We start from the raw sequence: 72,089 nt of genomic DNA, 5'->3' as shown, positions 1-72,089 counted from the left end.
ATTTGAACATTCGCGTGAATTATTTTTAATTAAATAAATCCAATGACAAAACTCTTACAATTGAGATGCTCATTTAACAATAATCGTATCAATTTGCAATGTAGGTAGCTATTAAAATTTTATACAACTGAAAAATCAGAAACAACAATAATTGGTTTTTTTTTAATCTTTGTTGCATATTTAAATATTTCATTTGGGATAATTTGAAATAGGAAGGATTCGGGATTCGGTCACAGTTTTGATAGGATGGCATTGGGATACTTATCTGATGATGATCTGCATCTTCTTGGTTTTTTGCTGGTTCATATTTCGGCTCTTTCTGGTGCACGATGCGGCTCGATTGGACCATATGTTACAATAATGGCCTCGTTAAATTAATGATACTACGAAATATAATCGATAAGTTTTATTCCTTAGAACACACATCACTGGTAACAAAAAAAATGACCACCCTCGAATTCCGTAATTATTTCATGGATGTTATTGATCCATTATTCAGAGAGAGAAGAGAAAGAAAATGGGCTTGCAAGCCTATTTATAACTAATTCATTCGAATGTATTGGTACTGTTACAATTATTGCCCTTAGGGGAGACATCTGTCGGATATTTCAATTACTCAATACAGATACAGGTGGCATTTTCGTTGGTTTGATTCTTGGCTAAAGTCTGAACAGATATCAATAATATTAAATACTCTCACTTTAATGTATACTGGAAGACCTTATGTATTTTTTGACACTAGAAAAGGAGTTAATTGATCAATGAGATCTCTAGCCATTATGCGAGATATTCGAAACAATTGTCTGAATTCCGTCTCTGCAAGTTCGAACGGATTCAATTGATCGCGTAAACGACGCCTTTCAATCCTACGATCTTCCCTAACCTGCCTCCTTTCATTGAACCAGAAATTTTGCATAATGAACGACATTATTAAAAAAATACGTATATCGACAGCCAACCAAAGTTTTAACTGACAGTCAAGACCCCACGTTATATTCGGCGGGCTTTTAGCAACCGTCGGTCGAAAGTTATCCTATCGATACATTCTCATGCTCGCAATTTTAACGATACCGTCGCTACTTTGACCATAGACAAGGAATTTTAAAAATCGTCGGTTGTTATATTTTGATCGTGCTAGCATATGTCGTTAAGTGCTCATTGATGACGTATTTTAACGATATCGTATTGCTATAGGGCTATATCGACTTCTCATGCTAAGGCCCCTGATACTTTCACTTACGTAAGCGATGCCCATGGAACCACCAGATGGCTTGATCACTGTATTATGACACAGGGGTTGAGTAGTGCAGCGAGGAATGTGAACATCACAGCCAATGCGACATGGTCAGATCATCTCCCACTAAATTTTCATTTTACTCGCTCCACATCGAAGGAGTACAGTCGCGTAATTTTGTGACAAGTAAATCAAGTAATATAGTTTACATTAATAACTCGCCCACCTGGGCGATCCATTCGATCCAATATGGAAACTCAAGAAATTATTAAAAACATTAAAGATTTAATAAACAAGATCACTTCAGTGAAGGACTCAAAAATAAAATTAACACTGGAACAGAGCATTATATCACTGGAAGAAAAAATTCAACATGAACTGATAAACCTACAAAAAAATATTATAGAATTACAAGAAACTAATATTAAAAACAATCATCACTACGCACTGAAACTAGAAGAAATTTATAATAATAACAAAAGGACATATGCAAATGTATTAGGTGACAATAAAAACTTCGTGAATACAGGTGCACACATCCCAGAACAGAAGCACGCCATCATAATTACATCTAAAAACGCCTTGAAGGCCGAAGATATAAAAATAAAAATTCAAAAAAACATTAATTTAACTAAAATAAAAATTGGAGTAAATGGAGTAAAAAAAATCGGAGTGCAAAAATTACTGATCTCATGTCAAAAAAAAAGAAGAAGCAGAAAAGTTAACCGAAGAAATTAATAAGGTAATTGGAAAAGAAATATTGGCCGAAGAAATAAAAAAAAAGAAACCGTGTTTAATGTTGAAAAGGCTGCAAGCCAATTGAGTGAAGAAGAAATTATAGATGGGATTGTACAAAAAAATGAAGGATTAACGCTGGAAGACAAAAACAACATCAAGCTTATCAAGGAATTAAAAAAACAAATACAATAAAGGAAAAGAAAACGACACCACTAACTACATTATTGAAACAACCGGTAAATTAAGAAAAACGCTACTAGCAAAAAACAAAATAAACATCAAATTCCAAAGAGTATACATAGAAGACTGTAACCCGCTTACTCAATGCTACCACTGCCTTAAGTTCGGCCACACAGCGCAAAGATGTCTCGCCAGGACGTAGCCCCCCATTTGCTCTCATTGCACAAAGGAGCACATTCTGTCTAAATGTGAAAATAAAGAACAACCCCCATCATGCAACAATTGCTGTGTTCAAAACAAAAGATTTAATACGAATTATTCTACAGAACACAGAGTTGATAGCATGAAATGTCTCTATCGGCAAAAAATGCTTCAACTAGCTAGAGAGCGCATCGACTATGAATAATACGGTAAATTTCATTTCTTTAAACTCTAATCTAAAACTTAAAAATGAATGATTTTTTTATGTAACGCATTAGATAAAAAATGTATATTGAAGAAAATTTATGTCAATCTATGAAAGATTTTAACTTAATTTGCACTGAAAAAGGATTTACCCTATTTCATGTAAATATTAGAAGTTTAGAACGAAACATGGATGAATTAGTTATAACATTAAGAGAATTAAATTTTTGCCCGGGCCATTGTCTTAACAGAGACACACTCTGCAGGCGAAATCAATTACACTATTCCAGGCTACACATACCATGCGACAATAAACAAAAACTCAGGTATCGGATTATTTATTTCTAACCAGTTTAATGTTCTCAATATTAAAGAAATAATTAATGTTAGTAATGTTAACATATTAAATATAGAATTTAAAGACGTAAATAAATATTATAACATTATTGCTATTTATCGTACGCATACATCGATAGTACCTCAATTTATAGATGAATTAAAAAATATTCTGTTAAATTTTAGAAATAAAAATACTATTATTGTTGGAGATATGAATTTAAATATTGCAAACGACTATTCTAGTAAAGATAAATACACATATCTAAATATGTTAGCAGAACTCAATTATTTATCGTGCATAAATTATTATTTTTTATTTTTTATTTTGTTTATTGCAGAAACAAACAGTACATAATTACATAGATGACAATAGTTACAAAATTATAAAAGTTAGTACAATAATTGGTACCAATGACATGTTGCTGACATATATGCATATGAGGTATATTATACATTTTACGGTTAAGTTACATTTTTAAGTTAAGTTAAATTAGTGTGCTGGGGAAGGAGAGAGGTGTGTGTGAGTGTTTGTGTGTGTGTACGAGTGCATGTGTGTCTGTGTGTGGTTGTATGTGTTATGTGGGCGAATTCAGTGTGCTAAAAAAGTTTTTCTTATATAGAGGGAGAGAATCAAAAAATATATCGGTGTTTGTGCTTGTTTGAATTGAGTTGAATGTTTGAAGGATACGAGAAATAGGGGAATTGGCTGCAGCGTTTGTATTATTACTAGTTGTGTAAAAAAGGTTGGTGTGTCGAGTTCTTTTAAATGGGGTGTTAAAATTTATTTGGGATAGAAGTTCTGAGCAGTCTATTTCGTTGTGTATTATTTTATGGAGAAATGTCATGTCAGCTACCGTTCGCCTGGATTTCAGGGATTGGAGAGTGCAGATATAATTATTGTTGTATTTATAACCTAGGTACTTAATGAATTTATTTTGTATGCGCTCTATATTATTGACATAGTAAGTGTATTTGGGATTCCAGACAGGCGATGCATATTCCAGTGTACTTCTGACTAGTGAGGAATAAAGCATTACTAGCGTACGAGGATTTTTAAATAATTTACTCAGACGCAGTACGAAACCTAACATTTTGTAAGATCTGGTAGTGATTGAAGAAATGTGCGTATTAAATATAAGTTTACTGTCTACGTAGACTCCAAGGTCTTTACATTCGCTTTTTGAGATCACGGGTTCATCGCGGAGTGAATAGGGAAAGTTAATTATATGCTTGTTTCTGGTGAAGGACATGGTGTGGCATTTCGAAACATTGAGGTCCAAATAATTAACAGTGCAATAGTTGCAGAGCCTGTCTAAGTCACTTTGTAGCTCTCTACAGTCCGATAGAGAGATGACCGTTTTATAAATTTTCATATCATCTGCAAACATTAAAAATTTTGAGTGTTGGAAACATGAGCCTATGTCGTTTAAGTATATGTTAAAGAAAAGCGGACCAAGGTGAATTTTTATTATTTGGTTGTTGAGTAGTTAATTTGTAAAGAGCTTGCTTATGTCGTACAGATACTACTAAACCATGAGTAATCCATGGTTTTATAGGTTTCAAGTTTGACACTTTGGATTATACTAGAAATGTTAAAGGTCAACGCCCCTCATGCTTAGATCACATTTTTACAAATATTCCTGATATCCAAAATATAAAATCAGCTGTCATTCATACAACTATCACTTGTATTTTTAACTATAAATTAAGCAATCCAACTTTGCCATTATTTAAACAAAATAATTACTCAAAAAAGTACTTAATATGGATACATAAAAACACCAATTAGAATCAGAAAATTGGAATAAATTATTACAATGTAATGATGTCAATATATGTTGTAAAATGTTTGAAGAAAAAATATCTAAATGCATAAATGACTCGACAAATAATAATATAATAACCAAATCCAAAGTGTCAAACTTGAAACCTATAAAACCATGGATTACTCATGGTTTAGTAGTATCTGTACGACATAAGCAAGCTCTTTACAAATTAACTACTCAACAACCAAATAATAAAAATTTACTGAATCATTTTAAAGCATATAAAAACAAACTTTCATATATTATAAAAAATACAAAACAAAAGTATTATAAACAAAAGTTGAATCAGGCTGAAAATGATAGTAAAAGAGTGTGGACAGTTATAAATGAAATAATTGACAAGAAAAAAAACAAGAATAACGACATCGCTACTATATTTCATGACAACATGAAAACATGTTGTAAAAAAATCCCTCAAAAGCTGCAAACATATTTAACACCTTCTTTGCGAACGCAGGGGAAAATCTTGCCGATCTCATTCATACTGACCCAAATATAACATTTCCAGACTGTAGTATTGATACTGACAATAATATAGCAACATTCCAAGTCACCACAGAGAACGAAATAATATCAATTATAAACGGTATGCAAGAAGGTTCTGCCCCGGGTTTTGATGAAATAACAGTTAATATTTTGAAAAATATTAAAAATCAAATTTCTAAACCGTTAAAACACATAATAAATGTAAGTTTCCAAAGCGGAGTGTTTCCATCAATCTACAAAAAAAAACTATCATTACTCCAATATTTAAATCTGGTAACCCAGAAGAAGTTAGCAATTACCGACCCAAATCAGTAATCTCGAACATAGCAAAAATTTTTGAAAAGATAGTTAAAAAAAGGATAAACCAATTTGTAAAATGTAATTAATTAATTAATGAAAATCAGTTCGGTTTTATGGAAGGTAGAAGCACTCAGGATGCAATTGCAAAATTAACTAGTCTTGTTCATAATTCATTAGATAAATCATTAAAATGCATTGGAATTTTCATAGATCTAAAAAAAGCTTTTGATAGCATATCACACGACAAACTTATAAGTAAATTAAGAAACATTGGATTAAGTGGTACAGCTATAGAATGGATAAAAAGCTACCTTTTCAAACGCCCTCAAGTCGTAAAAATCAACGATGCACTTAGTCAAGAAAAAACAAGTCACTTCGGCATACCTCAAGGTACAGTCCTGGGACCGTTACTGTTTATCATTTATGTAAATGACATATTCAATCAAAGATTAAATGGAAAAATAATATCTTATGCTGATGAAACTGTCATAATAATTGAAGGTACTGATTGGAATAATGTTAATAACTTAGCAAATACTGATATTAATATACTGAAAAATTGTTTCGATAAAAACCTCCTCTCATTAAATACTGAAAAAACAAAATGTATCCCATTCTCTATCAACAAATTTAAATTAATACCAGAATTAAAAATTATAATACATCAACTTAAATGTAACAGAACTAATTGAAATCAAGAATGTTCTATACTTAGGACGGGTTGTTTCGGAGAATCTGAACAATTCATCAAATTTCAACGTTCATTTTCAAGTTCTGTGAAAGATTTTTTCATGTTCTGTTTTTATTTCAGTTTTGTCAAGCAACCAGCCTTTGATGATATAATAACAGAACTTGAATAGGACTTTCACAGAACCCGAAAATCAACGTTGAAATTTGATGAATTGTTCAGATTCTCCGAAACAACCCGTCCTTAGTCTAACTTCTGAAATTAAATATCTTGGTATATATATAGTTCAACATTATAAATGGAAAAAAACAAATTTGTGAACTTGTCAAAAGAATTAGAAAATGTATTTATATATTTATAAGACTTAGAAATATTCTTAGGCTAGAAAACCTAAAATGAGTGTACTATGCAATTGTACAATCTATATTACAATATGGTATTATTGGCTGGGGAGGAACTTATAACAATATATTAAATCCACTTAAAATAGTTCAAAGATTGATAATTAAAGTAATATTGAAAAAACCATCCAAATTTTCTACTGAGATTCTCTCTTCAATATTCAATGTACCCACAATAGACAATATATATAAAAAAATATTTAATTCTACAAATTTATAAAGAAATACAATTTATTAACTTACAATTCAATTCATCAGCAAGATATCAAAAAACTATCAAAATCCCAAAACTTAATACAAAGCACATACAAAATACCTATCTCTATCTAGGTATAACATATTTTAACATCCTTCCATTATATCTAAAATATATTGAAGATATTCAGGAATTTAAAATAAAATTAAAAAATTACCTAAAACTACTATAAAAGTCCATATCTTACTCTTATTATTATTTCCTTCAAATCTTGAAACTGTATTATTGATAAATCTTGCCTATTTCTTACTTTTTACCTTTGATTTTGCAAATATATTATTTACTTACTTACATGATTCCATATAATTGAGCTAGGATTCACTCACCAAACACAAGAGCCTCGTCTCTTTATGGTGAGGAAAAGCTATTATTATTTACCTTTATAACACTGTATAATATATATAAATTGTATATTTATTGTAAAAAACATACAAATATTAAATAAAAAAATAAATAAAAAATATATCGAAATAGATGTGGATCTAATCCCTATTATATCTAACAGACAAAATCCACCAAGAGATTTTGGAAAATGGGCGGCAACTTACAACGCCTGGGCGGAAAAATTATTGTGGATCTAATCCCTATTATATCTAACAGACAAAATCCACCAAGAGATTTTGGAAAATGGGCGGCAAAGTTCGAAAATTATGTAAAAACTTAGTAGGCCTGGGCGGAAAAATTATTGCCTAAAATAAAACAAAACTAAAACTAAATAAAACTAAACTAAAATAAAATAAAACCTCCAGATGCCATAAGATGTCAGAGATTAAACTGTAATAACAGAGTTCACAAAATGGAACTAGATTCTCTCTACGACACTATCGTGAAAACACTGAGAAACTCCGCCATAAAAGCATTAAAAAATAAAGGACCCAAAAAAAAGTATGACATTGTTCCAGGGTGGAATGATCGAGTATCAACTCTGTATCGCAATTCAAAGCATGCATTCCTTTGCTGGGTCCAAGCCGGAAAGCCTACGGAAGGTCGTATTGCAGACGAAAGAAAAACTAGTAAGAAATTTTTTAAAATTGCTCTCCCAAAATGTCAGCACTCGGAAAATCAAGCAAGAATGGATAGCATAGCTACGGCTATGCACAACAAAGACTTCGAAAAGTTTTGGCAAAAAACTTTAACTGTGCTGAAAGCCAAGAGCAAAGTTCCACTAAGTGTCAACAACAACGATGTCTATCATTTCCAATCGGTTTCCAAATTTAAAACCAAAATATTAGAACTTTTAAATTAAAACAATAAAAATTATTGCACTTCTTATTAAATTATTTCTTCAAGATTGACAAAACAGGTTTATACCTACAAACTATCATGTTTAGATTTGCTTTTTGCTTGGTTTTATATGTCTAAAGGTTAATGTTATATTATTGCTTTACTATTCTTTATTTTGAATCTTCACAATATTTTTTTTATATAAACTATGTAAAATAGCTGACCGATTGCCCTCGATTTAGCAGGCCACTACAACCAGTCAAATGCAGTATATCTGTTAACAATACTACCAATAATTATTTCGTTAGCTTTCTAACTCAAAGGCCTCATACACTATGTGTCGTATTGTATCATGTTACTGCTGCCACTACCTAGCATTTACATTATTTATTAACTAATTTAAGTCTGTATAACTTAGGAGTAGGAATATTCTTATTTTTGTACTATTTACTTGCTGTTATTATATGGATATGGTTATATGTATTTTTTATATTACTTTTGTGAACTTGCAATCTTCAGAATATTACTTTTTTATGAACTATGTATGTAAAAGCCCAATGGGCGTATAAATAAATAAATAAAAATAAATAAAACATCACGGGGGATGAAAACATTGCTAACGAATTTAGAGACTTTTTTTCTTTAAGCGAGGATCAAGGAGATTGCATGAAACCATATATGATGACATGTTTGCCTGCGGTAAATGATGACCTGATCATGAACATTACTCCTGAAATGATCGAATGCGCGATTAAGCAAACCGCCCTCGGTAAAAGTCCAGGATACGACGGTATTGGTATCGAGCACATAAGGAAATCATCTCCATACTATTCTAGCCGCCCTGTACTCAAGCCTCTTACGACACACACATATGCCTATGGACATGAGTCGAGCTGATATCATACCAATCTTGAAATCCAACCAATTGGATGCATCGATACTAGGAAACTACCGACCTATTTCCCTAGCGAAAATGATCTCAAGACTATTTGAAAAAATTATATTCACGCTAGTAAAAGACAAGCTATTTACCCTAGAAAACCAATTCGGCTTCAAAAGCGCCTCATCAACCGATATGGCCATCGGTGGAGTTAAATAAACAATAGAATACTACAAAAAAATAAAAACCACCGTTTATGGGTGCTTTTTCGACCTAAGCAAGGCTTTTGACCGTGTTCCTCATAAATTATTATGGGAATAACTCATAAAACGAGATGTCCCAGTAGCAGTGGTTAATAATATAACATATTATGTTGGCTATTTGGTACGGACAGCAGAAAAATTACGTTCAATGGGCAGGAGCTTCTTCAAGACACTTATTCCTAAAAAGCGGAGTTAGGCAAGGGGGTAATATATGTCTCCTATTCTATTTAATGGGTACATTAATGACCTCTTACAAGAACTGAATGATACACGAATTGGTTGTCATATCTGCGGTCAAGGCAGTAACAATATTAATTACGCGGATGATATGGATATGAGTTTGAATTATGTTATACAATATTTATTTATTTATTTATTTATTTATTTATTTAAACGCCCATTGGGCTTTTACATACATTGTTATTAGTGTTATTACATTAACTATGTGACATTTAAAAGTTTACGTACATATATAAATAAAATAGTTATTATATCTGTAGTACATAAATGTTTTACAAATAATACAGAATATCATTATGGAGAAGAGCTTTTTTTTTTTTTTTTTTACTTACTTAGAAAAATAAATGGATTGAAATTAATCAGTATTTATAGGGACTTAAAATCATATTCGAATTGTTATTTAAATTACAATATTAATTTGTAAAGTTAAAACATATATATTAAAGTTAAAAGTCATAAAAGAAAAGAGTGAAAAAACAGAAGCTAAAAAATGGGTTTTTCACTATGGAGTGGAGAAGTCCTACATTTCAGCAAAGTGTTTATGTAGATTTCGTTTAAGCACTGCTACGGAATAATATAATAATATATACTAAATATATCAACAACATTACCAAATTTATTACCAAATTTTTGTATTCGATTTAACGATATGTGCACTTGATAATTAGATTTGAAATTGTCACAGAAAAAGGTGGAATTTTGTCTCGTATTTTTGGAAGGTACAAATAATTTTATTGTGGCAAGAATTTCAGGGCTGTCGATTCTATAATTAATAATTTTATTTAGTAGAACAAGGTCGGAGATAATTCGCCTATCTGACATCGTAATCAAATTTAGTTGATGCATGAGTTGGATATAATTTATATTTTGGATTGGAATATTCAGTTTAAAGTTAATAAATCTTAAAAATTTGTGTTGTACCTTTTCAATATTGTTGGAATGTACTTTATAAAACGGGGACCAAATAGGCGAATTATACTCTACTTGACTTCTTACTAAAGATGTGTACAGTGTGTTCAAACATTCTAGTGACTTGAAGTAACATGCGGTTCTACATATAAAACCAAGCATTTTTAGGGCTTTATTTGTGATTTCATTTATATGCGGATTGAATGTTAACTGTTCATCAAATATAACACCCAAGTCCCTGATTTAAGTGACAGCTGTCAATTTTACATTGTTAAGCGAATATTCATAAATTGTATGATTTCGTATTTTACAAAAACGAATGACCTGACATTTTTTTAATATTAAGAAACAGAGAGTTGATGATGCACCAACGATATAGTTTATTTAAATTAAGTTGCAAAGTATAACAATCGTCTAAACTGCGTATTGTTTTATATATTTTCAAATCATCTGCGAAAAGAAGAACTTCTACATCTTTTAATATGCTAACAATATCATTAATAAATAACAAAAAAAGAATTGGTCCCAGGTGAGACCCCTGAGGGACCCCACTTGTGGCTTCGAAAATGTAAGATTCCACAGATTTTATTTTGACACATAGCTCTCTTTTACTAAGATAGCTATCAATCCAACTTAACAGATTACCCTTGATACCCAACATACTTAATTTTTGTACAAGGATATGTCGCCTAACTTTGTCAAAGGCTTTGGAAAAATCAGTATATATTGAATCCACTTGATGCTTCAAGGCAAGAGAATCAGTTATGTAATTTTCATATATGATCAAGTTACTTAGGGTAATACATGTTAATATATAATACATGTTATGTTATGGTATTGAAAAGTGGGTGGCCAAGTTTGACTTTGTTGGTCTTAGTAAGACCAATCGCGAAAGAGTCCCAATGAACTCGCCAAATCGACCATCCGCCGGTAGAGCATAATTCTCCATTCAGGGCGGGGAAAATATATCCCATCTACATGATGTTTGAAAGGAAGTTGCAAGGTTACAGAATAAAAGAAATTTGGTTAAACTTTGGACTGGCCGTAACAAGTTATATTTGATAAATTTCACAGTGAAATACAAAAAGGTGAAAACTTACCCCCATCGACCACAACGTAGAATCTATCTACCCTGTCTAAAATAATAAGAACGTATTTAGTTATGAGGAACGAACACTGAGTGCCGCGAATGGCGGAGTAGATGAATCAGCCATGTAGCTAGAGGACGGCAGCATCAGGATGTGGCTGGCCGACGGCCCAGTGTGGTCCAGCCAAGAGGAGTAGACAGCATCAGAATGTGGCTGGCCAACGGCCCAGTGTGGTCCAGCCAAGAGGAGTAGACAGCATCAGAATGTGGCTGGCCAACGGCCCAGTGTGGTCCAGCCAAGAGGAGTAAACGACAGCATCAAATGTGGCTGGCATCGGCCCAGTGAGGTCCAGCCATGTAGGTAGTAGATGACGGCATCAGATGTGGCTGGCATCGGCCCAGTGAGGTCCAGCCATGTAGGTAGTAGATGACGGCATCAGATGTGGCTGGCATCGGCCCAGTGAGGTCCAGCCATGTAGGTAGTTCCACGGATGATCCGTAAGTTGCCCTTCCACGAGGCAAGGTGGAACTTAATAATGCTCCGAATCAAAATGCACACGGCGAAAACAGTCTATCGTCAGAAATAATCACCGATCGCTTGGATAAACTCTGATTACCCCCATGGCCACACATGGTGAAATACGTTTTCATTATCCACGCCACCCGGGGCGAATTCCACTCGCGGGAAATATTACTAGACTTCTAATCTTGAAGCACAAACTGAACATTTCGGTATTAATCACAAATCCATGAAATAACTTTTGATTAGATCCTCAGACCTACAGAAAAAATAATTGACCCCCGACCGGACACCCTGACTCCTCCCTGTCCGGCCGGGAAGTGTAGCCATCTTGAATTTTTTGTCACTTCCCGTTAGAGTTCTAAGTTGCCAGAGCATAAACAATAGACAAGATAAATCACAGATTTGACAGGTTCTTACTAGTGTAATAATTGTATGTTATTTTCATAACATTTGCTGTTCGTGCCTTCGATTAAAGTGATGAGACGACTTGTGCAAATATGCGAAGAGTTTGCAATCTCACATAACCTGCTGTACAATGCGAAAAAGTCAGTAATCGTGGCTTTTAAATACAACAAGGAGCCAATAAATATTCCTCCAATCTGTTTAGACGGAAAAGAACTACTTGTAGCGTCGCAGGTTAAATATCTGGGACAAATCCAAACCGAAGATGTGAAGGATATAGAAGACATGGAACGACAAAGAAGAGCAATCAATATTTATTTATTTATATATATTTATTTATTTATATATATAATTTGTACATTTATTTATAACAATTACAGGTAATAAAGCCTAAGACGTTATAATTGTACCATTTATGCAGTGTATATGCAATGCCAAAAATCTTGCAAATGCGCTATAGGACACAAAAAATAAATCTAATTTTTTATCTACCGCATTCAAAAAGCACGTAGCTCTCCCCACAGGTGAGTTCATTAATAAATTAGTGCGGCTTGCTCTACTATATAGAAGATTGTGATGACGTCCTCGAGAGTGAGACTCTGGTACAAAAAAATTTAATTGGGCCAGTATCTCATTATTAGAAAAGTGACCGTTTATTAGTTGGAAAAAATATTTAAGCAAAGCAATACCTCTACGTGTCTCTAGCGAGTGGTAATTGGTCATGCCTAATATATAAATCGATGGGTAAAGCCAAGGGTAACGTCCATAGAGCCGCGAGAATAAAAACCTTAAAAAAATTTTATGGACTCTTTCAATGCGTAAAGTGTATGTTTATTCATGTGGAGCCCAGATGATCGAGTTTGATTCAAGTACACTTAGGACTAGTGTGTTATATAATAACGTCAGTGTTTTTGTGTTACTAAACGGATATGAGTTTCTAATTACGAAGCCGAGAAGCCTGTATCCTCTGCTTATTAAATCATCGATGTGTTGGTGAAAAGTTAGTTTGCTGTCGTAAATAACTCCTAGATCTTTGATTTGGTTTAGGTGTTGGAGAATAATTTCGTTGATTGTATATTCAAATACATGCGGTTTCTTTGATCTTGTATACGAGACGATATTGCACTTGGGTGTACTGAAGTTCAAGCCATTTATTTTGGCCCAGTTTGAGACGCAGTCAATGTCACGTTGAAGGAGAATACAGTCAAGATGGTTTTTTATTGAGCGATATAGTTTCAAGTCATCTGCAAATAGTAAATACAGCGAATGTGTGATGACTGAACCAATATCGTTGATAAAAATCAGAAACAGAATTGGTCCAAGGATAGACCCCTGAGGAACTCCAGAAAAAACTATGAATTCCGATGAACTGGAACCCTTATAATAAACAAACTGTCTACGATTTCGAAAATATGAAGCAAAAAAACAGAGAAGTCTTTTGGAAAAACCAAATGAAGCTAGCTTATTTAGAAGAATGTCGTTGTCAACCTTGTCGAATGCTTTTTCCAGGTCGAAATAAGCAACATCCACCTGTCCCCGATTGTCGAGAGTTTGTGATAAGAAATCTGAGATGCATAAGAGGTTTGATGTTACTGACATCTGGGGTCTAAAACCATATTGACGGTCATCAAGAATTGGATTAACGTGATTAAGTATATATTTATGTAGAATTTTCTCGAATATTTTCATGATGGAACATAGAACGGCAACTGGTCGATAATTCCGGATATCGCGTTTGTCACCCTTCTTGTAGATAGGGGTTATTTTAGTTAATCTCCAGATGTCTGGGAGAATCCCGTTTTTTAGGCATACATTGAAGAGATGACATAATGGTGGTATTAAAAGGTCGGAACAACCCTTTAGTATAAATGTTGGAATATTGTCAGGACCGATGGAGTGAGGTTTCTTTAAATTTGAGAGTTCCTCCTTAACATCTTTTTCTGAAATACTGACCAGGTCGAATGAGGGCCCAATCTGTACAGTGTGAAGGGTAGAGTCAATATTGAGAGTTGGTTGGACATTTTTATAAACAGATGAAAAAAAGGTCGCAAAACTATTAGCGATTTTATCATCAGTAGTCAATTCTTCTCCGTCAAGAATCATAGACTTAAATGAGTTGTTGGATTTTTTTAGATCCTTAATGTACTTCCAAAACTGTTTGGGATCGATAGACAATTTTTCTTCCATTGAATTTAAATGATTTTTAAAAGCTTTACTGATTTCACGTTTTACGATGGAGCGATAGGCTGAAAAACTAGCATAGTCCAAGTTGTGACGAGTTTTTTTCCATTGCTTACGAAAAATATGTTTAATTTTAATATTTGAAATAATACTATTGGTGTACCATTTAGGATATACTCTGTGTGTCGTAGTGCGAGGTGTGGAAATGGGTATACACCAAAAATATTTAATAATATACGGGCAACATTTTTATAATATACGGGCCGGAATGCTCTCAAGGCGGTTCTACCACTGTAGCGATGATGTCAGAAAATTACTTTTTAAGGCATTCTGCACTGCACAGTGGTGACACATCTGAGCTGTGGACACAACACCCAGCAGCGCAATGGGACAAGCTGAGGGTGTGCTACAATAATGCATACAGGCAGCTCATGCAACTAGCGAGGTTCTGCAGTGCCTCCACAATGTTTACTGAAGGGAGGGTGCACTCATTCCCCGCCTTACTTCGCCACCGACTAGCCAGCTTCTGGGGTAGGACTCAACCAACATCATCGTTGGGGCTGCATCCGAGTGGCTCAGTTCCCCACTCAATGAGCGATGGATGCAGATGATGCGGCGACCTCCCTGATGGACGGCTTAATTTAATTTAATCGAATTGTTTTTTATTGTATTACCTTTTTACATGACTATTTTATTTTTGGTTAATATTTTAATTTAATGTTAATGTTTTAAGGTACCTGCCTAATATATATATATATATTGATTTTCTCTCTTTGTTTTGTCTTATTTCCATTTTTATAATTTATTTTATTGTTTTCCTGTTTTACTGCATTTCATGTAATATGGCAGACTGGGATTGCACTATCCTCCCAGTCCTGCTGGATTAAAACTTAAATAAATAAAATAATTAATATTAATGATTTAAGGAAATGTGATTATTATAAAAAATACATGTAAATAAACAAATAAATTTTTTTATTTATTAAGAAAATGAGAATTAAAAATGAAGTTAGTAAAATGACATGGTTCACAATGCTACAACTGGGCCACTCGGTACGCTTCTATTTTACAGTGTTAATTATAATGTTTATACAATCGAATTAAGATATGTACATTTAAAAGATATAACATTAATTTATTATTAATAGCTGGCTATCATAGGAGTTACAAATAAAGGAAGGTAGGTACGAGGAATAATGTTATATATTGATTAATAATAAGAATTTTTTTGTTTAATTTCGAACACCGATGGAGTATTATTATTGTCACAATAATATTTGGAAATACTCAAGTGGCTCGAAGGTATATAAAGAATAAATGGTTCCAAATATCACATTAAAATTTTTAATAATCACTCGCCCATTTTGCTTTACTTTCAGAAGATGTTTTAAAAAAACGATAATAATTAAAAAATTAAAGCGAGAATAATGGGTAAGTTTCAGTTTTCGGTACCATCGGTTACAGTGCATCCGCTGTCGTTAGCAAGACTTTGATGATGAATGTGTATATTTGTTTGTGAGATCATTTACATCGTTCAATATCTCCGTCCCGAGTTCACTCCGAGAGACAGCTAATTGCTTGCGAAGAAGTAAAGTTTATTTTTTTTTAAACCAGGTTATTAAACCAGGATAGCTTGTACTTGATATTAAGTATCTTTTTTGCGAAATGTAGGTCATTTAGTAAAAATTTTAAATAAGCGCGGCCAATTGGCCGGCATTATCGATCTTCAACACATCCATCATTTCGTTCGTGATTGCCGCATTATCATTTTTTATTTTTGAAATACACTTTGAACGTTCGCAGATGCACGAGCTGTGTGAGAGTCAGATCTGCTTCCAAACTATATAAAATGAAACAAATCTTTTTAACCTTAGCTTTACTAACGATTATAATTTTTTGGTGAGCACCATAACCTTGCATTTCATAAAAAAAAAATGATGAAAAGCAATGTAGTTGAATATTTAAAATAAAAATGTTTTCCGTAAACTTTTAACAGCATGTGACTCGTCAGAAAAGAAAATTATTAGATTCACTCGTAACGTGACAAAGGTTTTCTTTCACTGTGAGTCAACATGTGTCTTATCAGATTGCCCTTCAGAGAAAAAGAGAAGTTGCACTCGGAACATGAAAAAGCTTTTTCTCCACTGTGAGTCAGCATGTGTTTCGTCAGATTTCCCCTTCGAGAACAGGAATAATTGCACTCAGAACATGAAAAAGGTTTTTCTCCAATGTGAGTCACCATGTGACTCGTCAGATTGCTCTTTCGAGAACATGAATAGTTGCACTCGGAACATGCAAAAGGTTTTTCTCCACTGTGATTCAGCATGTGCCACGTAAGATAGCTTTTTCGAGAATATGAACAGTTGCACTCAGCACATGAAAAAGGTTTTTCTCCACTGTGAGTAAACATATGGCTCTTCAAAGTGCCCCTTCGAGAACATAAATAGTTGCACTCGGAACATGAAAAAGGTTTTTCTCCACTGTGAGTCAGCATGTGCCTCGTTAGATGGCTTTTTTGAGAATATGAATAGTTGCACTCGGAACATGAAAAGGGTTTTTTTCCACTGTGTGTCAGCATGTGCCTCGTAAGATGGCTTTTTCTAGAATATGAATAGTTGCACTCAGCACATGAAAAAGGTTTTACTCCACTGTGAGTGAACATATGGCTCTTCAAAGTGCCCCTTCGAGAACATGAATAGTTGCACTCGGAACATGAAAAAGGTTTTTCTCCACTGTGAGTAAGCATATGGCTCTTCAAAGTGCCCCTTTGAGAACATGAATAATTGCACTCAGAACATGAAAAAGGTTTATCTCCACTGTGAGTCAGCATGTGCCTCGTTAGATGGCTTTTTTGAGAACATGAATAATTGCACTCAGAACATGAAAAAGGTTTTTTTCCACTGTGTGTCAGCATGTGCCTCGTAAGATGGCTTTTTCTAGAATATGAATAGTTGCACTCAGCACATGAAAAAGCTTTTTCTCCACTGTGAGTCAGCATGTGACTCGTCAGATCGCCCCTTCGAGAACATGAATAATTGCACTCGGAACATGAAAAAGGTTTTTCTCCACTGTGAGTAAACATATGGCTCTTCAAAGTGCCCCTTCGAGAACATGAATAATTGCACTCAGCACATGAAAAAGCTTTTTCTCCACTGTGAGTCAGCATGTGTTTCGTCAGATTTCCCCTTCGAGAACAGGAATAATTGCACTCAGAACATGAAAAAGGTTTTTCTCCACTGTGAGTCAGCATGTGTTTCGTCATATAGCCCCTTTGAGAACATGAATATTTGCACTCAGAACATGAAAAAGGTTTTTCTCCACTGTGAGTAAACATATGGCTCTTCAAAGTGCCCCTTCGAGAACATGAATAATTGCACTCAGCACATGAAAAAGCTTTTTCTCCACTGTGAGTCAGCATGTGTTTCGTCAGATTTCCCCTTCGAGAACAGGAATAATTGCACTCAGAACATGTAAAAGGTTTTTCTCCACTGTGAGTCAGCATGTGACTCGTCAGATCGCCCCTTCGAGAACATGAATAATTGCACTCGGAACATGAAAAAGGTTTTTCTCCACTGTGAGTAAACATATGGCTCTTCAAAGTGCCCCTTCGAGAACATGAATAATTGCACTCGGAACATGAAAAAGGTTTTTCTCCACTATGATTAAGAATATGGCTCTTCAAAGTGCCCCTTTGAGAACATGAATATTTGCACTCAGAACACGAAAAAGGTTTTTCTCCACTGTGAATCAACATGTGACTCGCCAGATTGCCCTTTCGAGAATATGAATAGTTGCACTTGGAACATGAAAAAGGTTTTTTCCCTGTATGGGTGCTTAAGTGCCTTTTGAAATTCGACTTATCAAAATTGGAATAGGTGCAATGAGGACGAAATAATTGTTTTTCCATAGGATGCGTCTTCAGATCTGTAGAAAAAAATAACGAAATACGATTATAAAGGCTCAGTACGACTTAATATCAATACTAAGGATAAGAAAGCACAGAAAATTGATTAAATTTATAAAAAATAAGAAGGCAGAAATTATAAAGAAGAAGGAATTATTTTTACCGGACTGGTCAATGCTTTCAAAGCGTTCTAAGCATTCCTTTTTTACATCCTGCAGGTCTATATCAATTTCCATACAAGAGTATCCCCCATCATTATCTTCTCGGCGTCCGAGTTCCGCCTTGACCGTTATAGTCTCCTCATTAATGCAAGCTATAAAACAACATGTTCGTACATTGACAATTTTTTTTTTTGGTACACTAATGTTTAAGACAAGATTTTTTATGCATAGCACAAAGGTTAACAATTATTTTTATAAGCAATAATTATTAGCCTGAACACTCATCCACATTGAAAAATCTCCTGATAAAAGATACATGACGCCAACGGGACTTGAACCCGTGTCCAAACCGTACCAAAAAAAAAAAAAAAATATTTGACAAGTTCAAGTATCTTCACCAAAAAATGTAGACAATTTGTCTCGACGCCATCTAGTGAGAGAGTTAGCACTTACAATGCCTTTCTCATGTAAAATAAAGTTGGTTGTTTTCAGGTGAAAAAATGTAATAAGCAGTAATTGTTGAATGAAACACTAGTATATATTGAATTATTTCGCGGATAAGAGATAAGCCGCCATAGCTCAATGGTCAGAGCTGTCGACCGGAAATCGAAAGGACACGGGTTTAAGTCCCGTTGGCGTCATGTATCTTTTATCAGGAGATTTTTCAATGTGGATGAGTGTTTCAGGCTAATAATTATTGCTTATAAAAATAATTGACAATTGATGTTAAACAAAAAAAAAATTATATCAAATATTTTCGATAAAAAAAATCGTTGATTAACCCTGCAGAAGTGAGAATTAGGAGAAGAGAGTTCAAGGTTAATTGAAGAGAATTAATAAGAATGACCCGGATGTCCGCTTCAGGAAGGAAAAGGTATTTGTTCTTAAGCACCTTCAGCGTGGAGTCATTTTAAGTCAACGAAATGATGTTTTCTTCCATCAATATGTATTTTTAACGTATGAGTATAAAGTGGACAACTTGATAAATCAAGCATTTATTGTGAGCATTAGCGGCTTCTGTGATTGTAGGGTATGGCTCTCGACTAGTAATCTGGAGGTCCCGGGATAAAATTCCAGCGGACGCAAGTAAATTTTATTTGATGGCTTCATGATATCTCACAATTTATTTTTGTAGCGCGTTCCAGCGTGGGAGATACTTTCGGTATCGCCTTGGTGTAATATAAACAATTCACAATTTAAACATTGATTGAAATGACGACATCTGAATAGCCAGGACTTCACACCTATCACCTCCCCATCTTCATCCCCTCCTTTCTACCAGCCTTACAACATACACCAATTAAACCAAGAGGTTCAGAGCAGTTAGGACTCATTTGGGGAATTCACAAAAACTAAATAAAAATTACTAACTTCGACTGATGTTGTAGTTTGGCTGTTCTGGTAAGGATATATATCATGATAAAAATAAAAATTACTACGGCAAAAGAGGACCGCGTGAACAAGCATATTATGTTCTGTCACCATGGCAATCCAAAATGGACTTGGATTAATAATATATAATTTATTTTACATATGTAATGCAACTAACTGGCTGTCTGAGTACTCTCCGCACATTCCTTCTTTACATCTGGGAGGTCGAAATCCATAAACGTGTTCGGCATTACACATCCGCCTCCTTCCTGGGACCCTGGTTCCGTCTTGACGGAAACAGTTTCTTGGATTTCTAGATCCATGGCACTGCTGTGGTAGGGTTTGGTAATTAGTACAAGCCCAAACTAATATATATGTACCTGAAACAGAAGATAGTTGTAACGGAACCCTCCTTTGAATGAGCTAAATATTTTTTGGTTGAAATATTCTGTCAAAACAATGATATTTTATGCGAAACTCATATTTGGAAATAGGAATATATATATACTGTGACTATCTTGACCTTGAAAATGCCATTTGAAATCTGTTGAAAGATGTGTCGTTAATCGTCTGATAAGTTAATATAACTATAACTATAAGTAAAGTTAAGCGGGTTAACCTTTTGTTAAGTCCGCTAATCCGCTTTTAATAAAATATTTGTAACTAATAATTAAAATATTTTCAAAACACTTTATTAAAACAAGCAGACGTCTAATTGACAGTTTGAACGTTACGCAAACAACACGCCAATAGATTTCCTAACTTAGGTGTACCGATAAGGGCCACTACCGAAATGATTAGAGAAATTATTAAAAGCATTAGAACTCACTTATAAATATCACAAGTATGGGAATATAAATTGAACTTCGTGGGTTAAACAGTGTAAGTGATAAAATGTAGAATTAGAGAGTAAAAACCGGGTGATACGACTGGCGATGACAAAAGGATGAGTCAACAAATTAGGTTAGTTTTACAAAGGCAATAATGAAGTCTTAGACAAGTATTATGACATCAGCAGAATCACACTTTTTATCACCTCTGAAAACAATTGTCCATTCTGTATTAATCTATACTTTATTTACCAATGCTATCGATTATTTTCTAATCACCCAACAATATTATAAACTTATACATTTCCCATTTTTTCTACCTTACAACTCCTGCGGTGAGCTGTCTTTTTATTACTACTGTTTCGTGACGATGTATTGTTTTGACACTTTTTCCGCTCCAACCAATAAGGAGGCTAGGATGCAAATTTATCAGTTTGTCTCTGCGCAGTGTGGCTTTGAGTTGACTGAGCTGCCCGCGCCTGCGCCTTAACGAAACCAGGATCGAATGACAGTTAACGATTTTTACCGTGTACCGTACCGATATGTGCAATCCTCTCCAGGTGCATGTGAATTCCTCCACCACCGAGCGCTCACCGAAGCCGTAAGTTTCAATGCGATTACCTTTCTGTTTGGTGTGTGATCTAAGCGTTAATTCACATCGGCACACACCTGCCGAGATTATTCTAATTATAACCTCACCCATGTGTTGATGGTCCACGCGGCTATCGCACAACTACTATCTGGCTGTTATTTACTTTACCGGTTTTGTTTAATATTAAGTGCTAAATTATGATATGAACTAAACTTTTCAATTTGACTGGCCTAAAACAGTATCCATTCCTAGTTGGCTAGTCAAAGTTTCCGCATGTTTTATTGCATGATTTTTATGGGAATAAATTTATTATTATTATTAACTGACGCACACGTACGTGGTACGTGCACGCGTACGTACGTGAGCCAGTGTAAACACCGACAAGAACGTTGCGCCGCGTTACGTTGCGTGGCGCGGGCTAAGTGTGATCTACGTTTATGCTTGTATATTTATTTTGACAAAAAACCGATGGATGCAAAAAGTTTCAGACGGGTTAATTGATTATTCGATATTATTATCTTAATTCTGTAGTTTCCATGAAAAAAAAACCTCCCGCAAACCTTCCCGTGACTTATTTGTTGGTTGTGATATTTTGCCTTTTTGCGACAACATTTACACCATCTTTTAAGAACTTCGTTAAACCCTACTTTAGTTCTAAGTTGAGTTCATTACGTGTCGTCAGGAACTGGTGTCGTGGAAAATGGGTCGGGGAAATTTGTTCTAATGTAATAAACCCCCCCGTGTCTATAATGTAATGAACGTTTAGGTTGGGTTAGATTAGTAAAGGTTAGTTTAGGTTGGGTTTAGTTAATATATTTTAGGTTTGGTTATATCAGGTAAGGAGGGCTTATGTTAGGTTATTTTTTTTATTTACAAAAATATTTTAAAATCGGTTAAAAAAACTTGCCTCAATACACTAATTTTAAAAAATAACGGGGTTTTTATTTACGTTATTTTTTATCGTATAAATAAATTAAACATGTAAATTACGAAAAATGGTTTATCATCAGTTAGCAGTTTCTACAAACAAGTGCGAAATATGCCCAAACTTCATGCTGTTGTTTTGTCAAAATGGTGCGTCAGTTGGCAAATTTTCGCGTTTATACAGGAAAATAATATTAAATATCAAACTTTTTCATAATCGTAAATGCAAATAGTTTTTGTTTATTGTAAATAAGTTGAATAAAATGTTAGTTTTTTAAAGCGTAGTACAAACGGAAGTTCTAAATAAAATTTTACATTTTAAATGCATTCGAAACATTTATATTTTAATAGGCATACGTAAAATTGACAGCTTAAACGTTCTTCAAACAAAACGCCAATGGATTCCCCAACTAAGGTGTACCGAATCGCGAAAGTTAAGCTAGGTCGCATTAGAGACAGTGCAGTTGTGCATTTGAGCATCCCATAGCCAATATCAAAGAACAGTGGTCGATCAATCTGATTTTGTAATAACTGCCGTTGCAAAAATGATAATGGTGATTGATAAAAGCATTAGTACTCACCAGAAACTATCACAAGTATGGGATGATAAATTCAACTACGTAACCCACGCAGTGTAAGGGATATAAAGTATAATTAGAGAGTGTGAAACGGCTGGCGATGAAGAAAGTCAAATGTGTCAAAAAGGTAAATTAGTTTTACATAGACAATAATAATGTCATAGACAAGCATTGTGATATCGGCATTAATACTGGTATATTTTGTGAAAAAAAACCGATGAATGCAAAAAAATACCCACGGGTTCGTTAATTATTGCTCTCTGGCGGCCAAAATGTGAATTAATTTTGCATTTAGAACAAAGGTGGTTGGCTTTGGCCATAGCTTCTTGTAAGTTTCAACAGACCAGGCATGATCTAGTCTGCATGAAAAGGAAAATTTATATTTATTTATTTATTAATTTACGGACAATCTGTCCATTAAAACCATAATATTGACACGAATAGGAAAACATAGATGACAGTGAATGGAGAGTACATGTATGTGAAGGACAAAGACAATGTAAAATAGAAAATGTACATATAGAAAATAACTACAAGTCAGAGCATCAATAACGATTAAGTTGTGAAAAATTACACATTAGGTATGTATCGCTTTTTGAAAGTCATTACTTACACCGAAAAATTCAATGCTCTGACTTGAGTTTACAATTCTCGACATTCTGGACAAAGAAGAATGGTACCCATAGTTAGTTGAGTGGTGATTGAGGAACAATAATTCTTTATTTCGGAGTCTACGTGATGGGATGTTGAATTGAATAAGTTGTAACAGTTCAGGTGAGTCGGTTATACTGTTGATTATTTTAAATATGCAAATTAGATCGGAGTCTTTTCTACGTTTTTCTAAAGAAGATAGGTTTAAAGTTTGTTCAATTTCCTCATATGAGTAATCGCCTCTTTCGAGTACTAACCTCCAAGCAATTCGCCGTAGGAAGCGATGTTGGACAGATTCGATGTGACTAATGTGGATAGCATATAAAGAAGACCAAATGACACTGGCAAATTCAAGGTGAGGGCGGACCAACGAATAATAGAGAGTTTTAAGTGTTCTTTTATGTTTAAAGTCTGAAGTAATTCTATGAATGAACCCGAGTAGTTTAAGTAATTTATTTACGATGTTATTTATATGATCTCGAAAATAGAGTTTGCAATCAAGAGTGACCCCAAGGTCCTTGATGGATGTGACAGTTGATAGACAAGCACCATTTAGTTTATACTCAAACTGAATAGGTTTATTGGCTCTGTAAAAGGACAAAACTTTGCATTTATCAACATTAAGTTCCAAGCAGTTTAGTTTGCACCAATCATTAACCCATTGGCCTCAAACGACGCCGTCCCGTCGTGTGTACGGCGATGTGTCTTAAGGCGATCCAATACCAAGTAATGCAAAATCAGATGTTTTTGGTTTGAAAATTTGATTGCTTAGAAATACGACAGATGCTTTAATTAAATACTGCAAGTAGAACACATCTTGGGCTTGTCAGCAATCGATCATTTTTTGATAAGACCTTTTATAAGCCTAGAAAAAATAAAGTATAAGGCCTAAAAAAAACTCTCTAGTGCAAAATATTCCATTTACAAACCCATTTTCGGATATTTTTTTATTGTATAATGTGGGAAATTCATTTTTTTATTTGATAATCGAAGGAAATTTTCATATATGTACCAGAACTTCACAAAATATGCATTTTCGCGTTGTTCATTTTTACACGAATATTGATCGATTTTCGGGGAGGTAAACATTGAATTTTCCATTGTGAAATAAACTCTATGCCGTCTACGTAAGGGTTAAACGGGAGTCGCTATATGCACAGCGACTAGTCGACAGGGGGCGTGGCCAACATATCCGAGCATACCCGAAGTGAAGTGTTTCGGCGCTTTATTTGAAATTGGTTTTCCGCTCAGATTTTTTTTGTGACGTCACGGCCGAGCATTTCCGAATATTGCCGAGCAGCCGATAGCTAATTTTCATCTTTAGTTTCATACAATTCTTGCACCTTTATTTCATTTGGTTAGATTACATTACTATAGGGCCAATATCATACAATCAATTCCAAAGCCTTAATAAAGACTGTTTGGTATGGCAACCACATTCTAATTCCTGCAAATATAATTAACTTTTGGACAATAAAGACTTGTGGTAGGCCCTATGTTCAACTTTTGTACAGATTCGTACTAGGCCTATATATACTCAAAGTATCTAATTTTATTTTTTTATTTATTTATAATCTTTTTACATTACAAAACAGTACACCTATGGACTAGCATTATTTGGAGTCTATGTGAAAATTTGGATGCCATATAGTATGTTGGAGGATAAGTGAGCAATGAAGGAACTTGGGCAATTCATTGATTCATATACTTACTTAGAAAAATTTAGCATTATAGACCAAAAACAATATGGCTTTCAAAAGAAAAAAAGCACAGAGAATTTATTACAGGATTTTTAAAATTATATTAATAATGAATTAAACCATAAAAGACATGTTTTAGTACTATTTATAGATAACTCCAAAGCGTTTGATACAATTAACCCACAGAAATTATTAAAAATCTTAGAAGCAATTTGGAATTAGAGGTAACCTACTTAATTTGTTTAAAAATTATTTATTTAATAGACATATCTGTGTAAAAATATTAGAAAAAATTAGCAGGAGGAAAAAAATCTATGCTGTAGTCCCGCAGGGGTCGATTTTGGGTCCAACTCTTTATATTATATTTGTATCAATAATGAAAAAAATATTTAAATATGTAAGACACTTTGTATATGCTGACGACACTGCTCTTGTCATATCCGATGAACAATTATCCATTGCAATTAAATATATGCAACATGACTTTACGTCCCTGATAAAATGGTCACATGACGCAGGTCTAACATTAATACCAAGAAAACTAAATTGATGTACATACGGTCTCCACATGCTTCATTTCAGATCATGCCTAAAATAATTTCACATAACTTTATATGTAGTCATCAAAACATTTTACTGCCCTGTATGTGTGAAAGTATTGAACTGGTAAATGAATACGTTTATTTGGGGGTGACTGTTGATTGTCATTTCAAATGGGATACACAAATAAACAAAACTTGCAAGCAGCTGAGAGCGATAGTGGGTAGGATATACAAACTGAAATGTTTCGTTCCGGTGAATATTTTAAAAATTATTTACCTATCACTCGCAGAATCAACTTTATGGTATGGTTTAACTACTTGGGGTCACTCTTGTAAAACTAATTTAAACAACCTGCAATCAGTACAAAATTTTATGGTTAAGTTATTAGCTCAAAAATATATTTTTTCACAGAGACGAAACATACCATTGTTGTATCGGAATTTAACAATATTACCGGTGCAGGCCTTATTATGGTACAAAATATTGATTCAACATATATCTGAGTCTGATTATAAAAAGAAAGTGGAACATGAATATAATACAAGGTTTACAAAGAATGAAGGAATGCTTGTTCCAAAATATAATAATAAATACGGACGGCGAACCCTAGAATTTAACGTGCCAAAAATGCTTAACATGTTACCCATTAATATAAAAAATTGCGATTCTACAAATAGATTGAGATATATGCTGAAACAATGGTTAATAAATAGAGATAGTTTATATTAATTTAGGTGTGTTAATTGTATAGTTATAGTAATAATAGTATGTGTGTATGTATGTAATTGATCATTAACATCCTGTTGACAAACTGCTTTATTGCAGTTTAACGGGATTGTAGCTTGAAAACCAATAAAAAAAATTAAAAAAATTATATTATTTTATTAATGGAAAATAATACATTACACCACACAAAGGAAATATAAACATTGAGGGAACAAACCCCTTTAAAAACATGACAGATAAATCCTGAATTGAGCCGATCAGGTTCTGCCCCATCCTGAAATTTATGTTTAATAAATTGCTCCAACGATAGAGACACATCTCGTGTACTGAGGAAACTCCAGCTTCAACAAGCCTGTTGATCTCCTGTATCAGGTCAGGATGAAATTTTTGGGTCATCTTGGTCGCGTCTCTGCTGTGGTTGTGGCTCGCTTCTCCGGTTGCCGAGACGTAATAACGTAGCACACATTTAGGTGGGCTGGTGGATTGAAGGGCTGTCTTCACTTGTTTCAGAATCTGAAAACAAGCCACAATGTTTTACTATAAATAAAAATAACAGAACCCTACAAAAACAGTAATTATTGGTTTGGTAGGCAGTAAAAAATATTAAATAATATTTTCAACAAAAAAATATCTGATTTCCTGAAGGGCACAGTAAAGTATGCTTCACACCTTCTATTTTGCAGTGTTGAGGCCCTGGGAATCATATTTCCGGCCATGGTACTGTGCTGACATCTACCATGGCAGCACAGTCAATTTCAATAGATAAGAATGTTGAAAATGTGTTTAAGTAAGCGATGGGAAGTTGCGTATTCCCACCACGTTTCTTTCTAAACAAATGTGTGTTGTCCAAAACGGTATTTGTATAACCTTGCATCTAACTAGTGTTGTGTAGTATCTAGATACATTTTTGTGTATCTGTATCTAGCTATATTTCTATAACTGTATCTGTATCTAGATACATTTTTACTAGTATTTGACACCTCAGATACTTTCAGATACTTTATTTTCGAAGTGAACTTCTTTACCGATTTTCTCTAGTTAATTTTAAAGTTTTCTCACAGATTCAGCTAGTGGGTACCTTTGTCCATCTAGTGTATAATATTTTAAAGCAGTTTATATACATGCATTTTAGGGGTCCTAACCCAAGTAACCGAGTACCCGGGTACCCCCGTATATAAAAAAAAAGAATTTAAAAAATAAAATAAAAATAATGAATAATTAATAATTAATTTTTTTTTTAAATTTCCATAACCCAAAGTAATCAAGTTGCACAGAGTTCACATATTTTTTATTTATCCAAGGGGCGTCGGGTACCCGGGTAGTAATATGCTACCCGGGTACTCGCGAGGGCCCCTAATGCATTTATGTTATCACCGATTGCAGGCCAATTTGCCAATATCTTTTTGGGCAACGAATAAAACAAGCAAGTGTAAATATGTAAAATAATCACAAGCGTTTACGTCTACCGTCTTTAAGAAATTAAAGTAATCGCTGTTTTCGATACTATATATATATATATATTTTTTTTTATGTTTTCCCCAAAAAAGAAGAAAAGTATCCGAGTATCTGTGAGTTACTTTTAAAAAGTATATGTATCTACATACAGATACAATTTTACAATGTATCTTGTATCTGTATCTAGCTACAAATTTTGCCAAGTATCTGTATCTAGATACTTTTAAAAAGTATCTGACACAACACTGCATCTAACTATAGTGAAAACATTAAAATAATGTAGTAAAGTGATTGCTCATGTAGGGATAAGCAGAGAAAAGAAACTATCATACCTTCGTTTTTGCTCTTTCTGCAATTTGAGGTGGAACAGGAAATTCTGGAAAATATTTTATTTGTTTCACACTCATCATTGCGGGACAACCAAGCTTCTTGGAGTCCAAAACCCGGAACCTCTTCTTCTTATGGTTTCGGTGATCAGCCTGAAAGAACAATTCAAGGTTTATGGTCTAATAAGCTTATACGCATAAGACGCCTATTATTTATGCGGAAAATAAATTGCCCATGGTTCACTTATTTGACGCAGATGATTAACTTTTACAAAAGTTGTTAGGGCCTATGCAATGTTGACATTAGTATAAAATTACAAGTGTGGTTATAATCCAGTGTGATATGAATTAAAATTGTGAAATGAGATATAGCTGCAGGGGCTTTAATTAATTTGGCACTTTGAGCATGGTCTTCTTTAGACTAACACGACATAAGGATGTGTTACGAGCCACGGCACACTTTTTAACACACAAAGATGAATTGTGATTGGTGTGATTGTCGTGTTAATCTTAATGAGACGGAGCTCCAACTGCCATATTAGGAAGGCCCCTGGTGTAATCTAGTCCTAGCTTACCTAGGCCCAGGCCCATCGCTTTTTTTATATTTTAAACACATCACCGACGATACGGTGATCATTTTGGGGTTATAGACATTAATCTTGGACCAGAGAGTCCTCGGTGCTCTGTCAATGCTACTATTGAAAGACGAGGGGGGGTAGGCCTAGCTGATGTGGTTCAAGGGTGTATTAACATACCAATTCAACTCTCTTTTCTTCTTGTTATTTGGGCGGTGTAGTCGGGGGCCTTGGGCGCACTCTCTGTACGCATTCATACCGAATGTAAATGGCATCCCAAAGAACTCCACTGTAGGCGGGCAGAACGTGTATACTGCATCTGAAAGATTGGAAATGTTAAATTCGAATAACTCGTAAATATCAGCAGCTGCTTATGAACTGAAGAAATGGGAAGGCCTACCCTAGACCTAGGCCCCAAGGTTTAGAACTTACCTCCCAACTTCTTTTTCATACTGTCTCTCGTTGAAAAAGAGTGCCCCAACGCGTTCACAGAACACAGACATGCTTCATAATTTACTTCATTGTCAATGTTTCCACTGATAACACCCGTCTCTGAATTCTTTTTGAAATTACTTAACGAAACTTCTAAAAGACGGTCTAAGCCGGCACACAAAGACGCCATTTCTGATGATTTCTGACGTTTCGTGACGTGACGTGAGAAACAATTTACTCGGAACACACTCGGGTATGCTCGGATATGTTGGCCACGCCCCCTGTCGACTAGTCGCTGTGCATATAGCGACTCCCTCTGTCAGAAGGACGCAACCATGATGCAATAATGGCGTCACATTGGTCACATTGTTTTCGGGGGAAATGGAGCGTAGCCTCTCTCTCTGTTACACGGGAGAGAGTGAGAGATCAAACCAGGACGGCTTTTCATTGGATAGTCTGGAATTGACGTCATCAAAAAACCAAAAAAGTGTCGGAGTTATACCCCCCTGCATAAATATAAAATATTTAATGATGACCTCAAAAAGTAGCTGTCTTGGCAGTTTCAAAGTAACAAACACGCAGGATTCACGCGATATTAAACTTAACGATTTTTTTATATTTTTCTAAAAATCCTACAAAAATGAAACAAACGGCAAAATACAAGTGAACTCATTGGGTATATAGCACTATAAAAATTTTGTATGACTCCATGTAAAAATTCTAAGTTATGTTTTTTTAATGTTGGCGAAAAATTAAAAAAATGATCGTCTGGATATCTCGAGCAATCGAGGCAAAATTATTTATTTCGCGTGGCCGCTCCAGTGGATAAATAAACATAAGCGATTAACTATAAATATTAATATTTTTCTGAAACTAAATCGCTAATTTTGAGATGTGTATCGACTATGCAGCACCGGAACGCGTGGATTTTATTTAGCACAGTAAGGGAAAGGTTTTTTTTTTTTTTTTTTTTATAGTGAATACCTCACAAGAGTCCCAACTGCTCCCGTCTGGAGCCAGTGAGACTATGGCATCCCCAATTGGGGGATGTTGTGAGGCTGAAGGTAAGTGGGGAAGGGAAAGAGGAAGGTGGGGAAGTACCTGGCTATTCAGATCTAGTCACTAAACACGGCTAAAGCCATTTGGAGCAACGTTTCAATTCTGAATGGTGGTCTTACACCAGGGCGATACTGGTAGTATCTTCCACTCTGGAACGTGCCGCAAATATACTATATATTATTTTAATTAATTAATTGTGAAATAACACAAATTAATCAAATAAAATTTATTTGCGCACGCCGGGTTCGAACCCGCGACCTTCGGAATGGCAGTCCAATGCGTTACCACTGGACTATGCCGGCCGTCATAGTCCATAAGGTTAAGAGTGATGTGCACTACGTGCAATGTTGACAATGTAGATATAATAATAATAAAATAATTATTATTGGATGACTTGCATAGCGCCGTTTTTGTGCAAAATCACCTCAAGGGCGATATATAGTCACGCGTAATCCCACAATTTCATTTCCGATTGTGTTTTGCGTTTGCTGATCAGTTATGGTTAGGACAGCGCTTTGTCAGATGGGACTTTGTTGTCTTGGGTGACATTCCACTTATGTTTTAGGCTAATGAATTGAATTTTCGGTAGGTTCCGAAGCAGAATTATATTGTCTATAGTCGCGCCTTTTTATAAATTTCTTCTATTCTTTGTCGATGGTGTGGTGGGCCGTCACCGATGCTAAAATTTGCCAGATCTAAGGTTAAAATCTTGACCAAACCAATTCTATAGAAGGTCGAGTTGTCAATCTTTATGAATTAATGCTTTTGTGCAACGACCCGTGATCTCCGTTTTACTTCAACTTATTGTATCGTATTTAATATTATTAAATTTTGTTTGTTGGAATATTCTGTCAAAACAATGATATCTTATATGAAACTGATATTTGAAATAAGGGATACATATTGTGACTATCTTGACCTTGAAGTTGACACTTCATATCTGTTGATCTAATCAATAATTTAAATGCTTTCGTGTGCTCGTAGGATTACGTTACAACTTTGTTTGTTTCAGGTATATATATTTGTTTCGGTGTTAACCAATTACCAAACCCTGCGACAGCGGTGCCATGGATCTAGTAAATCCAGAAACTGTTTTCATCAAAACGGAACCAGGGCCCCAGGAAGAAGGCGGAGATGAAATGCCGTACACGAATATGGATTTCGACCTCCCAGATGTAAAGAAGGAATGTTTGCGATATGCGGAGAGTACTCAGACAGCCAGTGAGTTGCATTGTTTATGTTAAATAAATTGTATTAGACCGGTCGGTGGCTGAGTTGACATCGCGCTTGGGTCCCACCCAGGCGTAGTGTGTTCAATTCCTCGGCTGACTAAGTCTTCCCTCACAACACAAGCAACTTTATCCGCTTACTGTGGTGGTAGTTGGAGATTTTCAAATGTTCTCAGGTTATTCGTAACCCGGGAATGTTTGTTTCTTAAATAAAAAAAAATAAAATACAAGTCCATTTTGGATTGCCATGGCGACAGAACATTATATGTTTGTTAACGTTTTCCTCTTTAGTGGCAGTTATCTTAGTTTTTACCAGATTTTTTTTTTATCTTTGCAGGAAACAGCCAAAGTTTTGTGTGTTACATATAGTTTTTATTATTTTATGTTTTAAAATTTTGGTAATATTGTCTTTTTGGTTCTTTAATCCATTTTGTAATTTTGTGACTGAATTTATTTTTGTTTTCCTCAATTTTATTTTCAAGTGGTAGACTGTTGAAAGCTTTTATAGCATGGTATTGATAGTGTATTTGTCCAAAACTTGTATTTACCGTCGGAGTTTTTATGTTTTCTTTGTACGCTTGTCTAACTGGTCTGTTAGTGATATTTTGTGCATGTTGAAATTTGTTTTTTTGGTCAAAAATGTAGTTTAGTAATGTTTTAACGTATAATTGGCGTATATCTAGTACGTCACAACTGTTGAATATTTGGTCTGTATCAGTCAGTCTATGTTTTTTTAATATTACCTTTCAGATCGGTTTCTGTGCGATTTCTAATGAATCGATAGCCGAGTTTGTTGCTCTTCCCCAAGCATTTATTCCATATTTTATAAATGATTGGCAAATTGCCAAGAATATTGTTTTCAATTGTTTTATTTTATATATATTTCTTATGTCTAGGAAAATATGTATTGTTTTGAGGAGTTTATTTGTGATTTTTTTGATGTGACCATACCCTACGATCACAGAAGCCGCCAATGCTTACAATAAGTGCTCGATTCCTCAAGTTTCCTCCTCATCCTCATTCGTTAAAAATACATATTATCATTCCATTGAATTAAAAACAACAACTACATAGTACTCAAGAGCAAATGCTTATTCCTTCTGAAGCGGACATTCGGGGTCGTTCTTATTGATATTCTTAAAATAACCTTTAACTCTCTTCACTTATTTCTCACTTCTGCAGGGTTAATCAATGATTTATTTTATTGTTTCTATTTTAAGCTTTTTTTAAAATGAGTTTAACATCGATGATCAATGTACGTTCATGTTGTATTATAGCTTGCATTAATGTTGAGACTATTACCGTCAAGGAGGAACTCGGACGCCGAGAAGATAATGATGGGGGATTTTCTTGTATGGTTGTTATAGTTTTAGTTTTCTTGTTAAGTTGACATAGACCTGCCGGATGTAAAAAAGCAATGCTCAGAACGCTTTAAAAGAATTGTCCAATCCGGTAAAAGCACATTTTTTTCTGAAATTTAACAATTCTGCCATCGTTGTTATCAATTTCTGTGCTTTCTTACGCCAAGTGTAGATATTAAGTCGTATTATGCCTTTATAATCGTATAACTTTCTTTTTATCTACAGATCAGAAGACGCATCCTGTGGAGAAACAATTATTTTGTTCTCATTGTACCTATTCCAATTCTCATAAGTCGAATTTCAAAAGGCACTTACGCATCCATATTGGAAAAAAACATTTGTCATGTTCGGTGTGCAACAATTTATATTCTCGAAAGGGCAATCTGATGAGACACATGCTGACTCACAGACGAGAAAAACCTTTTTCATGTTCTGAGTGCAATTATTCATGTTATCAAAGTGGCCAACTGAAGAGCCACATGCTGACTCACAGTGGAGAAAAACCTTTTTCATGTTATGAGTGCAATTATTCATGTTCTCAAAGTGGCCAACTGAAGAGCCACATGCTTACTTACAGTGGAGAAAAACCTTTTCCATGTTCTAAGTGCAATTATTCATGTTCTCGAAGGGGCGATCTTATGAGGCACATGCTGACTCACAGTGGAGAAAAACCTTTTTCATGTTCTAAGTGCAATTATTCATATTATCAAAGTGGCCAACTGAAGAGCCACATGCTGACTCACAGTGGAGAAAAACCTTTTTTATGTTCTGAGTGCAACTATTCATTTTCTCGAAAGGGCAATCTGAAGAGCCACATGCTTACTCACAGTGGAGAAAAACCTTTTTCATGTTCTAAGTGCAATTATTCATGTTCTCGAAGGGGCGATCTTATGAGGCACATGCTGACTCACAGTGGAGAAAAACCTTTTTCATGTTCTGAGTGCAATTATTCATGTTATCAAAGTGGCCAACTGAAGAGCCACATGCTGACTCACAGTGGAGAAAAACCTTTTTCCTGTTCTGAGTGCAATTATTCATGTTCTCGAAGGGGCGATCTTATGAAGCACGTGCTGACTCACAGTGGAGAAAAAGCTTTTTCATGTTCTGAGTGCAACTATTCATGTTCTCTTAAGGGCAATCTGAAGAGACATATGCTGACTCACAGTGGAGAAAAACCTTTTTCGTGTTCCGAGTGCCACTATTCATTTTCTCGGAAGGGCTATCTAAAGATGCACTTGCTGACTCACAGTGGAGAAAAACCTTTTTCATGTTATGAGTGCAATTATTCATGTTCTCAAAGTGGCCAACTGAAGAGCCACATGCTGATTCACAGTGGAGAAAAACCTTTTTCATGTTATGAGTGCAATTATTCATGTTCTCAAAGTGGCCAACTGAAGAGCCACATGCTTACTCACAGTGGAGAAAAACCTTTTTCATGTTCTAAGTGCAATTATTCATGTTCTCGAAGGGGCGATCTTATGAAGCACATGCTGACTCACAGTGGAGAAAAACCTTTTTCATGTTTAGAGTGCAATTATTCATGTTATCGAAGGGGCGATCTTATGAGGCACATGCTTACTCACAGTGGAGAAAAAGCTTTTTCATGTTCCGAGTGCAACTATTTTTTTTCTCGAAAGGGCGATCTAAAGAGGCACATGCTGACTCACAGTGGAGAAAAACTTTTTTCATGTTCTGACTGCAATTATTCATTTTGTCGAATGGTCTCTCTGACGAGACACAATCTTAAACACCATGGAGTAAAACGAACTACACCCGAAATAATTTACAATCGTTAGTAAAGCTAAGGTTAAGAAGCTTCATTTTATTTAATATTTTTTGGAAGCAGCTCTGCAACGCACACAGCTCGTGCATCTGAGAACGTTAAAAGTGTATCTTAATTTTGAAGAAAAAGTGAAAATACGGCCAGCAAGAACGAAACTATTTATGTGGTGAGTAACGATAATGCCGGCCTATTGGCCGTGTCTTAGTCAAATTAAACTAAATGACTATCCTGGTTTAATAGCCAGAAATGATAAAACTCTACTACATCGCAATCAATTAGCTGACTCTCGCAGTGAACTCGAGCCGGGGATGTTGCACGATGAAACTGATCTCTCAAACAAATATATTTATTCATCATCAAAGTTTCGCTTAACGAGAGCGGATGCGCTGTAACCGAAGGTACATAAAACTGAAACATTCCCATTATTCTCACTAAATATTGTATTTATATTCGTTTTTTAAGACATCTTCTGAAAGTAAAGCAAAATGGGTGAATTGTTATTAACATAACAGCGATATAACTAAATATGTTATAACTTATAAGTGTACATTTTTGTTATTTGTTTTTGGGGTGTTATGCCGTGTTGCGCTAACTCTTTCTTTAGCCAACGTTTCGGACAACATTGCAGTAACCATCATCAGGGCAGATGTGTTATTTTTAAATAACACATAACAAAAATACTTTTTGCCGTGAAAATCTTATATCATATATAAGTGCACATATTTCAACTCGATTATATAAACACTATAAATAACACTATAAAATAGAAGTAGGCCGAGTGGCCCAGTTGAAGCATTGTGAACCATGTCATTTTACTTACTTCATTATTAATTATCTTTTTCTTAATAAATATAAATTTTAATTTGTTTTTTTACATTTTTTTTTTAATAATCATATTTCCTCAAATCATTATCGATTACAAACACTACATATTCTTCATCTTGGGGCTCACCACTCTTTTAAACACAAGCACTTGCTTCTATAGAATTCAATTCAATTCAATTCAATTTGTTTATTTCTTTAAAAACATTACAAAATTACATTTTATTTCGTTTTTAAGTATATTTGTAAAATGGTATTACATAATAGTTAGCGGTGTATAAACTATACCAGCATCAATAAAGCTTGCCTTTTAAAGGCAGCTTCACCGATGCTAAATATGTCGATATCCGAATTAATTCTGTTCAACAGCAAGACTGCTCTCCCCACCGGCATGACCATTGGCAAGTTGGTCCTGCAGGCCGGGAGATAAAACAGTCTATGCTGTCGGTGACGGAGATAACCATCAGGAACATAGAGACTAAACATTTTACAAAATCAAAAGCTGTGAAAAGTAAGTTGACGAATTATTTTAGTTAACATTTTATTAACTTCTTATAACACAGCATACTTATTTTGTGGCACCATTTTAATTGAAATTAATAAGATACTTCGTTTTTACCACTTTTATTGTTGATTACCAACATGTTTCATGAGCAACGCTCACTTCTTTATAAAGAAGTGAGCGTTGCTCATGAAACATGTTGGCAATTAACAATAAAAGTGGTAAAAACGAAGTATTTTATTAATTTCAATTTTATTAACTGTTTAAAGTTTATTGTTTTCAGTATTGCCAACTTTAACTTTTTGGTAAAAAAATTCATAAAGTACTTTATCTACTAACAATATTACTATCACAAAATCCTTGTTTTGGAATTCAACTAAACACTGCATGTAATTTCCGTACTAAAAAATATAAATCTAATATTCTTGATATTAACCCTAAGTGTCAGAAATTTTCTACTGTTTTTATAAAGGCCACTGAACTGTATATTGTTGTTATTGCTTTGAACAACTGTCAAAATCCTTCTCTATTTGTACCTACAGCAGAAATCTATGGCACAAATTATTTTAATAGTATTCAACTCAACTACATGAACACTCATAAACACAATATTATTGCAATTCCTGTCAACAGTGAAAAACATTATTTTTTGTTCCTTTTAAAATCTATTGATTTTAGTTTTGCCAAAACTTACTTTTTTTATTAAATTTTTAATTTACTAGTTAGATTGTACTAAAAAAACTATAATATATCTTCAGTACTTTGTATAATTTTCTGTATATTAATTCCCAGTAATTTACATATCAATTTATTTCCATTTACGAAAAACTCTTATACTTTACTAGACATTATAATATGGTTGAAATTCTTCAAAACCTTAAATGTGATTAAATAAAACGTTTCACAACCGTTTAAAAACTATATACAGTACGATTACAAATATCAGAAAATTTTAAAAATATATTCCTTTGCTTCACTGAACAAAATTGCATCAAACGCTCATATATTATTAAATTTAATCCTTTTGCTAAAACTAGAAATGGATGACTACATTATTCAACATCTTGAAAAAAAAATTACGTAAAAAAATAATTTGTGACAAACTAAAATGACTGTAACACAATACTTCAAATAACTCCAGATTCCTTTACCATATTGCATCTAAACATACGATCTATAAAGAAAAAATTTGATCATTTTCAAGTAAACCTAAATGTATTAAATAAATATCCTGACATAATCAAACTGACTGAAGCCCATTTAAAAACCAACTCAATCATCCCAACTCTTTCCAATTACAACTACTTTCAGAGCTCACATTATATTAACAAAAATAGTGGTATTGTTATATACACAAAGACGATTTTTAAAGACGTAGGTACTCTTTACTGAAACGAATATGACTAATGCAAACTGTATTATTATAAGATTGAGCATTAATACTAAACTACCTTTACAGATAATATCAATATACAGGACACACTCAGCTGTTATATCCACTTTTATTGCAGAATTAAATAATATTATTTTAAATAATACATGTACAAATAATTTTCTAATTGGTAATATTAATATTAACATTGCTGAAAATAATCACACTATTGAAAAGTACAATTATATCAACATGATGACCGTTTTAAATTTTAAACCCTATGTAAATAAATATACTAGAGAATTTAATAATCAAATACCATCATGTATTGATCACATATGGTGTAATTCCAACTACATTGATAATCTTCAAACAATAATATGGAGAAACAACATAACGGACCATCATACATGTATTCTTAACCTTAACATAGAAAAACAAAACATTAATAATAGTAATAAATCTAACATGCCTAAAATATCGATAAACCAACAAATACTTCATGAAAAACTGTCTCACGAAACATGGGAATCTATACTCTGCACAGAAGATGTAAATAATAGTGCTTTAAAATTTCATGACATCTTACAAAAGCATATAAAAGATTCAAGCTGTGAAATACACAAAAAAATATATAAAAAAAAATTCAAAAAAATTAAACCATGGATTACCCATGGTCTAGTGGTTTCCATTAGAGAAAAAGAAAAATTATTTAAACTTACAAAAAAATTCCCACTAAATAATTCGATTATTTTACACTTTAAAAAATACAGAAATAAACTAACGGCACTAATTAAAATGACCAAAGAAGAATTCTACAAACAAAAGATGTTAAATTCAGGTAACAGTGGTAAAAAAATTTGGAATACAATAAATGAAATAATTGATAAAAAAAGAAAGACAAGTGACATTTCAAAGCTACACATTAACAATAATATGATGCAAGTTTCTGATAACCCAAAACTATGTGCGAATGCTTTCAATAATTTTTTTTCAAATGTCGGAAAAAATCTCGCAAACGAAATAACTAACAACATAAATAATACCACCACATCAGGAATTCCAGTAGCTTCATTAAATAAAACGATAAAAACATTCGAAACGATAACCGAACAAGAAACTGTTGTTATAATACAAAACCTAAAAACTGAGTCCGCACCAGGTTTTGATGGGATAACCGTTGAAATTCTGAAAAAAAATCTTAACTTTTTGAAAAAACCTATTACACATATCATAAATAATAGTCTTAAAAAAGGAATCTTTCCATCTATTTACAAAAAAACTATTATTTCACCGATTTTTAAATCAGGTGATACTAAAGAAATTAATAACTACCGACCTATATCAGTATTATCAAATATCTCAAAAATTTTTGAAAAGGTAGCAAAAAAGCAACTGCTAAAATTTATTGAAACTAATAATATATTGAGTGACCAACAATTTGGATTTCGCGAAAAAATAAGCACACAGGACGCAATCATAGATTTAACAACAAAAATACATCAAGCACTAGACAAAGGCAAAAAATCTCTTGCAATATTCATAGACCTAAAAAAAGCCTTCGACAGCATAAGTCACAAAAAATTACTCTACAAGCTTAACAAAATAGGAATTATAGATAATGCCAAAATGTGGATAGAAAGTTTCCTGAACTCTAGAAGTCAATATGTAAAAATAAATAACACTCTCAGTGAACCGAACACAAGTGACTTTGGAATACCACAAGGCACCATATTGGGCCCTCTTCTATTCATATTATATGTTAATAATATCTTTAAATTACCATTAACAGGAAAACTCATTTCATATGCAGATGATACTGCAATTATATTTCAAGCGAATTCATTGAATGAACTTGAAATAATTGCTAACAATGATATCAATACGTTAAAAGAATGGTTTGATAAAAACTTATTAACATTAAATATTGAAAAAACATATTATATTATTTTTAGTATAAACAAAATAAACCCTTTTATTACATTAAATATTAAAATACATTCAAAAAAATGCATATCAAAAAAATCTACTTGCCAAAATAATGACTGTTTATCCATAGGAAATAAAAATGAAATTAAATATTTAGGTGTAATAATAGATAGTCAACTTAAGTGGAAAACTCACATAAACAATATCATAAATAGATTAAGAAAACTCATTTACATATTTATTAGTCTAAGAAATATACTTAACCTAAAAATTCTTAAAAATATTTACTACGCTCTAGCCCATTCAATAATACAGTATGGTATCGTTGCGTGGGGGGGAGCTTACAAATCATCACTTTTACCGCTGGAAATCACTCAAAGGCTGTTAATAAAAATTTTAATAAAAAAACCATCAGACTACCCAACCTTACAACTTTTCCAAGATTTTCAAGTCCCATCACTAAAAAATACATATACGAAAAATACGCTACTTCAAATCCACAAAGATCTGTATAAGAAGTCACACCATGCCATGGTTCGTGTCGAGAGCAATAGGCAAAATACAATGGGTCGCTTATGGACTCCATTAATGCGTACCAGTTTTGCACAACACTATTACACGTACACTGGAGTGGTATGGTTTAATAAATTAACGACTGAGATGAGATTAGAACCGGACTTTAATAAATTTAAAAATAAAATTAACTTCACTACAATAAATTATTTAACGAATTAGAATGACGATGATATCTCACTATATTATTTTATAAATTATTGTATAAAAAAACTAAAATCTCTTCACTTTATATGTTTTTATGATTCTTTTTTTCTTCTATTTACATATGTATGTTAAGTTTTTATTATTTTCCCTTTACACACGAGTTTATGACTCTTGTAAAGGTAAACATGTTTATTTTTATTGAAATATGTTCTTACTATGTAAATTTAAACATTATACTGTATTTTATAAAATAAAAAAAAATATTAAAAAAAAAAAAAAAAAAAAAATTGAAAATTGTAATAAAAAAATACTGGACTTGGTATTTTCAAGTGATACTTCAGTAACTGTAATAAAATCAAGTGAAATATTATTACCTGTAGATAACTATCATCCTCCATTAAATATTAGCGTATTACTAAATAAAATACCAAATCTACAGTGCAAAAAATCACTTCACAATTTTAATAAAGCTGATTTTAATCACATTAATGAATGCTTAAATGCTACTGATTGCACTTTTTTAAAACAAGAAAATATTAACGAAAATATCAACGTATTCTATAAAATAATTCACAATATCATAGAAAAAAGTGTGCCTTACATTAAATGTAAAAATATTTTTTTCCCTCAGTGGTTCAATAAAGATTTAATTGACTTGACTCTATTGGAGAAAATACATAAAATGTACAAAAATTCTAAATCAATTAAAGATTATATTCAATTCAATTCAATTCGACGCCAATGTCGCGATCTTTCAAGCCGAATCTGAAAGAATTAGGTGGGGGTCGTCACTATTAACTGAGTTATAGGGTCTTGAAGTTTCGTACGCGACACTTTGAAAACATGTTTTGTATATTATTTCAACTATGAATTAAAAACAATCAAATTAACAACTATTTCATACTTTTGACATTTCAGCAGTGCCAACCAAAAAATAAAAAGTGTTATATATCATATAATAATAATATCAATGCATGGAAAATTCTGAAAATAAATATCATTTGCCAGATTTGTAGTTTATTATTTAAAATCTTGTAAATATTAAATTTATATATAACCTAACCTAATTGTGATTTTCTATAAAAAAAATGACCCTTTAAGAACGCCCACTCGCGTTCCCTTTAGAGTTTTATCCCAGTTTTCAAGTAGTTTGTGGGCTACGCTAGGTTTGTATACACTGGTTTGTGATTTAATTCTAATACCCTTTTCCCATGTTCTTCTGCATACTCTAACCCAAACTAAGAACCTAACCTATTTTGTAAAAAAATATTATTAGATATATGGCAACACTTTTCTTTTTTTGGCTGGCACTACTGAAATTTCAAAAGTATTAAATAGTTATTAATTTGATTTTCTTAATTCAGTAAAAACACAAGATAACAGCAGAAAAACATACCTTATAAATCGGAAAAACCTTCTTCGTCCGATGTGTCCTTATCAGACTCGCACGTCTCGAAGTGTTCCTGTGGAATACGCGGGTTATACAAGAGTCCAGCTAAACGGTATAACTCCAAAGTAGGGTCCTTCCCGCGTTATTTGCAAGTTTTTAAAAACATATATCGAGCTAGATTACCAGGTACATGAGCTTTGATTCTACCAGATGACGTCATGGAAGATTTGGCTGCCCGCCAAGAGGACTCAATGGCATTTGTGTGGGCTCCAGAATCAGGGTCCTTGAAATTTTCAGAATGATTCACCGTCTGGTGCGTGTAGCCTAAGTCCGACAGACAGTCATATGCCTTCCAACAGTCACTGATAATCAGTGTACCCTTTTCAATCCATTTCTCGATTATGGGCACCAAAGTTTCAGAGCTCCGAGACTCGACGGCTACCATAAACACGCGGCCGGAGCCACGTTCGTAGCCGCCGAAGACCCATTGTCCTTCACCATAATGGCCACGATGATACTTTCTCTTACCAATCTTGGATTCGTCAATTTCAACGACCTTACCCGGGCCGCCGATCTTTTCTAAGCGACCAAAGTGAGCATCGAGTACAACTTCCCGGCAGAAGAGGCCCAATCAACCAACGCTTCTTTCGCCAATTCCAACTGTAAGCCAGAAAGCCGTAACGACGCACCTTGCACCCAAAAATTGACGAATCAGCAAAGAACGTACCGGTTCGAAACGCTACTCTTTTGTTGCACCGCTCAGCCTTCTTCTTTCCCCGTGCTAACTTTCTATTACAAGCCCATCGGAACTAAAAAAACCTTTCTTTAACACACTTCATAAACAATCGAATATCCGCAGACATAAAAATTCAAAACAATCCAAAATCCCTCACCGATCTTCTTCCAACCTCAACTTCATCGCTTGCCCACAATCTGGACAATTATAACTACCATCCGCAGGAATTAGGCCCCACTCGACTAACTTAGACAACATTTCGCTTTTGTCGTCACAAATCTTCAAAATTTTGAATAAATTCATGGTTATTTATAATTTCTATTAAAAATATATCTTGGAATTCAATGGTGTCGTCAAACAAAACAACACAAAACAATATTGTGCCGGAAACAATAGAAAACTTTTTTTACCTCGATTTCTAATTAAAAAAAATTGCTAATAAAATTACCTAGCCAGATATTAAGAATAGATACAGTACTTACCTATTGACAAATCAGTTCATGAACAAAATTACGTAAATAATTAAGTAAATTAAATATGTAACCTTACCTAACTTTGTTTTAATGATAATTAAAAAAAATAATAATTAATAATACATATTTTAATTTAAATATACCATATACTCTATTAAAATCAAAGTATTTAAACATATAATTTTTTTTTGGTAAAATTTCATTTTAATGTAAAAAAACTTTCCTAAAAATCTTGTTGAAATGTTATTAAATTTTCAGAATGTTAACATAATTTTTTTTTTATTTGGGTAGTATTTTTTGTTTTACATTAAAATTAATTTTTTTAATTTAAAAATAATTATTAAAAAACTTGCCTACAAATCTGGTTAATGATATTTAATTTTAAGAATTTTCCATGCATTCAATTAATAACATTGATATTATTATTGTATGGCAACACTTTTTATTTTTTGGTTCACACTGCTGAAATTTCAAAAATATAAAATAGTTGTTAATTTGATTATTTTTAATTCATAGTTGATAAATGAAACATGGTTTCTATGTATCGCGTACGAAATTTCAAGACCCTATAACTCAGTTAGTGCCGACCCCCACCTAATTCTTACAGATTCGGATTCCCCAGTCTAAATCAAGTTCAATTTCGGTTATTCGAGTGACTCCCCTAAACCGAATTTTACCCGTTTATCCCTTCGATTTCTGATTGTGGTTAAAATCTATCTCATTTTAATTTGTATTCACAATTAACATATTTTTAGTTTCTATAAAAATAAATTAGCTAAAATCGTCAAACTATATTTTAGCAGCCATGGCACAAGGCCTAGAGCGTTGACATCAAATATGGGCAGCTATCGTTCAACTGAGTATATTAACCCTTCAGATTTAGCAGTCATGGCACAAGGCCTAGAGCGTTGACATCAAATATGGGCAGCTATCGTTCAACTGAGTATATTAACCCTTCAGATTTAGCAGTCATGGCACAAGGCCTAGAGCGTTGACATCAAATATGGGCAGCTATCGTTCAACTGAGTATATTAACCCTTCAGATTTGGCAGCCATGGCACAAGGCCTAGAGCGTTGACATCAAATATGGGCAGCTATCGTTCAACTGAGTATATTAACCCTTCAGATTTAGCAGCCATGGCACAAGGCCTAGAGCGTGGACATCAAATATGGGCAGCTATCGTTCAACTGAGTATATTAACCCTTCAGATTTAGCAGCAATGGCACAAGGCCTAGAGCGTTGACATCAAATATGGGCAGCTATCGTTCAACTGAGTATATTAACCCTTCAGATTTAGCAGCCATGGCACAAGGCCTAGAGCGTGGACATCAAATATGGGCAGCTATCGTTCAACTGAGTATATTAACCCTTCAGATTTAGCAGTCATGGCACAAGGCCTAGAGCGTTGACATCAAATATGGGCAGCTATCGTTCAACTGAGTATATTAACCCTTCAGATTTTTAAATATTTTTACCAACGACATATGGTGAATTTTCTAGGAATTTCGGATAGCTTCCGATGTGTCTAAACATATTTCTTATTTTTGAAATTTTCGATGAAAGAAATAACATTTTTGAAACAAGATAAAATTATCTTCGAAATGTTTTTATTTGAACAAAACATTGAAATAATAAAAAAAAATAATATTTAACAATATATTTTAAAACAATTTTGTTTTGTGTAGGAAATTATTAAGAATACATTCAATTCACTTCTTATGCAGTTTATGCAATAAAACATCTAATTAAATTCTAACTTTCAACTGTCAATGAAAAAATGTCTCCAATTCGTAATCACACAGTATGATATTTTTTAAAATTTTTATCCATATAATGATGTATAAATATTTGATACAAACTGCGAAGAATCCTTCGAACACGTCACATATCTACGCATTAAAGAAAAAATAAAACTTTTATAATGTATTGACTTGCCGGTCAGATCTGTCCTTCAGAGGCTATAATGAAATATGATGTTTGTGGCTAGTAATGTCCTTCCAATGCCTGGAGGGGTAATTATGATGTAATACATTTATCTTTACTTATATAATATATTATTGCGTAATAAGAACTAAGATTGGCAATAATTAGACCGTCATAAAACCGGAATTTCTTTGTTAGACTGTAAAGTTAGAATTGTATACAGTAAAATAATTTCTATCTTAATAAAATAAACAAATTCTGACTAACTTAACCCTTCAATCCATTAGCATATTGACACTTTTATTTCTTAAATATGCTGTCAGAAAGTCAGAGAACTTGTGCGTATCTCCGCTTTGTAATAAATCCAAATAAATGGAATATTTCTGAACGTATCCGAAAACTAAAAACTGTTTTACAAAGGTGATGAAATACATATTATAATATTAAAAATTTGGATCATTTTTGCGATATGAAAATTTTGAACTCAAACGTTAAAAAGTTAAAAATTGCTCACCTTTTTTCGTCTAAACATTGAACTCAAATAACATAATACGAAAAAAAATCAGACAAATATATTAATGGTATCTCATTTTTTATAAAAAAAAAATAATAAAAAAAACACAAAGTTTCACAATTTTTTCTCAAATCTCAGCTATTATATCGTAAATAAGCCAGAGGCCTGAAGGGTTAGGTTAGGTTGGGTAACAGTAACAACTGTAGGTTGGATAAATTATGTTTTAGAATAAAACATATCTTTATGAAATAGCTTTTTATTGTTTAGAATGCAAGATTATAAAAAATATTAACAGTGATATCAGATCAGGTGGTCAATGTTAGAATTTGTAGTAGAAAAAGTCTTAAAAATGTAATTTTAGGTTAGGTTGTTCAAACTTTAGGTCAGGTTGCGCAGATGTCCACTATAAGAGTCCAATGACAGCGTTGAAGTCGAGCAACCCAGTGACTGATTTCGGCGATATTACTGTGAATGCTGAATACCCACGTAAGAATTCTGCCAGTTGGAAGTAGAGTTTGATTAGGTTGGGTTGCACAAATCTTAGGTTAGATTGCACAAACCTTAGGTCCGGTTGAACGAGATAAGGTCTACGAGATAAAGTGTGCCGTTAGCGGTAAAGGCGAGCAGCCTTATGTCTGAGTTAGTTGATTATGCACCGGATGCTGAAGATTATACCTTCGTCGGTATTCTACCAGTTGGAGTTGGAGTTAGGTTAGGTCGTGTTACACAAATATTAAGTTAGATTGCATAAATCTTAGTTTGAGTTGTAAAACGCTTAGGTTAGGTTGCAAAAATCTGAAGTCAGGTTGCACAGACGTCTAGGAGAAAAGTCCGCCGTTAGCGGTGAAGGCGGGCAGGCGGGTGACGACCGCTCTGAAGTCCGCGATATTGCAGCAGATACTGAAGCCCATGCCCACGTTGGTGTTCTGCCAGTTGAGCCAACTGAATGCGGTGTTGCCGGCGCACCGGTCGGTGCAGAACGCCAGAGCTCGCGCCTCGGCAAGAGTCACGTGCGGGTTGTTCAGTCCCAGGAAGGCGGTGGCCTTGCCGGTGCTGGGCTCGTGTACTACCTGCAAATTATAAGTAGCTTTTAATGTGATGTGAAATATTTCATAGTCAATAGACTGTAATTTACACAGTGTTTAATCTTCGAAGACAGGTGCTAATGAAGACCAACAATATCAGGACTCAGTCAATTAGATTGTTCCTTCTATCTAGATTACTATTGGAAATGCTTTCACAGAATTTGTGGATTTGATATGTTCGACTACACGAAATAAAGTCACAAGAAGGCTGTAATAACATAACTCAATGAAACAGCAATATCAAGACTCGGTCATTTAGAAAGTTGCTTGTACCAAAATTGCATGCTATTGGCGATGCTTTCACACTGTGAAATTCACAGAAGTTGTAGATGTGTTCAACAGTACGGGATAAAGTTACAAGAAGGCTATAATAAAATAACTCAATACCTCGTACAACATCTGTACCCCGCTACGCGTTGCTGTGGCTCATTCTGTCTGTGCGAATAGAAAAACAATAGCGCGTGTTGCTTTATATCCAACTTTTATACTTATTCATTTTGTTTAATAGCATATCTGTCCAAAAGATTACGCTGTTTTTTTAATCGTGTTTTTTACGGTGACATCTTTATTTTAAAACAACATACGCGTAACGCGAATGCAACGTTGTGTCAAAATTTCAAAGCAATCTGTAGAAAAAAAAATTGAAGCTATTTTTTTTTTTAAATCCTGATAACAAAGCCAACTATCAGGTCTAAAACTGTCATATCTTTCAAGTTAGAACCAACTAAACACGTTCACAAAATTTCATTAAAATCAATTTGACGATTTCATAGATTAGTGTGTACTAGGGTGTATCGATTTTTAACTTTTTTTTTGTTTTCAAATTCCAAGTTGAAAAAAAGTTGCTACTAGGTACCACAACATACCACAAAAAGTTTTGGATTTTTAAAAAAATGTTTAGGTCTCCCGCACAAGGCCTAAAGTTTTAATTTTTTTCAAAAAATATAATTTTTTTTTATAATTTAAATAATTAAAATCGTAACTCTTGTGTTTATTCCAAGTTAAAAAACAGTAATAAACTTTTTGTGGTAAGTTGTGGTACCTAGTAGCAACTTTTTTTCAACTTGGAATTTGAAAACAAAAAAAGAGTTAAAAATCGATACACCCTAGGTGTACGAACGCAGTGACACGTGATTTTTATATATTAAGATAATTAGACAGGAACTAGCGTCATTGATCCCTTCGGCACCGGTGCGTAGTCGGGATACACGCCAAACGCGTGCCCAACATTTGTACACAGTTGACACTTGTCACATGAGAACGGGTCGCTTCTACGATTTGTTCAGCTGTGGAACGAACTGCCGGCCTCTGTGTTTCCTCCCTCCTACAACTTGGGACTCTTCAAGAGCCATGTCCACTCCTTCCTCTCCACAAAAAGACCCTCCACACAGCATCCCCAAAGATGACATAGGCCCTGAGGGAAATTATTTTCTTCAGGGCCTCCTGTGTGGAGTTAATATAAAATATATATATATATATATATATATATATATATATATATATATATATATAGGTCCCACAACATTTATTGCGTCCGTGCGTAAATCCGTCTTTGGGCGTCCAGCACTTCTAGTTCTTTTTTTTAGATTGTTTTTGTGAATATTGCACTATGTTTTACTCACGATAATCGCTAATATCATATTTTTTTAATATTCATAATAATGCAGGTTTTGATGTTTATTACACTCTCATACATTTCTAGCGTCACGTACATACTCACGTCCGGGTGTATATTTTTTGTATATTGAAGGTTCCTTTTAATATAGGTTTCACGTCCGTTCACTCTAATTTAATTGTTACGTCTGCCGTATATTGCTGACTATTCTAATAAAGGTTTCACGTCCATACAGAATAATATATTATTGCGTCCGAGTGTATATTATTTGTTTGTTACATGGCGTTTTGAAGGTCGATTTAATTTTTACGTCTTCCGTATATACGGCCCTTAAGACTCTTGGATTTGTTTTGAGAGTTTCAAAAGGTAAATTTAGGCCGTTGTTATGCCCCTTATATTATTAAACCCCTTAGGATTACATGACTTATTCTGATATGGGAGATATATTTCACCTTAAAAATAATCAATATAAATATTGTTTATTTTAATTCTTTTATATATCGAGACAAATAGATATCTATAATTTTTGCAATCTTTTCTTTATTTTGAATATCTACTTATGTGAGACTTCTTATCATTTTTACCAATGTATCTTATTTTATTATACGCTTTTGTTGTAACATTTTTTTTTTCATTCTATTTTGTTTTCTCTATTGTTTTAATTTTGAAGAATTTATAATAACTGCGATACTCAACTATTAAACTAGAATATAAACGTCTATTAGGTGTACTAAATAAATTAACAAATAAATAAACAACACAAAATATTTCTTACTTTTCTAGTGAAGTTTTCACGTTCATAGTGAATTAATTAATTAATTACAGCATCTGTGGTTGAGAGATAAGACTCTCGACTCGCAATCCGAAGCCCGTAATCTGACGGTCAAACCCGGCGTGCGCAAATAAATTTTTATTTGTTTGTGTTATTTCACAATTAATACATTAAACATAATATAAAGTGTGTTTGCAGCACGTTCCAGAGTGAAATATAATCTCAGTATCGCCCTGGTGTGTGACCACCATTCCGAATGGAAACGTTATTTCCAAGCTTTTGCCGTGTTAAGTGACCAGATATAAAGAGCCAGGTACTTTTCTACATTTCTCTTCCTCATCTTCTTCCCCTCCCCAATACCTTCACCCTAGTACTCAGATTGGGGATGCCAGTCTCGCTGTTCCAGACGGGAGCGGTTGAGACTCTTGTGCGGTATATAAAAAATATATGTATATACATTTATGTTTTATTTTTTTGACATCCAGAAACACACCAGACCTGACAACAAACTGTCTATTGATAGTGAGAAGTTTGAATAAATATCTTGTTGCACCTTGTATACAAACGTACCTACTGGGCGCAGGCGTGCGACAATTTTTTTTACAACAATATCCTTAGTAAAAATGTATCATTTCATAACGCGCCAGTTCGCTCCATTGCAGAGGCGGTCGGACATTTTAAGGTCGGGATATCAATTTACCGTCCACTGTAAACCATCTTACAAAAATGTCCACCCGCGCAAGGCGCTTTTTAGTTCTGAGTGCTAAGTGGCAACGTTGTAAATGAACTGAATGTTGCCAAATCGGGGGTTTTGCTTCACCAAGGACTCAAACAATACATAAAAATGTACAAATTCACCAACGGCCATGGGGACGCAATACTATCGACGAAATGCGTGGACGCAGCACGGCCGTCGTTATGTATACAAAATAATATCTACTCGTGATTGGTCACGAGGATACAAAACCATCGACGCAGAACTTCTGTCGTTACGTATTCAATATAATAACATCTGTTTTTATATTTAACTTAATTAGTTCAACCTCAAATTGCAATATTTTAATTAATGAGAACTTATTAATACCATTAAGTTCAAAATAAAAATATTTTTTTATTTTTATTTCTTAACATCTTTAGTGTTACAATATTTACAACATAATATTAAATAATATTTAAATCACTTTTCTGATAAGTAAGATGCTTGTGCTTAGGAGAGGACAGCAATATATTTTTACATATTTATATTGCAAATATTATTACAAAAACTATTAATAGCCTTACAAGAAAATACAATAAAAGTAATAAAAACAGGTTAGTTATAAATAATACCAAGGAATGATAAGCAGAAACATAATATGTGGAGTTTATTAAGCAGAATTGATTTGAAAGTACCTACACGGCACACACGCTCATGTAATCTAGTTTTTATATGTTGTGCCTGCATTCTGTGTAGATCAAATCAAATTGAGTGATATTTTGACTTTATATTTATTTTTCTGCAATTGTTTTAATTGTCGTTTCCTGCACTATTTTCATGTATAATTTCGTAAATATTTTTTATATATATGTATGTAAAAGCCTTAATAGGCGTGAAATAAATAAATAAAAAAAAAAAAAAAATAAAAAATAAAAAAATGCTTGTCTTAGAAGAATATGTTCAACATATGTATAATAACATTCTCTCTGATTCTGTTTTCAATGTAACCAAAATAAATATAAAAACTATATTAAAAATGTATTAAACGTGTACCAAACTGCATAAAATGTTATTATATTATGTAATGACATATATTATGTAGTGGTACGTTATAATAATCTTCTGTTTTAATAATCTCCTGTTATAATAATCTCCAATTAAAATAATCTCATGTTATAATAATCTCCCTCTTGAATAACGTTATATTTTTTACAAAATAAAACAATACTATGTTTTAAACCACTTTATATTTATTTTATACAATATTTGGGTTCAATCCAAACCGGTCGACGAAATATAAATAAAAATGAAGTGGTTTAAAACAAAGTATTTGTTTCATTTTGTATAATGTCAAGCCACTAAGTGTTTGCTTTCTTCGATAAATTTAATATTTTTTAGTTCTTGTAAGTATAGTTTTTAAATTTTTACATACATAATAGAATAGAATATTGCGGAAATCTACAATTGGTTTCTCAGTTAGGTAAATTACACGTGTATAAATGAACCACATTGTAAACTGTTGATTTCCCTGAAATAAAATAAATAAATAAATAATTTAAAACAATAAGAAAATTTATTAGGTGGTATTAGAGAATTTTAAATTGTTTTTTTTGAAACTGTCAGAATTTTCCTCAGATATATCCAGGAGTAATTTATTGAATAATTTTATACCGTTAAATAAATAATGATGTTTTGCTGTTGTAGTTCGAACTAGTGGTACGGTTAGTCCTCCAATATAAATAATTATTTAGCTTAAAATTAATTATGGAATATTATTTTTATCAAATAAATCTTTATGTAATTGAAGTTCTTAATGTACGAGTATTTTTATCATAAATTTTTGTGAGAAGGGGAACCGGGAAACCTTGGAAAACATTTATTGTTGGATAGTTATATGGCTTTTTTAAATATGATTTTTATTAATATTTTTTGAATTGTCACAAGTGGACGTAGGTATGATTTATACGTACCCCCCCCCCCCCCCGCAAACCACGATTTCATATTTTAGTAGTGTAGAATGTGCAAGTGCAAAATAAATACCTTCAAGTATTTTTAATGATACAGTATTTCTAAGTCTAAAAAACATAAAGATAAGTTTTCTCATTCTGTCTACTGTGGAGTTTATTTGACTTTTCTATTTGATGTTATTATCGATAATTATTCCAAGATGTTCACAGCCTAAGCACCCTGATCAAGTTTCTGAAGGAATCGCTTGGGTACCTACTGGACTATAAGGGTATAACGAGCTATGTATTCGATACATGCGATTATATTAATTGGCTAATTATTTAGATTCATTAATTGACAAACAGTTTGCGTTACATATTGGTATTTTGTTAACATTGATATCAGTAAATTTTTCTTTAGCATAGACTACAATTCCACTACTTTTATTTTTGTGATAATTTGTGACTTATTGTTTGTAGTTTGGAATACTTGGTATATTTTTATGTATTGCATGCGAGTGTGCCTCGGATAGTATTAAAAAATCTGGTTGTGGACATAATGTTAAATACATAGGTATACCAGAAGTTTGTCCATGTTTCAAATTATACTCCTTATGTTTAAGTGCAAGATTATTAGTAGATTTATTATATTGTTCAAGATTTTAGTGCATTCGCTGTATGTTTCACATACGTATTCTTCTATATTTAGATTTTTTGTTGATTTCATTTAAGTTAAAGTTTTCATTGCATTTATGAAGGTGTGATAAAATATATAGTTATAATTCTATGAATATATTAATAATAATCCTCACAATTTGTGTTACGATATTCTTGCTAGATTTCAATTCATATCTTGAGGTTTTTATTTTATTCTATAAGGTTTATTTTATATTCAGATAATATTCGGGAACTTATAAATTGTTTGTTTAATTGACAACAATATTTAATTTAAAATAAAACAATAACTTTGTAAACACCACTTTTATTTTTTATACTTTGTGCCGACCGGGTTTCGCTCCCAAAAAAAAAGCTTTTTCTTTAAAAAAAACAACAACGGACGCAATACTACCAACGTAATGCGTAAACGCATCACGATCGTCGTTATGCATTAAAAACTACGCAGGATGCTTCTTAGTTCTTAGTGTCAAGCGGCATCGTTGTAAATTAACCCAACGTTGCCAAATTTGATGATTTACTCAACCAAACGCTCAAATAATTTATAAAAATGTACTCGTGAATGGCCATGGGGACGCAGTACTATCGAAGTAATGCGTAGACGCAGCAAAATCATCTTTATGCATTAAAAACCACGCAAGACGATTCTTAGTTCTGAGTATCAAGCGGCATCGTTGTAAATTAACCAAATGTTGCCAAATCTGATGATTTACTCAACCAAACGCTCAAATAATATTTAACAATGTACTCCGAATGGCCACGAGGACGCAGTACTATCGACGTAATGCGTAGACGCAGCAAGACCGTCGTTATGTATTCATAATAATATTTCAACGTGATCGGCCAGGGGGACGCAATACTATCAAAGTAATGCGTGGATGCAGCATGACCGTCGTTGTATATTCAAAATAATATCTACTCGTGATCGTTCACTGGGACGCAATACTATCGACGTGATGCATGGAAGCATCATGATTGTCATTATGAGTTAAAAATAGTATATTCTCATGAGCGGCTACGGGGACGCAGTACTATCGACGTAATGCGTGGACGCAGCACGACCGTCGTTATGTATATAAAATAATATCTACTCGTAATCGGTCTTGAGGACGCAATACTAACGATGTAATGCGTAGACGCAGCATGATCGTCGTTATGTATCGAAAATTATATTACTTCGTGGACGCGGCAAGATCGTAGAAATGAATAAAAACATACACTGCTCGATATATACATCGTGTAGCGAACCTGTCGGCAAAATGTCAAACGTTCAATATTCGTTTCCAGACATTCTGAGACATTTTTTGCTTCCACAAAAATTTTTGCCATACGATTCTACATGGGGTAAGCATCGTTCTGGCCAATTTTGAGGTCAAAACATTGCAGCGTCCGTATATCGGACGCTGTAAGTCGGTGGACGCTGCAATGCTATGGAGTTTTTAGGGGTCGGACGCAACAAATGTAGCGGGATATATATATATATATATATTTATCCCCTCTCGTACTATGTTGATCTCGCGCGACGGTACGCCAGGTATATGTTGATCCGTTTGCATTTGTTGATCCACTCCGGATATGTTGATCCATTACTCAAGCTGGCATACATATGTAAATCCCTACAGATCAACTTGTGTCATCGAGATTTTGCTGTAAGCCACGCCCATTTTTCGGTGCCATATACATTTTACACGATTTATTTTGTTGATCTATATATTTCTGACAAACTTGACGGCTTGCATGCGTTGTAACTTAACCGCCAATTTCGCGCGCGCTGTCGTACTTTTTAGATCCTGTTAGTACATCCATATTCTATGAAAATGACTTTATACTTACAGAGGATAGACTGCCTCACGAGTATTTATATTGAAATGGAACTTTCGCAAACGTCAAATCCATGCTAAAAATATCTTTTGAACTTGATTAAACAAAAATTGTAAATTTAATACATCATTTACTACGTTTCGTGACTTAGCAGGGGTGCTCGGGTTCAAAGGGTGAGGTTTGTCTAAGTCATTTTATAAGAGAAATTTTGAACATTGATTGAATAAAATTTTATTTTAATGTATCTTTTACCATCTCTCCCGACGTAAGTTTCTTGTAATGATTAAGTTGAAACAAAGCGTAATATCCATAATATGTGCCTATTAAAATTGCGGGGATTAGATTGGTGAGAATTAAATTTTTCAAATTTTAAATTGAAATTGCTGAAAAATTTATTCCAATTTGTTTTTTACTAAACATGGCTAAAGTCATTTCAAGCACCGATTCCAACCAACGATGTTTTAGTATATGTTCGTCAATCAACAGGAGCCATAATGTCTGTACATCAGAGCCCTCGAGAATTATTACAATTATGTGTACCGCCGCCCCGGGAGCCATTTATTAGATAACCAATACACCTACCATTAGTCACCGCCAACGATTTAGCGAGATAGTTGTTTATTTTTTGTATTTTTTTACATCGTCTCCACACAGGAGGCCCTAAGGAAAATCGTAACCCTCAAGGCCTATGTCATCTTTGTGAATGCTGTGTTGGGGGTATTTTGAAAGAAAGGAAGGTCAGTGAGTTCTGGGAAGGAAATAGGTATGGATGGGTGGGTAGTATTCTGGGGGTCAGTGTGTTCGAGTGATAAACATAAGATTCCAACTCTCCTACTGCGTTGCAAGGCGATGCGTTGAAAGAGGATTAATCGATCCGGCCCACCACGCATTTGGTAGGCAAGCGCATCCGCCGCCAAGAACCGAACAAACCTCACCCCATAAACCCGGGCACTCCTGCTAAGTCACCAAACATATCAAACTACTTGAGGTGGCTCTCGACTAGCAATCCGAAGGTCGCGGGTTCAAATAAATTTTATTAAAATTAATTTGCACTATTTTACAATTAGTGTTTGGTTATATCTGAATAGCCAGGTACTCTCCCACCTTCCTCCTCGTCATCTCCTTTGAGGTCTCCTTTGAGGATGCCATAGTCTCACTGGCTCCAGACGGAAGTTTTTGTAAGTCTCCATATTCAAATTCGGCGGTATGATTTTTTTATGTGACACCTATCACAAGAGCGCCCCTGTCTTTACACGTTAAATACATAGAAACTATGTCGCCAACCGGTTGGGCAGCGTTATGAGGCGGGTTAAGGTAGGGGCTGTTGGAATGAATTTATTAATGCTGGTCTTAAAGAGGCGCGAATTATATGGACGAGTAAAAACAGATGCTGATAGCTCGTTCCACATGCGAGCCGACTTACGGTAAAACGAGTCGGAGAAACGACCCGTTCATACATAGATAACATCAACTTTACTGTGAACCTGTGTTCCGCTCGAGTATCACGCACGTGCACGGTGCACCGGGGATCAATGCTGCTAGCTTTTTTTAACAGGCTCTTATAAAATACCTGTAGAATAGACACAGCATACGCACATTCCGTCATACATGATTTTACTGCACATATGCCTCAGGGATTTCATTTCTACAGTATTCTGTCTACTTTCAGCCTTCTTCTGCCAATTCCATGCCTCATTTCCATATATTAGGGTAGGTACCAGCACTACATTGTGGACTGCTAGCTTCGCTTCTTTGGACAGTTTTTAGTTAGCTCCAACCGCGTCCAATCATCCATTAATTACCCATTATAACCAAGAACCCGGCCTCCCCTACTAAGTCACGAAGCGTAATCAGGAGAGATGGTAAAAGATACAGGTTCAAAATTTCCTACATAACATTATTCCTTTTGCCGCCATTTTGGATTTTTATGGTCGAAAGGTATCCCTCAACCAGTTTCTTTCGATCCGGCCCGCCACGCAGTAGATGGGAAAACGCATCCGCCGCCAGGACTTAGACAAACCTCACCCTATGAACCCGTGTACCCCTGCTAAGTTATGATTTTTTTATGGATTTGTTTTTGCGAAATTTTCGTTTCAATCTAAATACGCATACATTTCTTATAAACAATTCAAGAAACACACGTCATTTTGATTTGAAACGGTACCATCTCACAGTCATTTCATGCGATATTCGACTCTAGAGACTAATACTTTGAGTTTAATATCACAAAAGATTACGGAATCACATAAAACCTTGTGATGAACAGTCCACCGATTGCCCCTTGATTGGTTCATTTAGTAAAACCATATATAGGGACACAGATCAACTTTGTCTAATAACTTCTTACCTGGATCAACATACTACGGGAATAGATCAATATATATGAGATCAACAAAATCTTTTGAACTTGATTAAACAAAAATGTAACTTTAATGCATCATTTACTACGTTTCGTGACTTAGCAGGGGTGCCCGGGATTTGTCTAAGTCATTTTGTAAGAGAAATTTTGAACATTGATTGAATAAAATTTTATTTTAATGTATCTTTTATCATTTCTCCCGACGTAAGTTTCTTGTAATGATTAAGTTGAACCAAAGCGTAATATCCATAATATGTGCCTATTAAAATTGCGGCGATTAGATTGGTGAGAATTAAATTTTTCAAATTTTAAATTATGATTGTTAAAAAATTTATTCTAATTTGTTTATTACTAAACATGGCTAAAGTCATTTCAAGCTACGATTCCAACCAACGATGTTTTAGTATATGTTCGTCAATCAACAGGAGCCATAATGTCTGTACATCAGAGCCCTCGAGAACTATTACAATTATGTGTACCGCCGCCCCGGGAACCATTTATTAGATAACCAACACCCCTACCATAGGTCACCGCCAACGTTTAGCGAGATTGTTGTTTATTTCTTATATTTTTTACATCATATCCACACAGGAGGCCCTGAGGAAAATCGTAACCCTCAGGGCCTATGTCATCTTTGTGAATGCTGTGCTGGGGGAATTTTGAAGGAAACGAAAGAGAGTGAGTTCTGGGAAGTAAATAGGTTTGATGGGTGGGTAGTAATCTGGGGTTCAGTGTGTTCGAGTGATATACATAAGAATCTAACTCTCCTACTGCGTTGCAAGGCGATGCGTTGAAAGAGGACTAATCGATCCGGCCCACCACGCAGTTATTAGGCAGGCGCATCCGCCGCCAAGCCCCTCACATACCTCACCCCATAAACTCGGGCACTCCTGATAAGTCACCAAACATATCAAACAACTTGGGGAGACCTATGGCAGAAGTGTGGGTTATCAAATAAATGGTTCCCGGGGCGGCGGTACACATACCCTCCTCCCAAATTGTGATAAACTTCTACTTTCAAATGTAAAACATAATTTAAAACGTACCTAAATGACGGCCTCCGTTATCGAGGGGTAAGGCTATCGACTAGCAATCCGAAGGTCGCGGGCTCAAATAAATTTTACTAAAATAAATTTGTACTATTTTACAATTAGTGTTTGGCAACCAGATCTGAATAGCCAGGTACTCTCCCAACTTTCTCCCCGTCATCTCCTTCGAGGTTCACAATATCTTCAGTCTCACAACAACCCCAATTGGGGATGCCATAGTCTCACTGGCTCCAGACGGTAGCAGTTGGGACTCTGGTGCGATATTGCACCAGATATACCATCAACTTATTTTACCGTACATATGCCTCAGGGATCTCATTTCTACAGTATTCAGTCTACTTTCAGCCTTCTTCTGCCAGTTCCATGCCTCACTTCCATATATTAGGGTAGGTACCAGCACTCCATTGTGGACTGCTAGCTTCGCTTCTTTGGACAGTTTTTTGTTAGCTCCAACCTCGTCCAATCATCCACTAATTACCCATTATAACCAAGAACCCGGCCACCCCTACTAAGTCACGAAGCGTAATCAGGAGAGATGGTAATAGATGCAAGTTCAAAATTTCCCATATAAAATTATGCCTTTTGCCGCCATTTTGGATTTTGATGGTCAAAAGGTATCCCTCAACCAGTCTCTTTCGATCCGGCCCGCCACGCAGTAGGTATTTTTTATTGATTTGATTTTTGCGAAAGTTTCGTTACAATCTGAATACGCATACATTTCTTATAAACAATTCAAGCAACATATATTAGGGTAGGTACCAGCACTCCATTGTGGACTGCTAGCTTCGCTTCTTTGGACAGTTTTTAGTTAGCTCCAACCGCGTCCAATCATCCATTAATTACCCATTATAACCAAGAACCCGGCCTCCCCTACTAAGTCACGAAGCGTAATCAGGAGAGATGGTAAAAGATACAGGTTCAAAATTTCCTACATAACATTATTCCTTTTGCCGCCATTTTGGATTTTTATGGTCGAAAGGTATCCCTCAACCAGTTTATTTCGATCCGGCCCGCCACGCAGTAGATGGGAAAACGCATCCGCCGCCAGGACCTAGACAAACCTCACCCTATGAACCCGTGTACCCCTGCTAAGTTATGATTTTTTATGGATTTGTTTTTGCGAAATTTTCGTTTCGATCTAAATACGCATACATTTCTTATAAACAATTCAAGCAACACACGTCATTTTGATTTGAAACGGTACCATTTCACAGTCATTTCATGCGATATTCGACTCTAGAGACTAATACTTTGAGTTCAATATCACAAAAGATTACGGAATCACATAAAACCTTGTGATGAACAGTCCACCGATTGCCCCTTGATTGGTTCATTTAGTAAAACCATATATAGGGACACAGATCAACTTTGTCTAATAACTTCTTACCTGGATCAACATACAACGGGAATAGATCAATATATATGAGATCAACATAAGTATGCCAATTTGGGTAGATCAACATACTACGGGAATAGATCAATATATATGAGATCAACATAAGTATGCCAATTTGGGTAGATCAACATAAATTATGCATCCGATTTCCATACAAATTTTGAAAATTTTACTAACAGTATATCAAATGGTTTTTCTGGCAAACTGGCAACATTGATAATTATTGTACCACTGTTGTCAATTTATTCAGATGTATTCCATAATAGCCAAGTTATATGGTGTTAAAGGTGGATCAACTTAGTCTAACAACTTCTTACTGGATCAACATAATACGGGAAGAGGACAAAATATATATATATATATATATATATATATATATATATATATATATATATATATATATATATATAAATATACAGTTGTACTATGTAATATCTTACCTTGTAGTACCACAGTGGCACAGGGATCTTACTTCCTGAAGGACTGAGGTAAAGGTTCCTTGCAGTTCCACTGTTGTCCTTCAGTTGAAGGATGCCCCAGGTGCCGGTGTAGACCTTAGTCCTTGCGTTTGTGGCCCCAATACGCAGTCTCAAGTTCTAAAACGTTGTAATTAACGAAGTCAAAAGATTACTTGCGAGATTAACGTTTTTAAATTTTTGCGGTTTTTTAACTAATTCTTCAAATTTTGTTAAAAAAAAATCCTTGGAACCACATTTTTTAGTATATTAACTTTGTTTCGTACAATATGCTTCTGTTGTCTGTTGTCTGTGTTACTTATTAGATTTGGTATAGCAAGCCCGGGCAACGCCGGAGACTTCAGTTAGTGCTGTACATTATTATTAATGAATTAGTTGTGAACACAAATTAATGACATTACATTAAATGATCGTAACCACTCAACGAGGGAGGCCGTTAACCCCTCTTTTAATTGCTGATATGTTTAATTTATACCTTATTTAAAACAGCGAATGGTTTGAGACCGGACAATATTGTTGTTTTTTAACAAATTAAGGAGATTATATAGAATTATCAATAATAGAATTAAAATCTTTAATGATGGATGGCAGCTTAAGATTATTCTTTGAATAAAGTGTATTTTTTAGATAGCGTAAAAATGGCATGTTTGGTGGGTGTGATTTAAACAGAGCGTGCTTGCTTTGTGACGAGTTCATTTCCCACAATCGCACATATGAAATAAAAATAACTAAATCTTTAATGTTACGTGAGGGAAAATGACTGCGGCCTTCAAACATCTGCAGAAACGGGCGGTGCGTTTGACACATTCCCCATCTTAACAAACGAATTGCTATCTTTGAAGCATAAGCGTCAGGTGGAAAAAAATCTGTACTTGTTATACCAGTATTTCGATGGAAGATGCTCCGAGGAACTGTGTCATTAATCCCGTCGGCACCAGTGAAAAGTTTTGATATACGGTAAACGCGCGCAAACGTTCGTACACTGTTAACATTAAATTGTCACATGAGAACGAGTCGGTTCTTCGACCAAAAGCTCTATTTTCAATAAGAGGAACTGCTGCGTGGCCTTTTTTATGCAAAAAATAAATTTATATTTGACAAAATACCCAACCTAACCGAAAAAAAAAAGTTTTTGACCAAAAGGTATAGAAAATATCTAGTACGGATATGTCCTACTTTATTTATTTGTGTTTTAAATGATCAAATATAGGCTATTAAATAATAATATTTAATCGTGATTTTGGATAATGAACATAATTTATAAAAATAATTTTGGCCTTTTTGCTATAGTATAAAAATTGTTTTTTGGGGATCTGGCGAGAGGCACGAAATGAAAGACGTGTCATGAAGGTCACAGTGTTTATTGAGTCAGTTTGCCGTGATGAGAGTTGACGTAGGACTGATGTTGAATTCACCGGATGCTGGATGTGATGGCTGGTCAAGCGCGGGTCAGTGAGTCGACGCCGGGCGCTGGTGACCGGTACTCGAAGACGGTCAGGCACTGGCGAAGAACGTGGGTCTTCAGGTACTCCATTGCTGACGGGAAGGCCGAAGGTGCGGTGGACCTTGTAGGCGGTTGAGCGGGAGGTGCGTAGACCAGTGAGGATGCTGCGTGACCTCGTAGTGGTCATGGTGCATGGATGAAGCGCTGGTCAGATGCGCTGGAACCAGGGCGCTAGGATCCGATGTAGCGCTGGCCAGGGACGGTGGCCAAGGCGCTATGATGATGTCCCGATCGAGTCCATAGTTGGGCCGGGCGGAGCCAAGAATATTGTCCTAACGCGCGAGTAAGAGAAGCGCGACTCGTTGTGCCTTGTTAACTGACGGCGGATTGATGACTGACTGACTGCTGGCTGCCTCGGGCTTATTTATACTGTACAGCCGACGACAACAGTAGGTAAAAAGCGATTTTTTTTGTTTAGTTAAATTACAAATGATTCACGTTGATATACAAATTTATCGTTAATGAATTGAAATTTCAACCCAACAAAATAGGTAATATATAAACGTAATGTAAACCCAATAACGTAATGTTCCATCTTGGATACAAGAAGATTTTAAGAAGATTACCTTTTCCAGAGTGTTCCAGTTGTCTTTGTTGAACGGTGCCCACTGCGGGGCCACGTTCACAAATGTAAAGGTAGCTCTCTGCGCCGGAGAGAATACAAAGTCGGTCTTGGCGGCGAGGTGTCCTCGAGTAAGGAAGTGGGTAGTATTGATGTACTTTTCGGCGGCCCCAGAGCCAAGGATCGTGTCAAACGCGGCTTTCTGTGAGTCCTGGGTATACAACGTGTTCACGCTCAGGCCGGGGAAGTAGATGCCCTCTATGAACAAAGAAGACAAAGTCATTTGAAAAGGTTCACATTGTGGGAAAAAGGCAAACTCGAAGACTTTGTGAGGTCTGCGAAAACCTAGTTTCCTATTGAGATTTTATAAAATCAGCTGTTCCGGGTCTGGCAAGGTTTGGGCCAAAGAGAACAGACCGTCTCCAAAAGCGTCTCTGGAGGTCTATTCTAAGCCCTATTTCAATACCATATTGACGAAATCTGTCATCTATGGTCAGATAGCGATATTTGCGAGCATGGTCAGAGTATGATTCCGAAAGTCGGTAGACAAAAGCCGCTACTTTTAGCGCGGCCTCTGAGGTCTCGGATCCGCTGTCAATTTGTACAGCTTTTTAATTATATCCTTCGTTATTATTGAGTGGGGGTGAACAAACTAAGTTCTTGGAACTGAAAGAAATCGTATACACAATCCTTAGCTAAGGCGTGATCAATTGATTCCGTTCGTTAACAGTTAATATTCTAAGTGAATGCCGGTACTATTTAATAGGATTTGGCTTAGGTAGAAGCGGTATTGACTCCAGTCTATATATTTGTAAATTTGCTACTAGCTGGCCCAAGAAAAGAGAGTAAGATAACCTTGTTTTCGATTGGGTCGACTTTTTTTCATGCAAATGAGCAACAATTTTTGGCATATTATGCCGAGTTTGCATTTCAGATTTCTTAATACTTTTTTATAAATTCTAACAATTCAAAATAAACAGTAAAATATAGGTAAATTCTTTGGCTATAAAACACCATAATCAGTTTATACGTATCAGTATTAATATTTGGAGGTATGGATTATTTTTAATGAGTGCACCAAATTTGAATGCCAATCACTCAACTCATATTCCGGTTAAAAAAAAACCCACACATCATCCCCAAAGATGACGTAGACTATGTGTAGACTAATGCAAAAATATGATTTTTTAACTCACGTGAGAAGGTGAGAGGTCTATCTACACCAGACATGTATTTAGCGTTATCAGGGTTCTGGTCGTAAAGCACATAGAACACCTCGGCTTTGGTCTCGTGGAAGCAGATAGTCATGATGGTGTGCGCCTTGCCTGCGGCGGCCAGACCCACAGTGATGATGGTACCTCCGTCCACGCAGTTGCCCCCCCTGGCCTCGGTGGGCTTGGAGTGTGCTGTGCAGGCCACAGTGGAGAAACCAATCGTGCCGGAGAGCCAGCTCGACGCCGAGAAAGAAGTTCCTCCGGTGCAGACGAGATTCTGAAAATAACATTGAGTTAAGCTAGTTTGGGGGTTGATGCTACAAGCAAGGTCAGCCCTAGACCAAACGCTAGTACAAAAGCTCTGTATTAGGTATTAGGTTCATGTAGAAATATGAGTTTTGCTAATTTATTAAGAAAACTAAATTAATTGTAAATCGTTTAAGAACGGAATTTCTTTGATAGGTTTAAACTTATAAACATTTAGTAAACAGGAATGTACTCACAACCTCGAAACAAATTTTCTTAAGGTATTGGTAGGTTTCCTGATAAACTATTAGTATAAACGAATGTATTATTAAACATAGTAAATATATCATCTATCATTAGCGCAATCCCTAATACGATATGAAATAACTACATTCGGACATAATATCTTAATTTAGTTAAAAACTTGCAATATTCTAACATTGATTAGGAATTCAATTGAATTCATTTCGAAATTGTACTACTTTCCCTTGTATAACCTTAATTTTTATTCCAAACTTGCTTATAATTAAAATTTTAGCTAGAGGTTTCAATGCTTAGCAAAACTAAAGGGGACTCAATGAGTGTCCTTGAAAAATCTCTCTTTTAATTGCTCTACTTTACCGTATATGTGGAGAATAGATTCACACTCATATATAGACAAATTAAAGAACTGAGCATCTTCGGAAGAAACCTCTCCTGTTTTGTCAGCATCCATCACAAATAGTCTGGAGTTGTCTTCATGCGGATCCAATTGCACCCGCACCAGCAGAGGGTATTTATAATCCTTCAAACGTCGCTGCTCTCCATTATCCCTGACGACGAACAAGGGAAACCGCTGAGCATTGGAGTATACTTTATACTTGTCCAGCATGAGGTTGATGACCTCCTGGGTGGAGACCAGCGAGGTGACCCACACAGACATCTGGCTGCCGTAGGAAAGGGGTGAAGAAGGACGTCTCTCGGTTGTAGAAATGTCCATTGATGGAGAAATGTCCATTGATGGAGAAATGTCCCCTCAGTGCTGCTGCCCTTTGCCTTCTTTTGTCTGTTCTCCTTTTGATGGCCGTTGACCCCAGCCGGGAGTTATGAACTCTTCTGACCACCACCGACCCCTGCGCGGGTATAATGATATGGTCATCGATAAGATACTCTTAAAGCTATCTTTCGTATAGATCCTAAGAAGATAAATGATTCGCTTAAATTGTACAATGATATTATTGTGCATAGTATGACATCATCTGGCATCTGACATCATCTCTATTAACATACATAATAAACCAAAAGAAAACTACTCACGGCTTCCACTGGCTTGCTGGTCGTTGAGGAATGGCTCAAGGTACTACTGGGGCAAGCCATGGTGACCACCTGTCCGTCGGAGAAGGCGATACTGCCAGAGTTGCCCGAGGGGGCCAGCAGGGCTCCACCAGTCGCGTACACGGGCTGTGGTTCTGTCAGAGACGACACAGTCACTGAACAGGAGGCTAAAACAGAAAATATATACATAATTAATTCCACACTTGATCATCTGATTAAATTAAGGCCTTTCTCGCTAAAGTAGGAGATTTTCGGATACTTATGACCAAAAAAAATCGTTAGTTGCCCTGGAGATGTGATTTTTGTGAAATTCCTTCGTAACCTCTCAAGTTCCCTCATATAATCCAATACAAATTGTGCTGGATGGTGGAAATGAACGTCAACATTTCATAAAAGATTCACCTATTTTTATTTCCGGCAGCGATATTATACCTAAAACAACAGTCAAACTTCTCGGTGTCAATTTAGATTCGGACATTTGGCTTAAAAGTCAAATAAATAGTATCGAAGACAACTGGTGGTGCACAAGATCTTTCGTTCGCAATTGTGCGGAGGTTGCGGGAAGTGTGATAAAGACTTAACAAAATAACAAAACTAATTAAATTTGCCTTATAGTGTTTACAAGAGAGGAAAAGAGTGGTAAAGGCCAAAGACTTGCCCCTAGGTCTCGTCCTCCGTAGCCGATGGTTCCTTTTACACCTATCAGTTTGCCTTGTTCACATAACATAAAAATAGTGACATTCACTGTGACGGGTAAAATGTTTCACTGGACGATGTGATGTTCCAAATAATCACAGCCGAGTTTAACCATTTTCGGATATTAACAAAAAATGACACGACAATGTTCGCGGAGACCAAAATGCAACGATAATAATGTTCCTTGTCGTTTGGCCCGGGTCAAGGGGAAAAAAGGGGGGGGGTGAAGGGTACACATTTTACAGTACAGGCACAGGCTATTCAATTAACCTCACGCGCAACTAACAACTATAGTCTGTCCGAAGAAACCTTCCTACAGAGGTAACAAAACTACTCATCAACTCTTGCGAAGTCTCACGTCTCGATTACTGCAACGAAATTTATGCCAGCCTTCCAAAATATCAAACGGACGAACTTCAAACAATGTTTAATACAGCAGCACGGCTCATAACCGGGGTCTCTAAATAATCGCACATTTTAGAACAACTAAGTGGATCAAATGCCCTGAAAGAATCCAGTACAATGAAATGGCCCTATATCTCTGAACCATGCGTCCTGGAGAACACTGGTCTGAGACAGTTTAAGTTTAGATCACAACGTCATCAGCTATAGGCCGACTAAGGGAACCTAAGCGCAAGCCAAAAACTAAGTTTGAGATCGCGCTTTCGGAGTATCTGGGCCGAAGACTTGGAATAAAGTTCCAAGCTCATAATTTGAAATACTTTGTTCAAGAAACTGTATTAATGTCCAAGGCCTTTGGCATTATAGGTATCTCTAAAAGACGCTGTCAGAAAGTCAGAGAATTTGTATGTACTACTATATATTTCTAAATGTATTCGTAAACTAAAAACTGTTTTTGAAAGGTGATGAAATACATTTTCATATTCAATTACTAGATAAATACAGTTTATGAAATATTCAAATTTTTAATGAAAATTTGAAAAAAAAAAAATGGTTTGCCTTAAGTTTTCTCGTCGAAATACTGATCTAAAATTACTGATAATAAAATAAAATTGAATATTCAATCAAATTACTAAATATACTTAAAATACATTCCCTAGAAAACAGAAGAAAAATAAATGACCTAACTGTTTTATTTAAGATTATTAACTCCAAACTAGACTGTTGTGAACATAGATTTATATACATAGATTTCAGAGTAACTACTCGAGCAACTAGGCAAAATATATTATTCTGCAACAATAACTTTAGTACAAACTATCACATACATGCACCTATTTCTCGCTTTCACACACTTGGAAACAAATTCATTATTTAATATAAGTTTGCCTGTGTTCAAGAGATACCTGAATGACATTTTTATGTAGCATATTTAAAGAGTGATTGCGTATGTTTGATGTTTTCTTGTAGATATGTTGTGAACTTAAAAAAATTGTTATTTTTGTGTTGATGTTTTAAAAATAAAAACCTTCTGTTGTCACTGTATTATGCAGTAAATTATTTATAATGTAAAAGCTAATCAAGGCGTTTAAATTAATAAATAAATAAATTATGGCCACCTCCGTTTTTTATCAAATTGCTGTCGGAACCTTTGATTTGATAGAGGTGTGAATTTTAATTATTCGGTGGTTAATGTCGATATTTGAATTTAAAGCTTGGAGTTTTTTCTTTTTGACGGTAAGAGAGGTACAACGATCTCTATGAGACCTTTAAAAAGCGAACAAATTTAATCTACCGGTACTAGTTGTTTGTGCTGAGGAATTCAAAATTGACCAAGTTGCCAGGTAGACTAAAACTCTAACAACCTACAAACTTTACTACACACCAGTCAAAACCCCGTGCAACGCCGGGACCACGTCACCTCGTAAATAAATAATACAAGTATTTTTGGTATTAATTTAACAAACAATCAATGATTAGACTAATCCCCGTATTACCAATGTCGGATATCTCCAATTTTAATCATTAATCCAATCTGATAAAATTAAATATACTCGTAGCAATAATATCATTTATCAAATTAATCTGAGATTAAAAAACATATTCTCTTATTCTTGCTTTATTTTGTTTGTATTGCTTAGTTACATTACTGCGGGGATTTGAAATAGGAACTTGCCGTCTAGCAGTGCCCTCACTGTTTTTGCGCTAAAATTGTCAAATTAAGCCAAATCTCGACGGTATGAGAAGTAATTATGAACTTACCTTGGGGCAAACGTATTATGCTTCATTTTAGTTGAAACAATAAAAGAAAAACATGGAAAAAAACAGAAAATAGCTTGAGATAGACATTTATTAACAAATTATAAGCGGCCATGTTGATTTCTAATGATGTAATTATTTTTACAAGTTTACTATGCTACCTAACCTAACCTAACCTAACTTAACCTAACCTAACCTAACCAGTGGGATATTTTGAGAAATATGTCATATTTATTTTGAGTGTAAAAATGAAACGGAGTGAAATTTGTTCTACGTGAAAGCTTTGCACCTGAGAACAATACCACGGGCACAGTTTGAGATCATCAGGAATTAGTAATTATGTCGGGAAAGTGTTAAATTTTATTGGGCACTCGTAGTCAGCGTATACCTTGAAATATTGCTAGCATTGAAGCATTGGAAGCATGGAACAAACTTCAAGAATATGTCCTCCATTCTACCAATATAAACCTATTTAAAGCTCTGTTCAATTCTTATTTGGAGATAAGAATTGGTTAACTTATTTTAAATTGAAATAACTCAATTACTGTTAAATTTATTGTGTAATCTGATATGAGTGAATCAACAGGATGCTGCCTGCTTATTAAATTATAATAAAAACCGTTCAACCCTGGGGACTTTAGCTAGTTTTAATATAATGTCATATAGAGCAACTGACCTCTCGAAACAACTTCATCCTGAATAATGGTATTTTTCAGAGTCGGCAGTTGTTGGAAGTCCAGAGTGTGCCAGCCGAGAGCCTTGACAGTCTCAGGAACTTCGTATGCATTACACGCCACCAAAAAGGCCAAAAAAAATTACACAATTCTTTGTCCCTATTTTTTCTGCTTCACCGTGAACCGTTTTGAAAATTGATATGTTTCGAAAACTAAAAGGCGGATATTTAGACTTTTACAAAAAAGTGATTTTAGTTTATTTTTGATTTTGAAACCATGGAAGTCGGATTCACAATGATGTAAATTAATATTGTAGCAGTTTTATATGTTTTGTTTGGAAAATTTGTTATCTTTGTTATCAAAATATGTTGTGGAGTGGATTTTATTCAACTTTCTCATTTGGTTTGTTTTATTGTGAATCTTAGTAATCGAAAACCTATTTTTTCTCTCTTTATTTATTCAATACATTTTCATAAAAAAGGTTACAACCTCAATATCATAATACACGGTATTCGGAAACTTATAGTACAATTAGGAAACTGATAAATCTACATCACATTTGCAGTCGGTTTTGTGGAATGTCTTTTTATTACAGCTTTCCTTTTCGAGTAAATCAAGTTCTCAGAAGTTTTAAAATCAAATTGTAAGGGGGCTTTTAGCAACGGTTTAATGTATTCTATAGTGCGTCGTAGCGTGAATTTGTCCCCAATTTTAACATAAGCTCCCCTCAGTTGCAAAAAAATTAGAAAAAGTAAAAATAAAATTAAAAGATTAAATTTTTTTTTGGTTCTCTTTGTGACCGCGTATAGTTTATTTGCAGTGCGGTAGATACTTTCAGTGTCGTTCCGGTGAAAGACAACAATTTAGACTCGAAACGTTGCTTGTATGGAATGTCACAACGGTGCTGCCAAGGTCTGGAATCCATGAGAAGACATTGTGTCAGCGCTCTATTAGCAGCAGACATATACCTGGAAGGATGACGAACCTCGTGCTGAAACTGTTGGTGGACGCGGTGGACTCTCTCGCTGCAGCAGCTGGTCCAGTTTCCTCACCACGTTGGATTCTTGCTGCAGAGTCTCCATCCTCTACCTTCGTCGAATGTCACAGCGGTGCTGCCAAGGTCTGGAATCCATGAGAGGACATTGTGTCAGCGCTCTATTAGCAGCAGACACATACCTGGAAGGATGACGAACCTCGTGCTGACACTGTTGGTGGACGCGGTGGACTCTCTCGCTGCAGCAGCTAGTCCAGTTTCCTCACCACATAGGATTTTTGCAGCAGATTCTCCATCTCCGTGTCACCTGTTTCTGTACTTCATTTTATTTAACTTAATTTCAATTTCAATTTGTAATATTTATATATTTTTTTGTAATATCTGCATTAACTGTACAGCGCCCCTGAGGTGATATTTCGCAAAAGCGGCGCTATAAAAATCATCCAATAAATAAATATATAAATTGTATTGACTTTAGCCACTTCTGAAATCAGAATTTAAATTGTTTCTTGAAATCGCTTTGGTCGTGTTTGGCGACCAGCTCGGAACAGCCAAGTACATCCCCACCTTCATTTATCCCATATCCTTTTCCTCCCATTTACCTTCCTCGTCACAAAATACCACAATTATTAGAGATTCCATAGTCGAATAGAAGAATTAAAATGAACACTTCTATGAAACCAAAGGTTCCGACAGCAATTTGAGAAAAATTTATTAAATTTTGTTTTATTTATTTTTACATAAAATCACAAAAAAATGAGATACAAATAAAATATTTGTCTGATGAATTTTTTTTTTCATATTAGTTCAAAGTTTACAAGAAAATAGGCGAACCTATTAAAACTTTTTTATGTTTGATTTCATAATTTTCATATCACGAAAATTATGTTTATTTCCAATATTTAAAATTTAAAAGCGTACTTTATCACCTTTAGAAAATGGTTTTTGGTTTTCGGATACGTTCACAAATATTCCATTTGGATTTTATTTAGAAACGGACGTACATCGGAAAGCATCTTTAATAAATCGATAAGACCTGAAGGTTTGGTTTCAAGATAGCCTCATGACGATTTTGGTTAGGTTAGGTTAGGAAACCGTAACAACTGTGGGTTGGATAAATTATGTTTTAGAAAAATAAACATGATATCTGTAGGCAATAGGGTGTATCGATTTTTAACTTTTTTTTTGTTTTCAAATTCCAAGTTGAAATAAAGTTGCTACTAGGTACCACAACTTACCACAATTTTTTTTGGATTTTTAAAAAAATGTGTAGGTCTCCCGCACAAGGCCTAAAGTTTTAATTTTTTTCAAAAAATATCAATTTTTTTTAAATTTAAAAAAATAAATTCATAACTTTTGTGTTTATTCCAAGTTAAAAAACAGTAATATTAGGGCATAAAAATAAGTAAGAAACGGTTTTTTTTTATAAAATATGGTATTTTGGTCTCCCGCACAAGCCCTAAAGTTTGTTAATTTTGATGAAATTTTGTAATTTTGTGTACATATATGAACCATGTTTTTTTAAAGTTTAAGCCACCGGAATTAATTGTACTTTTCTTACAGAAGGCATAAAATGAGACAATATATATAAACATAATTCTTATATACATACACTAAAAATATATAGCACATATATACTATATATATATATAATATGTTTTATACCTGAAAAAAGATAGTTGGACGGTGTAAATTGTATGAGAAAGGTGTTGAAAGAAACTGATGTTATTTGCTATTACTGTTGTTTATTACAAAAGTATAAAAGGTTATAACATGTCATAAAATGTAGTATAAAAACTAAGTACAAAATGTTGCTGATTACTTTACATACGACATGAGTGGCAGTTTTCTTGTTCTACTGCAAATTTGCTGACTTGTTTAAGTATTCGTCCTTTCATCTTGGCTTCAAAACCTTAAATCAAAGTTATATATAGTATTTACATAGGCCTAGTGAAAATTTTATAAATGTTATTACAGTTCCCAAATGAAATTTCAATTTAATATGGAAGACTATTCTATTACAGAAGAGTTGGCCAAACGAAACCCCGGCAACATCTCGCACGTCAGGTGGCTTACTCTGGCAAATCGAGTCCTTCGTTTGTATGTAGCCACCGATGATCCGACCCCTCAGCTAAAAAAGCTTGCAGAGTTCATAATGAAGGTCTACATACCATCATGGTTCTCAATTAAGTGCAATCCCCAAATCCCGCAAGCTTCCATTCATTTTTTTTAAATGATTCTTTTCAGCAATTACTTGGAATATGAGCTAAGAAAAGTCGTCCATGCAACGTTACAGATAAATGCTTTCATGGCTCACCCAGAGCATGTTTTGATAGCTATGCTGTTCGATGAACGAAAACATATCAGAGCCTTGGCTTATAAGAGAATCCAGAAAGCTCGCTCAACCGTAAGGAAAGGGGTAAGGGTATTTAAACCCCCTCAGATCAATTTTGATGCCGAAGACTATATAGATATGATTGACTGGCAATCCACTTCAGTAGCCGAACCCCTCTTGTTACTGATATGAGCTTAGAAGAGTTGGAGTCAATTGCGGAAACTGGTAGAAGTGGAAGGGTTGAATTTAGAATTTCTTCTCACACTTAAGCGGTGGCACGAATTGTCAAGGAAGTCACAGATGCTTCGAAGCGAGTATGTGGGCTGATCGAAAGAGATGGTTTTATCAGTGCCAGACTGGAAGACCGTAAAGAGCTACCTACGTTCGAGACCAAGAGCCAGTACAAAACCTCTGCAAAGGATTAGAATTTAAGTAAGCTTTTTTCGACTATTTTGAGTTATAATGTTTCTAAATAACGTCTTTATCATACTGTCTACCATATTAAATTGAACTTTCATTTGTTAACTGTAATAACATTTATAAAATTTTCACTATGCCTATGTAAATACTATACATAACTTTGATTTAAGGTTTTGAAGCCAAGATGAAGGGACGAATACTTAAACAAGTCAGTAAATTTGCAGTAGAACAAGAAAACTGCCACTCATGTCATATGGAAAGTAATCAGCAACATTTTGTACTTAGTTTTTATACTACATTTTATGACATGTTATAACCTTTTGTACTTTTGCAATAAACAACAGTAATAGCAAATAACATTAGTTTCTTTCAACACCTTTCTCATACACGGCCGGCATAGTCCAGTGGTAACGCATTGGACTGCCATTCCGAAGGTCGCGGGTTCGAACCTACCCGCGGGTGGAAGATACTACCAGTATCGCCCTGGTGCAAGACCACCATTCAGAATTGAAACGTTGCTCCAAATGGCTTTAGCCGTGTTTAGTGACTAGATCTGAATAGCCAGGTACTTCCCCACATTCCTCTTTCCCTTCCCCACTTACCTTCAGCCTCACAACATCCCCCAATCGGGGATGCCATAGTCTCACTGGCTCCAGACGGGAGCAGTTGGGACTCTTGTGAGGTATTCACTATAAAAAAAAAAAAAAAATACATTTTACACCGTCCAACTATATTTTTTCAGGTATAAAACAAATTATATATATAGTATATATGTGGTATATATTTTTACTGTATGTATATAAGAATTATGTATATATATTAGGGTGTATCGATTTTTAACTTTTTTTTTGTTTTCATATTCCAAGTTGAGAAAAAGTTGCTACTAGGTACCACAACTTACCACAAAAAGTTTTGGATTTTTAAAAAAATGTTTA

At 34.6% G+C, this 72,089-nt stretch overlaps 1 protein-coding gene across 1 annotated transcript; it reads right to left on the bottom strand.

Annotated features, from left to right (window-relative positions):
- Nucleotides 1–45,401: 45,401 nt before the first annotated feature.
- Nucleotides 45,402–64,149, bottom strand: LOC149414413 (salivary endonuclease-like). Its single transcript, XM_089644167.1, has 5 exons — nt 63,858–64,149; nt 62,298–62,592; nt 61,106–61,359; nt 59,000–59,155; nt 45,402–46,214 (listed from the first exon to the last, which is right to left on the bottom strand). Exons 1-5 carry the CDS (start codon nt 64,062–64,064, stop codon nt 45,963–45,965), a joined length of 1,164 nt encoding a protein of 387 aa, XP_089500293.1. The 5' UTR covers nt 64,065–64,149; the 3' UTR covers nt 45,402–45,962.
- Between the last annotated feature and the right edge of the window lie 7,940 nt (nt 64,150–72,089).

The sequence above is a fragment of the Hesperophylax consimilis genome, chromosome 20, assembly GCF_061612785.1.
Source record: "Hesperophylax consimilis isolate HC1 chromosome 20, BYU_Hcon_1.0, whole genome shotgun sequence".
NCBI lineage: Eukaryota > Metazoa > Arthropoda > Insecta > Trichoptera > Limnephilidae > Hesperophylax > Hesperophylax consimilis.
Note: the sequence above shows the minus strand (reverse complement) of the source record. Positions and strands in the feature narration are given on the sequence as shown.

What these genes read in the sequence shown, in the direction of transcription:
- LOC149414413 (XM_089644167.1), bottom strand. Translation starts at nt 64,064, where the DNA reads ATGTATATATTTTCTGTTTTAGCCTCCTGTTCAGTGACTGTGTCGTCT. An exon ending in ACTGGAACACTCTGGAAAAG is followed by an intron (nt 59,156 to 61,105) that starts GTAATCTTCTTA and finishes ACAACGTTTTAG; the next exon opens with AACTTGAGACTGCGTATTGG. An exon ending in TGCCACTGTGGTACTACAAG is followed by an intron (nt 46,215 to 58,999) that starts GTAAGATATTAC and finishes TATAATTTGCAG; the next exon opens with GTAGTACACGAGCCCAGCAC.